The 70,784-nt window shown below is 36.2% G+C and overlaps 7 protein-coding genes across 10 annotated transcripts; 5 read left to right on the plus strand and 2 right to left on the minus strand.

The window, feature by feature from the left end:
- The first annotated feature begins 10,883 nt into the window (after positions 1–10,883).
- On the plus strand, positions 10,884–21,380 carry LOC142547243 (uncharacterized). 3 transcript variants are annotated; one of them, XM_075655416.1, is made up of 17 exons: positions 10,884–11,592; positions 12,339–12,640; positions 12,913–12,990; positions 13,100–13,314; positions 16,016–16,108; positions 17,329–17,412; positions 17,498–17,614; positions 18,310–18,415; positions 18,497–18,556; positions 18,696–18,749; positions 19,363–19,420; positions 19,886–19,962; positions 20,248–20,318; positions 20,495–20,555; positions 20,757–20,816; positions 20,952–21,014; positions 21,096–21,380. In XM_075655416.1, the coding sequence occupies exons 1-17, from the start codon at positions 11,298–11,300 to the stop codon at positions 21,216–21,218; spliced, it is 1,917 nt and encodes a 638-aa protein (XP_075511531.1). In that variant the 5' UTR covers positions 10,884–11,297; the 3' UTR covers positions 21,219–21,380. The 3 variants fall into 3 exon arrangements, with proteins under 3 accessions (XP_075511531.1, XP_075511532.1, XP_075511533.1); XM_075655417.1 differs by having other exon boundaries at positions 10,885–11,592; positions 12,348–12,640; XM_075655418.1 differs by lacking the exon at positions 10,884–11,592 and adding an exon at positions 12,109–12,262 and having other exon boundaries at positions 12,348–12,640.
- Positions 21,381–21,861: 481 nt separating this feature from the next.
- LOC142544233 (uncharacterized) lies at positions 21,862–23,057 on the plus strand. Its single transcript, XM_075651292.1, has 3 exons — positions 21,862–22,051; positions 22,180–22,268; positions 22,466–23,057. Exons 1-3 carry the CDS (start codon positions 21,977–21,979, stop codon positions 23,055–23,057), a joined length of 756 nt encoding a protein of 251 aa, XP_075507407.1. The 5' UTR covers positions 21,862–21,976.
- Positions 23,058–23,674: 617 nt separating this feature from the next.
- LOC142547244 (uncharacterized) lies at positions 23,675–29,057 on the plus strand. The gene is made up of 13 exons (XM_075655419.1): positions 23,675–23,786; positions 25,007–25,090; positions 25,176–25,292; positions 25,988–26,093; positions 26,175–26,234; positions 26,374–26,427; positions 27,042–27,099; positions 27,563–27,639; positions 27,925–27,995; positions 28,172–28,232; positions 28,434–28,493; positions 28,629–28,691; positions 28,773–29,057. The coding sequence occupies exons 1-13, from the start codon at positions 23,704–23,706 to the stop codon at positions 28,893–28,895; spliced, it is 1,017 nt and encodes a 338-aa protein (XP_075511534.1). The 5' UTR covers positions 23,675–23,703; the 3' UTR covers positions 28,896–29,057.
- Positions 29,058–32,109: 3,052 nt separating this feature from the next.
- On the plus strand, positions 32,110–34,664 carry LOC142547245 (pirin-like protein). The gene is made up of 7 exons (XM_075655420.1): positions 32,110–32,402; positions 32,619–32,668; positions 32,971–33,009; positions 33,105–33,133; positions 33,221–33,283; positions 33,398–33,501; positions 33,945–34,664. The coding sequence occupies exons 1-7, from the start codon at positions 32,287–32,289 to the stop codon at positions 34,426–34,428; spliced, it is 885 nt and encodes a 294-aa protein (XP_075511535.1). The 5' UTR covers positions 32,110–32,286; the 3' UTR covers positions 34,429–34,664.
- A 495-nt stretch (positions 34,665–35,159) lies between these two features.
- Positions 35,160–41,849, minus strand: LOC142547246 (rho GDP-dissociation inhibitor 1-like). The gene is made up of 5 exons (XM_075655421.1): positions 37,161–41,849; positions 36,871–36,937; positions 36,479–36,697; positions 36,047–36,171; positions 35,160–35,326 (listed from the first exon to the last, which is right to left on the minus strand). The coding sequence occupies exons 1-5, from the start codon at positions 37,320–37,322 to the stop codon at positions 35,246–35,248; spliced, it is 654 nt and encodes a 217-aa protein (XP_075511536.1). The 5' UTR covers positions 37,323–41,849; the 3' UTR covers positions 35,160–35,245.
- Positions 41,850–42,203: 354 nt separating this feature from the next.
- On the minus strand, positions 42,204–44,898 carry LOC142547247 (histone deacetylase complex subunit SAP18-like). 2 transcript variants are annotated; one of them, XM_075655423.1, is made up of 6 exons: positions 44,739–44,898; positions 44,075–44,107; positions 43,871–43,981; positions 43,072–43,158; positions 42,697–42,774; positions 42,204–42,616 (listed from the first exon to the last, which is right to left on the minus strand). In XM_075655423.1, the coding sequence occupies exons 1-6, from the start codon at positions 44,835–44,837 to the stop codon at positions 42,578–42,580; spliced, it is 447 nt and encodes a 148-aa protein (XP_075511538.1). In that variant the 5' UTR covers positions 44,838–44,898; the 3' UTR covers positions 42,204–42,577. The 2 variants fall into 2 exon arrangements, with proteins under 2 accessions (XP_075511538.1, XP_075511537.1); XM_075655422.1 differs by having other exon boundaries at positions 43,063–43,158; positions 44,739–44,897.
- Positions 44,899–66,612: 21,714 nt separating this feature from the next.
- Positions 66,613–67,108, plus strand: LOC142544234 (uncharacterized). Its single transcript, XM_075651293.1, has 2 exons — positions 66,613–66,942; positions 67,025–67,108. Exons 1-2 carry the CDS (start codon positions 66,613–66,615, stop codon positions 67,106–67,108), a joined length of 414 nt encoding a protein of 137 aa, XP_075507408.1.
- The last annotated feature ends 3,676 nt before the right edge of the window (positions 67,109–70,784 follow it).

The raw sequence follows: 70,784 nt of genomic DNA on the forward strand, positions 1-70,784 counted from the left end.
AGGAGAACCTATCTGCATGTTCGGACATCACAATGTCCCCTACCAATGAAACTTGGTACTCACATCACAGATACTAGTCTCAAACTCAAGCGGCCTTTTATCCTTCTTAGCGGCGGCCGAATCGACTAAGAACTGTTTAGAATATACAGTATTTCAAATATGAGTTTCATGATACTCATCATATGAGCATCTCATATTCTTTCTACTATATGTATATTTAAGGACTTTATCTATGCAACAAGCATAGTTATACAGATAAAGATATGCCATAACAATAATTTCAAATATTATTAAAATAAAAATTGTTTATACATAGAGTTTCAACATGAACCCTCGGCCAACACTTGGCTCGACGGGCACCTACTCTAACAGATTGTGGAGGCATGGAGGTAATGGTCACCTCGTCTTACTGTAGATCTTTGGGAGAGGACATCTGTGATTCTTGGATAGCAGCTTGATGAGGATCATCAGTGAAATGAGATTTTGGGGAAACAGATTTTTCTTTATATTTTGCAGCTTCATCGAAGTCAGATAAGAATTTGACTGTCTCGTCAACAGAAAGAGTGTGAGTTTTTGAGGGGCCAATTGGAGGCGGTTGAGCAGATGCATTAGTGTTAGAGGTTGTGTGCGAAACAAGAAGGTGGTCTGGAGCAACTTGTTGACAAGGTTGTTCAGCAATGGGAATATCTTCTGATATAAGCATTTCATTGGGCGGCAGAGTGTTTTCCTCATTCCTTATCAAAGCAGTTTCAATCAGGACCTCTGACGAGGTAGATTTAGTGAGCTCACCAGAAGATGAAGATGGGTGAGTCTGATATGTGGGTTAGGCTTTGGACGTTTCAGAGCTCAGTTCTTCGTGCAATTTTAGTTTGGAGTCATGCTTACTCTGAGCTTTATCTACTGAAAGTTTAAGATCCTGCCTCATTTTTGCAACAATCATTGATAGCGAGAGGACATCCATTTCAAGCTAGGAGATGACAGCCGAGTCATCTATTGCAGTGGGGAAGTAGGAATGAAGTTGTTTCATCTTGATTGGATTATTTCTCTGAGAACACTTTCTTTCATCTGGATTTCTAGAAAATCGCGATGGCCTAGAGCGGTTGGAATGTCATATGTTTCATTCTATTCTAAGATGGACCGTTCAAGTTTGGCAGCAGCTTTGATCTCACCAGTTTGAATTAAAGAGTCAATGTTGTGGTCGTTCGAAATTGAACCCATTGATCAAACATCTCCAATTTCTTCTGAACGATTTCATTGACTCGTTCGCTGGTTAGAACAATGGTGGTATGAATTGAGTTTGTATTTGGTGGTTCTTTAATTAGAATGTTCTTTCCCTTGTCCGTTGGATGGAGGATCAGAACTCCAGAGAGGGAAGATTCAATGTTCGATTCAACAATCTGAATACCTTTGAGCTTTGAGGTGGGAATTTCAGGCATTGGAGGAAGAACCAATGGTGCAGAAAGATGCTTAATCATCTTGATCTTTCTTGGTTTGGGCTTGTCAGACCGTTTCTTCTTGAAGACCTGGGAAACAGGAATGTCGTCCGTGGATTTGTCATCGGAGCTGGATTTTAGGACCAACTTCCTCTTGGTTTCTTAGGGAGTTGAAACCGTTTTCTTTTGTTTCTTTTGTTTCACAAATTCTACCCCAGTCTCTGTTTTGATGGAGACTATTTCCTCATCAATGGGTCGATTTTTCTTGATGAATTTTTCAACTGTTGGCCAATTGAACAACTTGGTCTTTCCAACTTCAGCCATATCTACCGGTGGAACCCCTACATCAATCAGCATATGGCAGATTTGAACCGCAAAGCCTTGATATTGGTTTTCTTTCTTTATCATAGCCACCATGTCTTGAACAGAACATCAGACCAGTTGATCTGCAGATTTGATGAAATGGTGGCCATGACAAGAAATTTTTCCAAAGTTATTTTGTCATATGCACCAGCCTTGGCAAGAACTCATTTTGCCACAATATCAACCAACAGTCTGAATTCGATCTTCAAATCGCGTTTCTGACATGTTGGAGAAGAAATCGGATACTCGGTGATGTAAAAATTTCTTCTTCAAAGTTCAATATTCCCCTCTGGAAGTGTGGAGAAATCAGTAATTCCAGCAGCTGGTAGTTTGAACAAATCACCAAACATCTTCTGGGTGAGTTGAAGATTTTTTCCTTGAATAGCACATACAATTTCTCCGTTCTTCATGTAGGCATAATCGAAGAACTCCTTCAATAGAGTCCCGGAGTATTTGTCACTGCAACCCAAAAATGAACGAAGCCCGAAAGATTCAAGCATATGAAACATGACTTGTATCGGCTTGTTTGTCATGGCAAGGACTGATGCGAAATTGACAGAAACTGTATTGTGAGCAATTGAGGCGGCCATTATTGTGTTTTGAAGAAAAGAAATCGAAGTAAACACCTGTAAAAAGAGCTCATACACAATTTCTCAGAAACTTTCGTTTGTTAGTAGCAAGGTAAGGATGAGGACGATGCAAAATCTGAGTATGGATTTTTGGTTCAGAGAGTCACAAAACAGTCCACGTGGAGGATTATCAGTGGAGGGATTTTTTAAAATTTTGAAAAGTTTTAAACGGCGGTAAAATGATTAATTTCAAATTTCAAGGAGATAGTCGTCACGTCAAACTGGGCAGACGAAGAGTTTGAGTCATTTTTACGAAATGACGTGGAAGTATCGCGCCCAAAAAAGAAACTGAACTGGTTGGATGATATGATTAGAGAGGAAGCGGTTAAAAAAATTAATGTATCGACTAAACCAATATCCCCCCTAAACATGTGCATAAAAAATTTTCTTGGGAGATGAACTAGCGGTAGTTTGACACAGAACTCTTCATATCCTTGTGTCAGTCATAATGAAGGCGGCTCTTCGTATGGTTCTAATCTATAAAAACAAGTAGAAGGGTTAGCCACACAATTACTTGAAACACAACACAGGTAAAGCAAGATGGATAAGGGAAGCATTTCAAGCCAGCCAGATCTAGCTGAGAAGTTAATGGAGTCAATAGTTGAGGCCCGGAAAGCTGCTATGGAGGACAGCGTCCTGGAGAGGACGTTGTCAACCTGGACGAAGGTCCAGGAACTCCAGTCCTCCCTTGGGGGAGGACTTGTTGCTACCCCAAAAGGGGTGGCAACTATGAAGAAGTATCAGCGGCGCCTCCGCATTGCTGATGCTTCAGACATCTTCTCTGAGGAAGGTGTCTACCTCCTCATGCTCTTAAAAGAGCAGAGGACTCTGAGACGAATTTCCATCTCAGAAGACTTAATGCGCACCTCCCTCGGAGGCCTGACCACCTAGTTGGCCTTCTGGAGGAGGGCGGTTAAGAAGGAAATAGATGTTGTACGCTCCCGTCTTCATTAATGAAACTATTTTTATGTTTTATTGTTGTCTATTTCTTTTTATTTCCTGCATTACAATTAACAAAAATAAATCATATAAAGATAAATCGATTAAGCCAAGCGTATTTCGGAAATATGAAAACTTAGCCTCTGGTAACGGTTTCGTGAATATATCAGCTACTTGTTGCTCTGTATGAACATATTCAAGCTAAATCTCTTTCTTCATGACATGTTCTTGGATGAAATGGTGTCTGATGTCAATGTCTTTTGTCCGAGAATGCATAACAGAATTATATGTTATTGCTATTGCACTGGTTTTATCGCAGAAGATAGGAGATTCAGTAGCTTGAATGCCATAGTCTTTCAATTGTTGTTGTATCCATAGCATTTGAGCACAGCAACTTCCAGCCGCAAGGTATTCCGCTTCAGCGGTTGATGTGGCAATGGAAGTTTGTTTCTTGCTAAACCACGATATCAGTCTATCACCCAAAAACTGACATGAACCACTTGTACTTTTCCTGTCGATCTTGCAACCGGCATAGTCTGCGTCTGAATATCCTACAAGATGAAGACTAGAATCTTTTGGATACCAAATTCCCACATTAATAGTGCCCTTAAGATATTTAAGAATACGTTTGACGGCAGTAAAATGATATTGCATGGGATTTGCTTGAAATTGTGTGCATAAACAGACATCAAACATAATATCTGATCGGCTAGCGGTTAGATATAATAGTGAACCAATTAATCCTCTACACATCTTTGTGTCTACTGAGATTCCCCCTTCATATTTGCCCAGTTTGATTGATGAGCTCATTGGTGTAGTGGCTTGAAAGCAATTTTCCATTCCAAATTTTTTCAGCATATCTTTTGTATATTTGGCTTGGTTAATGAAGATATCATTATTTGATTGCTTGACTTGCAGCCCCAGAAAGAAGTTTAGTTCTCACATCATGCTCATTTCAAACTGTTCTTGCATTATCTTAGATAATCTCTCACACAATTTAGGATTAGTTGATCCGAATATTATGTCGCCACATATATTTGTACAAAAAGCGAGTTACCATCTTTTAAGAATTTAAACAAATTTTTGTCAACCGTTCAAATTGAGAAGGCTTGCTCAAACAAGAATTTAGTTAATGTGTCGTACCAGACTTTTGGGGCTTGTTTTAGTCCATACAATGCTTTATCTAATTTATAAACATAATCAGGATGAATATGATTAATAAATCCAGGGGGTTGCTCTACATAAACTTCCTCGTTTAGCAAACTATTGAAGAATGCATATTTAACATACATTTGATATATCTTAAAATCTTTAAATGCTGCAAAAGCCAAGAATATTCTAATTGTTTCTAGCCTAGTTACAGGATCAAATGATTCGTCAAAGTCTATTCCTTCCTCCTGCCTATAGCCTTGAGCCACTAATCTAGTCTTGTTTCTTATTATCGAACCGTTTTCATCCATTTTTTTTCTAAACACCCATCTAGTGCCAATAACATGTACACTTTCAGGACGAGGAACTAGATGCTAGACTTTGCTTCTCTCAAACTGGTTGAGTTCTTCCTGCATAGCCTCTATCCAGTTTGTATCATGCAGAGCATCATCAATTTTCTTAGGTTCTATCTGAGAAACAAATGCTGCATGCATAAATTCATTTATCATTTGATTTTTAGTTGTAAGAGGGGCAATAGAGTTACTGATGGCCAGCTCGAGTGGGTGGTCCTTTTTCCACCAGAGACATGATCCATATGGATTTGGCTCGGTTGGTTGAGTGATTTCATCTTCTTGTACTATTGTCTCTTCCTCTATTTGAATAATTTCTGGATCATTTGTCTGTTGAGTTTGTTCTTGAGCGGTTGGATCTTGCTCCAAGATGTGTTCACCTATTTTTCTCAAAACTATATTTGTCATCACTACTACCTTCAAGGTTAGTAGCATCAAGTTTATTACTCAAATCATGAATGATGCTACTAATGTTGTCATGACATATGGATGATTCATCAAATACAATATGTATGTATTCTTCAATAGTGAGAGTTCTTTGATTATAAACTCGATATGCTTTGCTCACTGCTGAGTATCCCTAGTAAGACAGCATTCATCTTTTACATCGAATGCGGTTAGTTGCGTCTTGCCAATATTATGAATGAAACACTTACAATCGAAAATGCGGAAATATCCAACTTCTGGTTTCTTGCCGGTCCATATTTCATATGGAGTGGAGTCTTTTCATGATTTTTATTGATCATAGACCGATTTTGAGTATAACAGGCTGTATTGATGGCCTCCGCCCAAAATCGGTGTGAGATACCGGATTCTGCCAGCATGGTCCTAGTTGCTTCCTTTAATGTGCGGTTCCTTCTTTCAACTACTCTATTTTGTTGAGGTGATCTTGCAGCTGATAGTTCATGTTTTATGTCATGTTCTTCAAGCTAAGATGAGAGGAATTGGTTCAAAAATTTAGTTTCTCTGTCACTCCCGATTCTGTCTACTGCTTTAGTTTTCTCGTTTTGAAGTCTTTTGAGATGCTTGATTAGCTGAGCCGCGGTTTGATCTTTGGAGCTTAATAAAGTTACCCATGTAAATCTGGAGAAGTCATTAGTTACCACAAGAGTGCATTTTTTTCTCCCTAAGCTCATCATCGATATCGATCCAAACAAATCCATGTGAAGAAGTTACATGCATCTTGCTGATGAGTTTCTTCCTTTGTTCTTGAAGGTTGAGCGAACTCGTTTACATTTACCCACATCTCTACCTTTATAATTATTACTAAAGGTGATTGTTGGACCTCTGTAGTTGACCACTTCTGATAAAAAACTTTTTCTTCCAGTCATGTGTCTAGAATAACCACTATCCAGGAACCAGATGGATTCTTCCAAGTCTTTTTTCTTCGATGCCTGAAATTATTTAAATAAGAGATTGGTACACTTTCTTATTTGGGTCCTGAGCTTATTAGACCCTTAGGGATCCACACTTGAATTATCCTGAAGGATTTTCCATGGTGTATCCTAAGGTGAGTGCGTTTATGTGCATAATCAGGTGGTGTATGCAATGTATTTTCTTTTTCAGTATGTTGTTTTGACCGTCTGTCATTGTCACTTAATCTGTACCTCTTTTGAATAGGTCGGTTGTTGTAGTAACGGTTAGGTCTAGTTATTGAGTGATATCCGGTTGAACCTGAATCTCTGCGGGCCCAGACTGAACCATTGTGAACAATAGTATTTGGCCTGCATCTGAGCCATGAACGGTTGGATTTAGCACTTAATTTCGACGTATCTTAAACCACATCGCCTTCTGTTGTTTTCAAGATTTACATTCTGAATGCCTTGATCTTCAGGCTTATCGTGTTCATATACCGTACTAGATTTGACAAATTTAATTGGTTTTAAATTGTCTTTCTCTAATAACGGTTGAGTTGGTGCTCCTGAGGTGCTGCATTCATTGATTCTTTAACCTAGTCGAGTTCTATCTCCGACCGATTTCTGCATCTCATGCATCCTGTTAAGAGAGGCAGAGGACTTGTTCCATGTGTTGACCGTGTTTATCAACTGTATGTTTTCTTTTAACGTGGCATGGAACAGTTTACGCATGTAATCATTCTCAGCCGCCAGTAGACTTAACTTTAGTTTTAAACCGTCAATCTCATTTTGCTGCGAACAGCTAGAGATAGTCAACTTGTTTTTCAAATCTTGTTTGATTCAGGATCTTCATTAGCCATGAGAACTCATTTACAATATCATGCTGCGTAGTCATTCGAACTCATTTACCGTCTCATCTTCGCTTTCACTGGCTGATTCTTCGGAAATGGATCTTTCTGACTCTGAGTCATCCCATTTACCTTTATCTTTTTCTGCGACCAGGACTCGTTGATTCTTACTTTTGGTGTACTTTTGGTCATCTTTAGGCCGTCTCCTGGCAACTGGTTTCTTTTCCTCTTTTTTTGGCCTATTGCATTCTGCAATAAAATGTTCCTTCTTTCCACAGTTCAAGCAGATCTTTTTTTAAATAAGGTTTATTCATCTGTGATTGATTCTTACGCATGAATTTATCAAACTTTTTAACAAAAAGGGACATGGATTCATTGCTTAGTAGCTCATCCGATTTCTTATTTATGGACTCTTCAACCGGAATAGTCACGTGGTAGCTGCCAATGTTTTTATTTTTTGGGAGGTGGATGGCTCTTCTTCAGTTCATATTCCAAGCTCGAACTCATATGCTTTAAGGTCTGCAAAGAGATCATGGAGTTCTAGCTTGTTTAGATCCTTTGACTCTCGCATTGCTATGGTTTTTACATCCCATTCTCTGGGAAGAGCTCACATAACCTTCAGAGCAATTTCACGATTGAAGTAATCTTTTCCCAATGAAAAATGAGTTCGAACTAACAATACTGCTGAACCGTTCGTCAAATTCTGCGAGAGTTTCTCCGGGCTTCATTTTTGCATTATCGAACTTCTGGATAGCAACCGTCAACTTATTTTCTTTAGTCTAATCGTTGCCTTAACACAATTGTGTGAGTTTTTCCCAGATTTCCTTTGCTGTGGTGCAGGTCTTGATTTTGACAAACATATTTTCGACTTTAAGGTTTTTATGATGTTTATGACTTTTATGCTTTTAAGTGGTTAAGATGTTTTATGCTTATTTTGAAAAATGTTAAATTTAGGTTTGGTTGACGTTTTGGGTCCTGAGCTTATTAGACCCTTAGAGATCCACACTTGAATTATCCTGAAGGATTTTCCATGGTGTATCCTAAGGTGAGTGCGTTTATGTGCATAATCAGGTGGTGTATGCAGTGTCTTTTCTTTTTCAGTATGTTGTTTTGACCGTCTGTCATTGTCACTTAATCTGTACCTCTTTTGAATAGGTCGGTAGTAGTAATAACGGTTAGGTCTAGTTATTGAGTAATATCCGATTGAACCTGACTCTCTGTGGGCCCAGACTGAACCATTGTGAACAATAGTATTTGGCCTGCGTCTGAGCCATGAACGGTTGGATTTAGCACTCTTAATTTCGACGTATCTTAAACCACATCGCCTTTTGTTGTTTTCAAGATTTACATTCTGAATGCCTTGATCTTCAGGCTTATCGTGTTCATATACCGTACTAGATTTGACAAATTTAATTGGTTTTACATTGTCTTTCTCTAATAACGGTTGAGTTGGTGCTCCTGAGGTGCTGCATTCATTGATTCTATAACCTAGTCCGGTTCTATCTCCGACCGGTTTCTGCATCTCATGCATCCTGTTAAGAGAGGCAGAGGACTTGTTCCATGTGTTGACTGTGTTTATCAATTGTTTGTTTTCTTTTAACGTGGCATGGAACAGTTTACGCATGTAATCATTCTCAGCCGCCAGTAGACTTAAATTTACTTTTAAACCGTCAATCTCATTTTGCTGCGAACAGCTAGAGATAGTCAACTTGTTTTTCAAATCTTGTTTTTCTGCTTTGGCTTTATTGAATTGCCGCGATAGTCATTTGAACTCATTTACAATATCATGTAGTGTCGTGACCAGGTCTTCTCTTGTGAATTCAATAGATTCAAAGTTAAATACCATTTCTTCTGTGGATTCAGGATCTTCATTAGCCATGAGACACTTTACCATCTCATCTTCGCTTTCACTGGCTGATTCTTCAGAAATGGATCTTTCTGACTCTGAGTCAGCCCATTTACCTTTATCTTTTTTTGCGACCATGACTCGTTGATTCTTACTTTTGGTGTACTTTTGGTCGTCTTTAGGCCGTCTCCTGGCAACTGGTTTCTTTTCCTCTTTTTTTGGCCTATTGCATTCTGCAATAAAATGTCCCTTCTTTCCACAGTTCAAGTAGATCCTTTTTTAAATAAGGTTTATTCATCTGTGATTGATTCTTACGCATGAATTTACCAAACTTTTTAACAAAAAGGACATGGCTTCATTGCTTAGTAGCTCATCCGATTTCTTATTTATGGACTCTTCAACCCGAATAGTCACGTGGTAGCTGCCAAGGTTTTTATTTTTTGGGAGGTGGATGGCTCTTCTTCAGTTCATATTCCAAGCTCGAACTCATATGCTTTAAGGTCTGCAAAGAGATCATGGAGTTCCAGCTTGTTTAGATCCTTTGACTCTCGCATTGCTATGGTTTTTACATCCCATTCTCTGGGAAGAGCTCACATAACCTTCAGAGCAATTTCACGATTGAATAATCTTTTCCCAATGAAATGAGTTCGAACTAACAATACTGCCAAACCGTTCGTCAAATTCTGCGAGAGTTTCTCCGGGCTTCATTTTTGCATTATCGAACTTCTGGATAGCAACCGTCAACTTATTTTCTTTAGTCTAATCGTTGCCTTAACACAATTGTATGAATTTTTCCTAGGTTTCCTTTGCTGTGGTGCAGGTCTTGATTTTGACAAACATATTTTCGACTTTAAGGTTTTTATGATGTTTATGATTTTTTTGCTTTTGAGGGATTTTGAGTGGTTAGGATGTTTTCTGCTTATTTTGAAAAATGTTAAATTTAGGTTTGGTTGGCGTTTTACGATTTTATGCTATGAATTACTTTTTTTTGGAATTTCAAATAATAGTTGTTTGGTTTAATAAACATGCAAAATATTAATAATTTAAATGTATAGTGTTTTCGGCCGAATGAATTAGAAAGAATTTTTTTTTGTACTTTTAAAAGAAAAATGAGTGGTGGACGTTTCAAATCCAGTATGGGTCATGATCTTACGAAGAATACTTGGGATGGATTCAAAGCTTTCGCTCATGCTAGACTACGCAAATGGCATTGAGACAGATCTAAACATCAACAAGTTCCACCAAAACCAACATGTACATTAAATGAATGATATAACATATCTTATAGTATCGAAAATGTTTAGTTGTAAAATATATGTGTAAACTTATTAAAGTTTTTAGATTATGCTTTATCAAACCTACGCATATAGCAACAGCTTTCCATTTTTTACTTCTATGTATTTACTTTTTATTTTCTGTACAGTACATCAATTGCCTCTGTGAATTTCTTTTACTTACATGATACTGAACTTTTCTTTCTTTCTTCTTACCACGAGCTCCAAACAACTTCTATTATTCATATACTTTAATTTCTTTTATTAATCACTAATTGTCGTAATCTATTCGATTGTCTTACTCATTAAATTAACTCTCATATTTAAGTATCTTAAAAAATTGAGTTACCAAATTCATAAATATGTTAGACTAAATTTTTAATTAAAAAAACTGACATAAATTATCTCCCAATTTTTGTTTTTTTGACATTTATATTTGACACGATTATTTTTTATTAATACCTTAGAAACTTGAAATATTTATTGTTCGTTATAAAATTTAATTACGAAAAAATTACTAATTAATTTTTTAATTCATATTTACTTATTTATTACACGTTAACAAAAAATAAATTATTAAATAAGACCTCCTGAAATATGAACACATGTTTAATTCATCAGGGAAAAAATATTAAATACTCATATTATGAACTGTAAAACTGAACTAAGACCCTCAAGAATTGAGGTCCTCTTGCCCAGTAATAACTAATAACCAAATGGAGAAAATTCCATCCACAACCTTTGAACATTGCTAAAATACGCCGGTGGCTTCCTTACCCGGCATCTCTTCCACCTTTACGCTCAATCTGTCAGTTACGTACTACCGAAAAAGAAAATTTATATAAGACTCCACAACCACCGCCACGTCAGCTACTCACACATTTCACGCCGCTATCAAGCCTCGCCCGCCACGCCACCAGGAGCACCTCCGCTGTCCGTCGCCACGTGGCGGGGCCGATTACAGCTAATTTGATGCCTTTGAATCATTTTGATGCTGAAATTCCTGCGCACTTTCGCGTAAGTGAAAGGTGAGAAACCTGAAAAGCGGTAGAAATATGCGAAATTCCTCGGTGGAAATGGAGTAAGGCTTGTTGCTGAAGCTGAGTATTAAATGCATCAACCGGTGCAACAGCAAGGAGTATCGAATTCCATTCGTGATTGGCATTTTGTGCTGCTGATTGAAATTCCTTCGCATGTTGGGAAACGGGTATATAATTTAAAGATGCGCGTTCCCAAAGCCCGTTCGATTTCCCTTTGCCTTTCGATCTTTTCCTCTCCCTTGACGTTTCCCGAGCAGTTTTTGTATCCACCTTCTTCATCGAGAGGTCCACATTTTCATTCCGGAGTTTTATGTTCTTCGATTTATCATTGTTTTCATAGTGAAAGGAAGGTGAATCCTAGCAGAGGTATGTTCACTTGCTCGACTGACGTGGTTTATGCTACTTACTATAAAGTTTTTCTTTCTTCTTTTTTGGTCATCGGTTTCCATGAAATGTTGTTGAAATTGAACATCGACAGTTTTTTGTCGTTTTGATTATGACTGATATTTAGCTCTATTTATTGCTCGAAAGTTTTACTTTCTTGCATGGTTTATTCAGGGCGGACTCTAAAATTTAGTAATGATTCAATGTAGCTTTAGTGAAAAATTTTAAGTTTTTGGAAATATCACCTAGAATTTATTGGGTCTCGGTCCGCGCCTGTTTCATGCAAAGTTGTTTTTGTTCTTGAGTTGATTTTATAATAGTCAAGCGTCCTTTATTGGTTTCTACTGTTTATCACATGTTTTCTGAAGGATATATTTAGTCGGTGACAGAATACGTCTCCATCAAATGTTGAGTGAAAGCATTTATTTTGTAAACTTTCATATGATGCCTCCATTCTTGGTGAAATACATCAATTTCCTTATGATTGATTTTTCTTTATTAACTATGTAATAGAATTGAACGGCAAAATCTCTCTGAAGAACTATGGTAGAAACATATTTTAAATAACATGTAATCCGCAGAGAAATGGGCTCAGAATTACTAATTTGATCTTCTCCTGCTGATTTATTTCTAATTCTGTAGATACCATGTTGTGAGTTAATTACGTTGGTGTTTGATTTTCAGCAACATATTTTTTTTCCATTTCTTTTCATTCTTTGTTTTTTTAGTGGAATCAGGCAATAATCAACTTCATACAAGTAATATAATGGAGAGCAAACCATTGCAGTTGGATGGGACTGGCTGCAGCGAGGGTGATAAGTACCCATCGGTGTGGTCATCCTCAGGAGGGCAGAAGATTGTTAGTGGAAAGAAAATCTTTTGCAATAGATCTTTAAACATGAGGAACATCGTCGCTGTAGGATTTGATATGGATTATACTTTGGCACAATACAAATCAGAGACATTTGAATCACTTGCCTATGAAGGCACAGTCAGAAAGCTGGTCAATGATTTGGGGTATCCTAATGAGGTTTGACTATTTTATTGGTACTAAACCATTTCCGGTAGAACAAGTCTAAAGAATGAAAGCATATAATGATGTCTATAGATGAAGCAGTAATTAATGCAAGTAATTTTAGTTACATATTATAATCTGAATCCCCACTTCTCCACAATCTTACACGCAAAAAGAACTTTGCCTAGTTTGTTTTGAGAATGATTTTATGCGGAGGTGTCATTGTTTTTATGTTAACTTCCTATCTTCAATAATGAAGATACGTAACGTCAATTGGCTTTGTGTAGTTGCTGGAATGGTCCTTTGATTGGACTTACATGGTCCGAGGACTAGTTCTGGATAAAAAGAGAGGCAATATATTAAAGGTAGGTGCAGTTTACTTGTAATGCATTTACCATTTTTGGTTCATTTTTTCTTTTTCAATTTGAAATCTGGTTATATGTACTTGTAATTCTCATTTGGTACGATTAACAGATGGATCGACACAAATATGTAAAGGTGGCTTATCATGGATTCAGAGAGTTATCGAAGGAAGATAAAGTTGCCACTTATGGAAATACGTTAATTCGTGATTCATTCGATGAGCCTGATTATGCTCTCATCGACACCCTTTTTTCTCTTGCGGAAGCTTACTTATTTGCCCAACTTGTTGACTTCAAGGACAACAATCCAGGAAAAATTCCAGCAGAGTAAGAGAAATACTTCAGCTATGTATGGTTTCGTTTTCAGTTTTTCACTAATATTTTCTGAAAATTTATTTTCAGAAAAAATGGAAATTATGATGTATGTTTGGTTTTATTTTCTGAAAGAGATATTTTCTACTTATGTATTAAATCATGTAATAAATTTGTGACTTAGTTAATTTTTTACAGAAAGATGTGGTATTTAAAATTAAAATCATATTATATTGCATAGGGATGAAATAGAATAACACAATTGTTATTGGGGATGATGACAATCTGAATATAAAGTAATAATTGCTTGCGGGAAGACAAAAATGTTAAAATGCGAATTTGAAAAATAAGTTGAATTTCGAGGATAAGAAATTGGGCAAGTTACAGCAGAGTTTAAGAATACTTTATGTTCCAGTATTGGTTAATAACAATTTGGGAAGCAAAAAATTACATTAGGGTGAGGCCAACACAGCCTGTTTTTTATATAAAAATTAAAATATACACTGATTTACAACAAGAATTACAATAATAACATCATAATCCTAGTAAATTAATAATATGCATTATTAATATAGTAAATCCAAAGCTATATATATGTATATATATATATATATTTTTCCAACATCTTGGAGATCAAGTATATATATATATATATTTTTCCAACATCTTGGAGATCATTCCTTCAATTGTTGTACTATCAAGACTCTAGGTAAATACATCGTCAAGTTGGCCCTCCGTCGAGATATAAGGTGTACAAATTAGTCCATGATCCAGACATCCATTTAGACTCCTCCTAATGAAGTACCTGTCTACCTCAATGTACGTCGTCCGATCGTATCGAACGAGATTATGGGATATTTTAATGTTAAGCTGTTGTCATAGAGTAATTTCATGGATTCTTCCCACTTTATTTTCAGGTCCTCAAAGTATATTGATCCATGGGGATTCACATATTCGCATAGTCATTGCTCTGAACTCTGCCTCTGCATTCGATCTTACTACTCTGTTTTGCTTCTTACTTGTCACAGGTTAACCAGCATAATCTACATCACTGTACAATTTAAGAGCCATTCACCATTTCTCTGTAACAGGATTGTCTTACTTGGATTCCTTTTTAGTTAATATAGTGACCTATTTACAATCTGCAAGCAAATTTCTTAGGGATTATGCTTAAGTTTTCTTACCACACTTACAATATGTCTAGCCTGGTGAGCTAAATATATGAGCTTCCTTACTAGCCTATGATACATTTCTCTGTCCATTGCTGGATCTTGCTGTCGAGGGCTGGATCTTGATTTGTTTCACGAAGTTTGTGATTCGTGTTAATTGGTGTGGACGCTATTTTTCACGTCGACTTTCCTGTTTCCTTCAAAATGTCTGTGAAATAAGAATGCCTTTGCTGGAGTTCGCTACTTCAATTTCGAAAAAATACTAATGTTTACCAAGTTCTTTTATCTCAAATTCCCAGGCTAGACATTTTTTCAGGGCTTTTTCATTGTTTCCTTTCATAATTATATCATCAACATAAACCAAAAGAGTTGTTACTCCTTTGAATATGAGTGCTTGATAAAGCATATGCTTAGCTCAATCAATCTAATTCACCGAAAATAGCTCAATCAACCCCGTGGTTGACTGCGTTAGGCATGCTTAATGCTCAATAAACTACAAGCTTTTTAGTTTAAACTTTCAACATTAATATTGCATTAATTTAATAATTAATATAACAAAATCGAATAATAGAACTTTTATGTTGAATTTAAACAATCAGAAATTCTTTTCCCAAAATAATTCACACTTCATTCCTTTTTCTCCAAATAAACTCGAATTAAATGAGTTTGTTTCAAATAACATAGAAGATGATTCACATGAAGAATATGAGATTGAATCAAAGTCTGCCAAAGAGTTGGACAACGTTTAGCTTTTTTTATATGTGATATAATTAATAATTATATAAAACAATTAATAATTTTAATTTTAAAACTTTTGTGTTTTTAAGAATTTGATAATGTAAATGCTTGGTTTTAAGTTTGTTGTGTTTATAGATGATTTTATGTGTTTATTTACGCTTAATATTCAATGAATCACGCCTAAATTTGTAATGCTTGTTCGTGTTTTTGAACCTTGGTCCTCACTCCTCAATCATTGTGAGTGTCTCAGAAACTGTACATTTTCTATAGTTAATGTTTAACAAATTGATCATTTTGCAAATATCGGTAAGGTTACTCCGTCGTAGTTCGAATCAATAAATATCGAAGCAGATGCAAAATCTAACAGGTTTTGTCTGCTGTGACAGAGAATATATTTGCCTTCTCACTTCTGGTCCTGGATAATAAAATTGGCTAAAACACATTTGTTTGAGGCACTGGTATATTTTCATGTTGTATTGAGGCTTCTGCTGCAGCTTATTGCTATTAACTACTGTTCTTGAAAATAGATTCCAAGGAGAAAAATGCTTGAAACCGTTGGAGGAAGAGAATCTAACATAATGATCATAACATAAATCATAGTATGAATTTATGTATCTTTTTAGGTTTGAAATGCCAACATTATGCTTCTGTTACCATACAAAGCTCGATTATATTGACTTAGGACATCATAAGATTAGATGATTTCCTGCCTATGCTGGGCATTAACATTTGTTCCAACATATTGATTGATTTTCTTTTCTAATATATTTAAACCTTATATTGATGTTTTGCACGTACTGACGTGGCAGATATAGTCACATGTATAAAGATGTTCGAGCTGCAGTTGATTTGTGCCATCGTGACGGGACACTAAAGAAGATGGTTGCAAAAGATCCGAAAAGGTATCCTTAATATCAAATACCACTTTGAAATCCAGAATAGAATGTCTTTCCAAATAAGGCTTAACTGCCTGAAATTTGGCTCTATTTGCTAATTATCTTTATTAATTTAATCAATAACTTGGCTTTTCTTTTGTGAGCGGATATACTTCTCTTCTGTCTCATATGGTTTTCCATCTTTCCTATTTGGCCTGAAACAGGCATCTACTTTCTGCTACTGCTAATTAGTTAAGGGACATGTTAAAACTACATTTATACATCTTACATGACAAATGCTTATTGTTATGTACAATTTAATAAGCGGTCAATCGTGTGAACGAATGCCACCACTTTAAAGAGAGTTCGGGTTTCAAAAGAAATGAACGTTAGGACTTCTTAAATATGCAAATACTCCTACAGCAGGATTGTCATTGGCTTCACATATTTGAGATTAAAATAGCTTCATATAGCTAAGTTACCATTATATGAACATTCTAATGGAATATTTTTCGTACAATCAAAGAATTTTCCTGTCACGTAATGTTGATATTACCACGTCTATGTGGGGACTATCATTTGTGGAACAGAGATTATGATTGCTAGCACATGAAAATTCTTATATTAATCACCATATTTAATTCTCTGAAAGAATGCTTAATGTTATTAAAATTATAGATAGAAATGACAAAATTGTTGGACTTCATTCATACGAAATGTCAAATCTTCCGGTCATGTTTGTTGAAAATGACAAGCTGTGGTTCTAATTCTCTTTATTTCCTTACCAAAACAAAAATCTTCATTAATTGTAGCTGAACCATTTTGGCTGAAATTGCTCTGTTTATGCTCAATACTTGCAGGAAGTCAATCTTATGTTCAACGATTGTACTTGTTTACTTTCCACACTTTGTACCATGCTTCTTCTTGTGGCCTGATATGCTTAGAAGTCATCTTTGTCATAAAATGTTCTGAGCTTTGGCCTCTTGATTTTAACTTAGTTCCAGATTTCCATTACCAAACATAATTTTCAAATTTCCATGGTAATACATGACTCATGTCATGGGTATTATAGAGTGATCTTGTCCTTCGATACAACAATGTTTGTGCATGAATAACCTCTTGCAAATGATGAGTTCAAAGAATGGGAAGATCTTGTTGAGAATTTTTTGTCACCTCTGCTGATTGAAGGAATAATAATCCCAATTCCAAGATCAAATCTTTATTTGTCCATTATTTTGTGTTTCCAGATATATCAACGAGGACACTTCACTAGTTCCCATGCTAAAGATGCTAAGAGACTCTGGTCGTGCTACATTTTTGGTGACTAACAGGTATTGATTCCATGAAACTGGAGCTATGAGTATGTGTTCCCTTTCCCTTCTCAAATTTAATGAACTCCCATTGTTTTTTATTCAGCCTTTGGGATTATACAAACATTGTAATGAACTTCCTGTGTGGGCCACAGGCATTGGATGGTTGTTCCGCGTCAAATTTTGACTGGCTTCAGTATTTTGATGTTGTTATTACTGGCAGGTAATAAGCTTTTCCTGATGCCTGAAAGTCTTTCTGTGGCGGTGCCTAAATGGTGTAATATTTTGTCAATTTAGTGATATTTTTTTTGTCATTTTAATTTATCACTGAACCAGATTTAAGTGACCGAATGGTAATAAGTTGTCTTAATGATTTGGTGGGACTATACTGTCTTTACCCTCACAAACTATTAAGCATCTTCATATCAATTCTTTGTCATCAATTTTGCCCAGTTATATTTTATCTCTGAACCAAATTCAAAAAGAGCAGCGCATAGAGAACAAACAACAGCAAATCATAATTCTATCAATACGGTGATATTTCATTCATTAACACAAGGATCACAACATAGCGGATGGATTTTAGCATCCATTCACAACAACGAAAGCACTTTTTCACTCTTTCATGTACCATGGGATTTCACTTGGAAAAGAGAATGTTCCGTACTAACTTTGGAAAATTAAGCCGGTTATTTCGGTAATGGGGGCATGTGGGGGATTGAGTTGCAAATGAGTTTCCTAACTTGCTGCAATTCATCAAATGAAAATGCGTTAGCAATCTAAGATATTGATGCATCGCTTCTATGGTATTTCGTATCTCACTTCATAATAGGTGCAAAACTCTCTTCCATAATACTTTATTAGTATTTGTCGTAATGGACTATTCTCCTGAAAATTTTATGCCTTGATTTTTTTCAGTGCAAAACCAAGCTTTTTCCATGATGAGAATTGTGCTAATATATTTGAGGTTGATCCTGAGTCAGGAATGCTTCTTAATACTGATAATGGAACCCCTATGCCTCAGGTTAGTCTATATCATCCTGGTCTTTTCTGAATTGTGTGCCATTTTTCTGTGAATTGAGTTCAATTTTTTAATTAATCCCAGGTGGGTGCTTCTTTGAGACTTCCATTGAAGAAACTAGACACAAACTTCCAAGTTTTTCAGGTAAATATATACCTAACAGTATACAAAAATCTAGTCATTAAGTGAAAGAAAATCGGCAGGACTTAAGTTTTATTTTCTGTAATTGTTGATTCTTCATTCTGCTGCTTTATTGTGATTTTTTATTAAATTACAATTTCAGGGAGGAAATGTGGGTCATCTTCACAGATTACTGTCCATAGAGTCAAGCTCCCAGGTAACCTTTCTTCTTCATGAAGATGTCTTTTCTTCCAGTACTTTTGGTGTTTTTATTTTGTTTAAATATATTTGCTATTTCAGGTGCATTTAAAATGCCAAATTCATATTTTAATGCATGGAGGCACACATGGCATTTTTTGACAATTGTAGGCATAGTTTTCTAAAACCCTAGGTCGTGGATGTGAATTATGCAATGGCAAAGTTTTATGGATTCAACTTTGGTCATGAGTTTCTTCTTGCATGTGAGTCGAACCTCATCATTCAAGAAATGAAGCCACCTGGAAGTATTTCATTTTTAGGCAATATATACCAATATAAGAAGCTGTTGCAAGAATGCCGAATGAGTTTTTAACGACTCTCCAATTATACACTTAACTAAAACCAAGTTAATTAAAAAATAATTGAATAATCACTCCTATTCACTTCTTGAAGGGTAAATTTGTTTCCTGATAATGTTTAGTTACTCGCAGTGATATACGTGGGGTATAAGGTGAAACTTTTAGTCCTCTGTTGCCAAGGTTTCATCAATTGGAAGCTTTATGTCTTTTACGTCAGTTTGTGCGAGTACTCATTTTTCGCCGTTTGAGTATTCATTCTCTGTCACATGTTAGGTGCTTTATGTTGGGGACCATATATATGGAGATATTTTGCGCAGTAAAAAAATTTTAGGTATGTTTCATTGTTTCTCACATTATTGCGATGCTTCTATATGTGTGTGTGTGTGTGTGTGTGTGTGTGTTTTCTGGTCGTCTTCTTTAACCCTATACTTTGTGCGTATATTTTCTGGTTGTCTTCTTTAACCCTATACTTTTACTTCTTCTAAGGGTGTTGACTATAAGTAACTTGACAAGTAAGTTGTGTGTAATATGCCGAACGTTTTTCCACATGACAGAAGCTGCCATATGTTCTGTTTTGCGGTGTACAACTTTTTATTAAGCTGAATTCATAGTAATATCAGGTGTACGGGAACTTTAATTGAATCTTGTATGCACAAGTGATATAGTTTTGGAAAAATGTTTTGAGAAATGTATCTGGAAGATAGTAATACATTGGATAAGCATCTTATAGTCCTTAGGCTTTGAAAAATTATGTTTCTTTCTGAGCTTGTTTCAGAATAATATCATTATTTTATAGGTTGGAGAACAATGCTAGTTGTTCCAGAGCTCGAGAAGGAAGTCGAACTTCTCTGGACATTAAGGGATACCCGCAAGGTAAACTACCTTGTCTGTCTGACTGACCTTATTTGGACTGCGGTTGATCGTTCGATGATGGGTCGAATACTGCAAATACCAGTGCATTTGTCCGCCTTTCATCTCCTGATATAAGATTTATAAGCCTTGAAAGAATTTTATTTTGGGTTTTACTCAATTCTCTCAGGTTCTATTGAATTGATTAGATCTTCGTTAGACGGTGCAACATTGGGTCTGATAAAGCGATCAACTTCCCTGATCTTGATTTGGTTGTCTTTTTTATTCTAAACTATGTATTTCTTTTAGCAACTTCAAATATTGAGGAATGAGCGTGATCTCATCGAAGACAAGATCCACCATATAAAGTGGTCTCTGAGGTGACTTTTCAACTCTTTGTCGTTCTTCTGCTGTGAAATCCGGCATTGCCTTACAGCTTCAGTTGTCTAGTCATTCTGAGCGCTGCTATCCCAAATTCACATATACTATTCAACATATAAAAGAGGGGGAAAAGTTATGTCTTCTTCTCATGGAAAAATTGTGCATCTCTTTTTAGGTTTGATGAGGTGAATGTTGTAAATAAGGAAAACAAACTAGCCGAGGTTGAAAAATTGCAGGTTAGTAAATAATATGGTGATGACTAATGAGTAGCATCAGATTCTTTTGAGTTTTAACATGCATGGTATAAATTTGAACAAAGTTAGTGCATGAAGGAGAAGCTTTTACTGATCAGTTGTTCTTTGCGGATCTCTATAAATGTCAACTGCTGACCTAGAAAATACCTTTCCTGAAGCTTTTCCAAATTGTTTTCATACCAGTTTCAGCGAGAAGAAGTGCGGTTGAGTCATCAACAAGCTCAAAGAGAATGTCATCAAGAGGTAAGAAGTTGCTATTAGTTGCTTATCTTTAGCATGTAGCAAAAATACTTTATCCGTGATCATTGCAAGAATCAAGTTTTACGTATCATCAAATATGTTCAGTTAAACAAGCTTCTAAAAAAAATTAATGTTCAGTTTCACAAGGTTTGGGGACAACTGATGAAGACTGGCTATCAGAATTCTCGCTTTGCACATCAGGTCAGACGTCGAAAAATCAATAGCACTTGCGTGTTTCCTTTTATTGTCGACTTTAAATCACTTTTGTTTGGAGTGTTTCAGGTGGAACGATTTGCTTGCCTTTACACTAGCCAGGTTACCAATTTGAGCTTGTATTCCCCAGACAAATACTACAGGCCAAGCGAAGATTTTATGCCTCATGAACTCAATATGATCGCATCGTGAATAAATAAATCACTATATTCTGTAATATTGGTTCTTCGGAATCATAGTTTTTGATTGGTTTCCACCAGAAATGTGGAATAGGTTTTGTGTTATCGTACAACTGTTAATATTTCCCAGTTGAAATTGTAAATTGTTTCTGGTTATATATGATCATCGGTTTGAAGATAATCTGAAAATAAAAACAAATGTTAAACTGTTTGGAAAAATGATATATATACTAGAAATAATATCCATAGAAAAATATACGTTGGAGTAATTAGAATTCAAAATAAAATTAGTTAACTCAACATAAAAATGATAATAATATTGTAAATTTTAACGGTTTGTGTTAATTACATATATGTAACTAATTTGTATAAAAAATTATATTTGTTTAATTTTTAAAAAAAATTGGATTGCTCAAATTTTTTTCATAACTTTTTTATCGTATTGTTTTTTTTTTTTGTTATTTGTCACAGCATATATTTAATATTCCACATAAGTAGTTGAGAAAAAAATATCATTTCATCTATTTGATAATTTATGTTTTAAAATAAATTAAAACATAAATTATCACAACGTCGTTATTTTCAAAACTCATTGGAGGCAAACACAGCAACACAAATGCGAATCATATATCTCACTCACTTTCTTTTCTCACATTCACATACTAATACACATATTTTCACACACACGAGCATTTAGTATATATGAACTGATAAGGCCACAAGTTAAAGCCAATTTGCACGAATTCTTGTCTTCCGGGCTTCTGAAATGGGATGTTTTCTTGCATGTTTTGGATTCAAAACGAAGAAGAAAGAAAATCCAGGAATATAAGTTCATCTGTGGAACAAGTAAGATCCCTTCAAAGTTCAAGCACTATATAATATAATTATCATGTACTGAGCTGATTATAAAGTGGAAATCTATTTTACTTTTATTTAGTTATGCATTTTATTACTCTTTGGGCTTGAATTTACAGAACCATGGAAGCTACTTAGCTCTTGATTCTGATGTTTTCATCAAACTTGACACCACAGAGAAGCACAATACATTAGATTCTGAAATCAAGTAAGCCATTTGTTTATTGATTTACTCCTTATGGAGTCACTTTCAAGTTTTGACGTATCACTCAAGTTTTTATAAAACGTACTCGGCAATAAATATATATACATTGTCCTCTGAGTCGAGATCGTGCGACACGAGTTTTTGATGCGGCTGATGAGCCAGAGGAATGACTGATGCTTGTGTGACTGTTAATTTCGTAGAGAGAAGCCAAAAGAAGCATCGATATCAAAAATCAAGAACAAGGTTAGCTTCAACTTAAATGTGGAGGCCTATGAACCAATACACAACGAGGAAGACATCAGCACATTCCTCTCAGATAGTGAAGAAGAAGAACAAACCAAATGGGAATTCAACACAGAAACCACAAGCCTCATGGCCACTTTACATTTTACACAAGATTCAATATCATCAAGAATCAATAAATCCTACGCTCAAAGTCACAGATATCGTAACTGCAGCACAGAAGAGATCTACGAAGAAGAAAACGATGGCTACGAGTTTGAAGATGACCTAAGTAGCAACGAAGATAAGGGGGACAATTATGACAGTGAAAATGATGAGAAAAATAGTATTTTAAGGCAAAATCTTGGCTCGAAGAATGAAGAGATTGAGGGGATTGGATCAGATTTGTATGCTAACGATAGGAAAAAACATGTCCTTTCTGTGCTTAGTCCAGTTGAAAATTTGAGTCAGTGGAAAGCAGTGAAAGCTAAGGTAGCGCCTCTGAGGCACGAAAAGGAGAATGCTGCGTTAGATGATTTTATGTGTTTATTTACGCTTAATATTCAATGAATCACGCCTAAATTTGTAATGCTTGTTCGTGTTTTTGAACCTTGGTCCTCACTCCTCAATCATTGTGAGTGTCTCAGAAACTGTACATTTTCTATAGTTAATGTTTAACAAATTGATCATTTTGCAAATATCGGTAAGGTTACTCCGTCGTAGTTCGAATCAATAAATATCGAAGCAGATGCAAAATCTAACAGGTTTTGTCTGCTGTGACAGAGAATATATTTGCCTTCTCACTTCTGGTCCTGGATAATAAAATTGGCTAAAACACATTTGTTTGAGGCACTGGTATATTTTCATGTTGTATTGAGGCTTCTGCTGCAGCTTATTGCTATTAACTACTGTTCTTGAAAATAGATTCCAAGGAGAAAAATGCTTGAAACCGTTGGAGGAAGAGAATCTAACATAATGATCATAACATAAATCATAGTATGAATTTATGTATCTTTTTAGGTTTGAAATGCCAACATTATGCTTCTGTTACCATACAAAGCTCGATTATATTGACTTAGGACATCATAAGATTAGATGATTTCCTGCCTATGCTGGGCATTAACATTTGTTCCAACATATTGATTGATTTTCTTTTCTAATATATTTAAACCTTATATTGATGTTTTGCACGTACTGACGTGGCAGATATAGTCACATGTATAAAGATGTTCGAGCTGCAGTTGATTTGTGCCATCGTGACGGGACACTAAAGAAGATGGTTGCAAAAGATCCGAAAAGGTATCCTTAATATCAAATACCACTTTGAAATCCAGAATAGAATGTCTTTCCAAATAAGGCTTAACTGCCTGAAATTTGGCTCTATTTGCTAATTATCTTTATTAATTTAATCAATAACTTGGCTTTTCTTTTGTGAGCGGATATACTTCTCTTCTGTCTCATATGGTTTTCCATCTTTCCTATTTGGCCTGAAACAGGCATCTACTTTCTGCTACTGCTAATTAGTTAAGGGACATGTTAAAACTACATTTATACATCTTACATGACAAATGCTTATTGTTATGTACAATTTAATAAGCGGTCAATCGTGTGAACGAATGCCACCACTTTAAAGAGAGTTCGGGTTTCAAAAGAAATGAACGTTAGGACTTCTTAAATATGCAAATACTCCTACAGCAGGATTGTCATTGGCTTCACATATTTGAGATTAAAATAGCTTCATATAGCTAAGTTACCATTATATGAACATTCTAATGGAATATTTTTCGTACAATCAAAGAATTTTCCTGTCACGTAATGTTGATATTACCACGTCTATGTGGGGACTATCATTTGTGGAACAGAGATTATGATTGCTAGCACATGAAAATTCTTATATTAATCACCATATTTAATTCTCTGAAAGAATGCTTAATGTTATTAAAATTATAGATAGAAATGACAAAATTGTTGGACTTCATTCATACGAAATGTCAAATCTTCCGGTCATGTTTGTTGAAAATGACAAGCTGTGGTTCTAATTCTCTTTATTTCCTTACCAAAACAAAAATCTTCATTAATTGTAGCTGAACCATTTTGGCTGAAATTGCTCTGTTTATGCTCAATACTTGCAGGAAGTCAATCTTATGTTCAACGATTGTACTTGTTTACTTTCCACACTTTGTACCATGCTTCTTCTTGTGGCCTGATATGCTTAGAAGTCATCTTTGTCATAAAATGTTCTGAGCTTTGGCCTCTTGATTTTAACTTAGTTCCAGATTTCCATTACCAAACATAATTTTCAAATTTCCATGGTAATACATGACTCATGTCATGGGTATTATAGAGTGATCTTGTCCTTCGATACAACAATGTTTGTGCATGAATAACCTCTTGCAAATGATGAGTTCAAAGAATGGGAAGATCTTGTTGAGAATTTTTTGTCACCTCTGCTGATTGAAGGAATAATAATCCCAATTCCAAGATCAAATCTTTATTTGTCCATTATTTTGTGTTTCCAGATATATCAACGAGGACACTTCACTAGTTCCCATGCTAAAGATGCTAAGAGACTCTGGTCGTGCTACATTTTTGGTGACTAACAGGTATTGATTCCATGAAACTGGAGCTATGAGTATGTGTTCCCTTTCCCTTCTCAAATTTAATGAACTCCCATTGTTTTTTATTCAGCCTTTGGGATTATACAAACATTGTAATGAACTTCCTGTGTGGGCCACAGGCATTGGATGGTTGTTCCGCGTCAAATTTTGACTGGCTTCAGTATTTTGATGTTGTTATTACTGGCAGGTAATAAGCTTTTCCTGATGCCTGAAAGTCTTTCTGTGGCGGTGCCTAAATGGTGTAATATTTTGTCAATTTAGTGATATTTTTTTTGTCATTTTAATTTATCACTGAACCAGATTTAAGTGACCGAATGGTAATAAGTTGTCTTAATGATTTGGTGGGACTATACTGTCTTTACCCTCACAAACTATTAAGCATCTTCATATCAATTCTTTGTCATCAATTTTGCCCAGTTATATTTTATCTCTGAACCAAATTCAAAAAGAGCAGCGCATAGAGAACAAACAACAGCAAATCATAATTCTATCAATACGGTGATATTTCATTCATTAACACAAGGATCACAACATAGCGGATGGATTTTAGCATCCATTCACAACAACGAAAGCACTTTTTCACTCTTTCATGTACCATGGGATTTCACTTGGAAAAGAGAATGTTCCGTACTAACTTTGGAAAATTAAGCCGGTTATTTCGGTAATGGGGGCATGTGGGGGATTGAGTTGCAAATGAGTTTCCTAACTTGCTGCAATTCATCAAATGAAAATGCGTTAGCAATCTAAGATATTGATGCATCGCTTCTATGGTATTTCGTATCTCACTTCATAATAGGTGCAAAACTCTCTTCCATAATACTTTATTAGTATTTGTCGTAATGGACTATTCTCCTGAAAATTTTATGCCTTGATTTTTTTCAGTGCAAAACCAAGCTTTTTCCATGATGAGAATTGTGCTAATATATTTGAGGTTGATCCTGAGTCAGGAATGCTTCTTAATACTGATAATGGAACCCCTATGCCTCAGGTTAGTCTATATCATCCTGGTCTTTTCTGAATTGTGTGCCATTTTTCTGTGAATTGAGTTCAATTTTTTAATTAATCCCAGGTGGGTGCTTCTTTGAGACTTCCATTGAAGAAACTAGACACAAACTTCCAAGTTTTTCAGGTAAATATATACCTAACAGTATACAAAAATCTAGTCATTAAGTGAAAGAAAATCGGCAGGACTTAAGTTTTATTTTCTGTAATTGTTGATTCTTCATTCTGCTGCTTTATTGTGATTTTTTATTAAATTACAATTTCAGGGAGGAAATGTGGGTCATCTTCACAGATTACTGTCCATAGAGTCAAGCTCCCAGGTAACCTTTCTTCTTCATGAAGATGTCTTTTCTTCCAGTACTTTTGGTGTTTTTATTTTGTTTAAATATATTTGCTATTTCAGGTGCATTTAAAATGCCAAATTCATATTTTAATGCATGGAGGCACACATGGCATTTTTTGACAATTGTAGGCATAGTTTTCTAAAACCCTAGGTCGTGGATGTGAATTATGCAATGGCAAAGTTTTATGGATTCAACTTTGGTCATGAGTTTCTTCTTGCATGTGAGTCGAACCTCATCATTCAAGAAATGAAGCCACCTGGAAGTATTTCATTTTTAGGCAATATATACCAATATAAGAAGCTGTTGCAAGAATGCCGAATGAGTTTTTTAACGACTCTCCAATTATACACTTAACTAAAACCAAGTTAATTAAAAAATAATTGAATAATCACTCCTATTCACTTCTTGAAGGGTAAATTTGTTTCCTGATAATGTTTAGTTACTCGCAGTGATATACGTGGGGTATAAGGTGAAACTTTTAGTCCTCTGTTGCCAAGGTTTCATCAATTGGAAGCTTTATGTCTTTTACGTCAGTTTGTGCGAGTACTCATTTTTCGCCGTTTGAGTATTCATTCTCTGTCACATGTTAGGTGCTTTATGTTGGGGACCATATATATGGAGATATTTTGCGCAGTAAAAAAATTTTAGGTATGTTTCATTGTTTCTCACATTATTGCGATGCTTCTATATGTGTGTGTGTGTGTGTGTGTGTGTGTTTTCTGGTCGTCTTCTTTAACCCTATACTTTGTGCGTATATTTTCTGGTTGTCTTCTTTAACCCTATACTTTTACTTCTTCTAAGGGTGTTGACTATAAGTAACTTGACAAGTAAGTTGTGTGTAATATGCCGAACGTTTTTCCACATGACAGAAGCTGCCATATGTTCTGTTTTGCGGTGTACAACTTTTTATTAAGCTGAATTCATAGTAATATCAGGTGTACGGGAACTTTAATTGAATCTTGTATGCACAAGTGATATAGTTTTGGAAAAATGTTTTGAGAAATGTATCTGGAAGATAGTAATACATTGGATAAGCATCTTATAGTCCTTAGGCTTTGAAAAATTATGTTTCTTTCTGAGCTTGTTTCAGAATAATATCATTATTTTATAGGTTGGAGAACAATGCTAGTTGTTCCAGAGCTCGAGAAGGAAGTCGAACTTCTCTGGACATTAAGGGATACCCGCAAGGTAAACTACCTTGTCTGTCTGACTGACCTTATTTGGACTGCGGTTGATCGTTCGATGATGGGTCGAATACTGCAAATACCAGTGCATTTGTCCGCCTTTCATCTCCTGATATAAGATTTATAAGCCTTGAAAGAATTTTATTTTGGGTTTTACTCAATTCTCTCAGGTTCTATTGAATTGATTAGATCTTCGTTAGACGGTGCAACATTGGGTCTGATAAAGCGATCAACTTCCCTGATCTTGATTTGGTTGTCTTTTTTATTCTAAACTATGTATTTCTTTTAGCAACTTCAAATATTGAGGAATGAGCGTGATCTCATCGAAGACAAGATCCACCATATAAAGTGGTCTCTGAGGTGACTTTTCAACTCTTTGTCGTTCTTCTGCTGTGAAATCCGGCATTGCCTTACAGCTTCAGTTGTCTAGTCATTCTGAGCGCTGCTATCCCAAATTCACATATACTATTCAACATATAAAAGAGGGGGAAAAGTTATGTCTTCTTCTCATGGAAAAATTGTGCATCTCTTTTTAGGTTTGATGAGGTGAATGTTGTAAATAAGGAAAACAAACTAGCCGAGGTTGAAAAATTGCAGGTTAGTAAATAATATGGTGATGACTAATGAGTAGCATCAGATTCTTTTGAGTTTTAACATGCATGGTATAAATTTGAACAAAGTTAGTGCATGAAGGAGAAGCTTTTACTGATCAGTTGTTCTTTGCGGATCTCTATAAATGTCAACTGCTGACCTAGAAAATACCTTTCCTGAAGCTTTTCCAAATTGTTTTCATACCAGTTTCAGCGAGAAGAAGTGCGGTTGAGTCATCAACAAGCTCAAAGAGAATGTCATCAAGAGGTAAGAAGTTGCTATTAGTTGCTTATCTTTAGCATGTAGCAAAAATACTTTATCCGTGATCATTGCAAGAATCAAGTTTTACGTATCATCAAATATGTTCAGTTAAACAAGCTTCTAAAAAAAATTAATGTTCAGTTTCACAAGGTTTGGGGACAACTGATGAAGACTGGCTATCAGAATTCTCGCTTTGCACATCAGGTCAGACGTCGAAAAATCAATAGCACTTGCGTGTTTCCTTTTATTGTCGACTTTAAATCACTTTTGTTTGGAGTGTTTCAGGTGGAACGATTTGCTTGCCTTTACACTAGCCAGGTTACCAATTTGAGCTTGTATTCCCCAGACAAATACTACAGGCCAAGCGAAGATTTTATGCCTCATGAACTCAATATGATCGCATCGTGAATAAATAAATCACTATATTCTGTAATATTGGTTCTTCGGAATCATAGTTTTTGATTGGTTTCCACCAGAAATGTGGAATAGGTTTTGTGTTATCGTACAACTGTTAATATTTCCCAGTTGAAATTGTAAATTGTTTCTGGTTATATATGATCATCGGTTTGAAGATAATCTGAAAATAAAAACAAATGTTAAACTGTTTGGAAAAATGATATATATACTAGAAATAATATCCATAGAAAAATATACGTTGGAGTAATTAGAATTCAAAATAAAATTAGTTAACTCAACATAAAAATGATAATAATATTGTAAATTTTAACGGTTTGTGTTAATTACATATATGTAACTAATTTGTATAAAAAATTATATTTGTTTAATTTTTAAAAAAAATTGGATTGCTCAAATTTTTTTCATAACTTTTTTATCGTATTGTTTTTTTTTTTTGTTATTTGTCACAGCATATATTTAATATTCCACATAAGTAGTTGAGAAAAAAATATCATTTCATCTATTTGATAATTTATGTTTTAAAATAAAAAAATCAGAAAAAATAGATAGCATGTTGACAAAATACGAAAATCCAAATTGAAAATTGAATTATTACATTTCTACTCATCATTAAATTCTATTATTTACTTTTGATAAATTTAACATGTTTATCCAACTAAAAATATTGAGAGAATTGTTTATATAATTAAATAAAAAAGTCGAAATACATAAGTTTCTGATTCCGAACAACAATCACATTATTATTACGTTACAATAATAAATGAATTATTATTTTTAAATTTATCATCATATTCTTTATCTCAATAAACACATTTTCGGATGTAAAATGTTAAATTTATTATGACATTATATAATCATAGTGTTAATTCTAACATTTTTTTATTGTTGTCGATACGTTACTTTTTCTAACTTTATTAATCTATTTATTGTTATATACGAAGTGTAATAATTATTTGTTTAATTGATCACATTTAAGATTATGTGCTTAGAAAAAATTTTAAGATATATTTATAAATCAATAGATGATGAAATTAAATTTGAAATCAAGAGAAAAATAAAGAAAACGTAGAACGTCACAGTACATGAACTTTTATTTTGTATAGTAACAAAACATAAAATGAGTTAACTATTTATATCAAGTGAGATACTTTTATATATATATATATATGTATATATGTAAATTATACGAGTTTTATTCGACTTAACTCACTATAATATTTTTATTTCGATTCATGCAACGGCACGTTACCGATTAAAAAAAACGTGTGTTGAATATGATTGAACAAAATATCCATTTAAAACTATTGAACAAGTCAGAATTTCTTAATCAGTCAAGTTTTTCCAATAGAATAATTTAAAATTTAAAGATAAAATAATTATGATAATGACATGACATCATCATGGTTGTCATCACACATACATAATATTTGATATTTCATTATTCAAATAAATACGACGGACTTAATGATATTTTATGGTGTGATTTTTAATAATCTTTATTGACTAAAAAGAATATCATCCTTTTTTTTTTTTTGGCTTCTTACTTCTTAGGTAATTATTATTATTATTATTATTATTATTATTCGCATTTGTATATATAACTTGAAAGCATTGTAATAACTATAATATATGTTATATATTCTAGTTAATTTCTTAATCATATCTATATTCGATATAAAAGTTAAATGTGATATACCGTACCGTATCAAAAATTGTATAGCGATATATCGTATCGAAATTTACAGTATAAGAAAATATATATAAATAACGTGCCGAAATTTTCAGTATATATAATTAACATACCGATTATATCAAAATTTGACGGTATACCGAGATTTCAGTATGATATCGGTATACATCGTTTTACATTGAAAAAATCTTGTATTTTTTAAATTTATAACTTTATTATTTAAAAATATTATATATTTTTTAATTTATATATATTATCTCGTTATATACCGAAATTTTTCAAATTTAATTTCATTATCGTACCAAAAAATTTTGTAATGTTATCATATCATACCGAACTCTTTGGTATACCAAAAATTTAGGTATTTTTTCCACCATGGCTTACTCTAATTTCAAATATCATTGAACTACGTACTGAATAATATATTATGTATTTGGAACCTTAAATCTTAAAATGAATTTCGTACTTCATATGATTTCAATTCCCATTTTCAGATTAACATTTCGAACCAAAAATTATCTTATCTAAAACTCGATATTACTGGAGTATGATTATAAATAATTAAAAACTAATATTAAGAATCACAAAAAAAAAATAAAATAAGCTTCATTAAAATTAAAAAATTTAAAATACCAAAACTAAAAAAATATTTGAAGATATATAATAAAAATAATAATACTTACAAAATATTAGATACAAAAAAGTCACACTCAGACATATGGGACAAAATTTTCAAACAAAAGCATATAAATAAAAAAAATCAACAAAAATAACAAAGAAGGATTGAAAAAATCCATCATCCTAACATCACGATGATATCATCATTTGACTATTCTAGAAAGACTGAAGGAGTTTTCTTCTTGATTAAAAGTGGTCAAATAAATGATATTTGTTTTTTCAAGATATATCATTATTAGAAAAATAATTTTTAATATTGTTAATTAAAAAAAATCATAATCCATTAAAAAATTCAAAATAAAAATATAGTTAAATAAATATGGAAAGTTTAATACTATGGACAAATATATCTTTGTATTACATATGTAAAAACTTGTATTTTATTAATTAAACTTGTAAAAAAATAACATTCACAATCACAAAAAAAAATAAAAAATATGGATGTTCCATAAACAAAGTGTGCTGAAATACTAATACGATGATATTATACATTTTAATTTCATTATAAACTAATATTTCTTCTATCAAATATTGTATTCAAAATTTTTGTTAGATCATATCTTTTTTCATTAAAAATAAGGATTAATTAGGGAAAATTTGTAAAATAATTTCGGTCAACTATTTAATTAAGAAAATGACATCTTCATGTATATTTCAAATAAACAAAGGAGATCATTTTTTTAATTAAATAGTTGATCGAGATTAAAAAATAAAACATCCGAATTAATTATTTCCCATTTGTCTTTTTGTTTTTGGGAAAATAAAAACATAAGAAAATCTATAAAAGTGTGCGTACACATTAGAACACGTTCGATTCAACAAAAAATCAATGCCCGACACGCTATACAAACTCTCTATATATAGAGATCACGCTTCCATTTATGGTCAAAGCCACAACACATCAATCAAGGAGAGGTTTTTGCCTGATTTCTTTTATATAAACTTGTGCAGTTGAATCTTGAGTAGCCCACGATTCCCAGGAAGAAAAGCATTTTCTTGTTCTTGACAAATATCATGTCGTCGTCGGAAGAAAACTTGGGATTTGAGCAGCCGAGATTGGTTTCCAAGAAATTGTTGGCCAAGCCACAGAGTGAGGGTGCCGGGGCCGTTTCTACTAGAAGCATTGGAAGGTATCTGTGTTCCATCTTTTTCTTGATTTGCATGTAAATTTTGCCTTTTTTTTTCCCGTGAGTTTCTGTTATTTACTGAGACTAGAGTTTTCTAAGCGGAAAATCCCTGTTGGATTGTGTTTGATGTTATTTTCAAAATGTTTCTGATATGTTATTTGATGGGATGTTGGATTATCAATGGCTTAAAGATATTGGTTTGGTTGGAATAATTTTCAGGCAAGAATTGAAGTATCTGGATCCATTCCTCATGCTGGATGAATTTTCAAGTAATATTTTATGATATGCTGTTGTTTTCCTTGCGTTGACTTAGTTTATCCATTGCACCATTTAATAATCTTGATTGATTGATTTCGTCGGCGTTTGGATTCATGGATTTCAACTCGAATTTTCACATCTTTTTTCGATTCGGATCTTGTGAAATGTAGTCGTGATGTATGGATATGAAAATTATTTAAACAGAAATTAGTCCAAAGTCAAATCCGAATTCATGGATAGCTTTGGACTTCTATTTCATTTCCTTATCAAGAATCTGTTTTTTCCCCTAATTTCTGTAAATTTGATTCCACAGTTTCACCCCCTGCTGGATTTCCTGATCATCCACACCGTGGTAATTTGAAACATCTCAATATGTCTCAGTTTTTTACCCTTTCGAAATTGTGGATAAATGATAAATCTCAAGCTGTACCACGTTTTGCATTACAGGTTTCGAGACCGTTACATACGTGTTGCAGGTAACTAGGCTTGTCTAGAAACCATATGTCAATAGTCTATTTGTTCTAAATGCGAATATCGAACTCAAATTTGTCTTCTACGCACAGGGAGGTGTCACTCATCAAGATTTTGCTGGACACAAGGGTACAATTCAAGAGGGAGATATTCAGGTAATGGATAACGAATTCTTATGTTCTCTATCTAAGAAAAATGTATCCATCTAGTTCTAATTGTTTCCCCTATTCATTGTGTATTTTAAAATCTTCTTGAATGAAATCATGCAGTGGATGACAGCAGGGAGAGGTATAGTTCATTCGGAAATGCCTGCAGGGGATGGACCTAACACTGGTCTGCAGCTGTGGATCAATCTCGCTTCCAAGGATAAAATGTGAGTTCTCGTCTTTCTTTGGATGTACATGGAGACAACTAAATGTAAGCAAACTTCGAAGTTTGATAGTTGAACAATGCATTGAGTCGATGGTTTCGAATTAGCAGTAGTACACTTCTTGAGTATGATGTTGGATTTGGTTGCATCAGTTGGTCCAGGGCAGTAGAATTACAAAAACCACACGAACACTGATCTGCATAGCGCGACTCATTAAATGTTCGTTGAATCATTCTGAAAGATAATCGATATCTAGGACATATTTAGAAAATTCAGTTAGTGTGCAGAGAGATAAGCAAGAAGGCTATCTGCATAAAGTGTACTTTCATGCATTGGCACATATTTCTGTAGAAGGAATGCTATTATAAATAGATAGGAAATGTCCTAAAGAACTAAACAAGAACTCATTATATAATCTTACGAAAATCCTCCTCCTTATTCTTCAGGATTGAACCACGGTATCAAGAATTACTCGATAAGGAAATCCCAAGGGTGGAGAAAGATGGAGTGGTTGTAAAAATTATTGCCGGGGAATCAATGGGGGTTCAGTCTCTGGTATATACACGAACCCCAACAATGTTTCTCGACTTCACCGTGGAACCAAATGCTCAATACCATCAAGTTATCCCCAAGTCCTGGAATGCCTTCGTCTACATACTCGAAGGTGAAGGAGTCTTTTGCACCCTGGGTTCTCATCCTACATCCGCACGCCATATCCTCGTCTTGGGTCCTGGTGAAGGCCTTAGCGTATGGAACAAATCTTCGATGCCATTGAGGTTTATTTTGGTCGGTGGGCAGCCGCTCAACGAGCCGGTAGCTCAACATGGTCCTTTTGTGATGAATTCACAAGCCGAAATCGACAAGACTATGGAAGACTATTTCTACAAAAGGAATGGCTTCGAAATGGCAAGGTACTGGAGATCTAACTGAAAAATATTTGTGTTCGGCCATTACTACCAGTTTCAATCCTTACCAAACACAGTCTAGAAGATAGATGGATATATTCCACAACCATTGGTTTGGTGCTAAGAAGACATATTGGGTTTGTTGCATTTATGTGATCCTTTTTCTTGAAACTGCTTGCTTTGTTTTGCTTGTATTGGTTCATAATTTGGAAGTTGATCTTATTATTAATAAAATATTTATCTTCTTTAATTAGATATAAAGCACATTGCCCATCAATTTTTTGGGTGGGGAGGACTGGGAAGACTTATTTTGTGAGTTGGTAGTAGCCTCCACCTAGAGTTTAATTGCTTAATTTGCTTTCACCACTCAATTGGAAAACAAAAGAATGTGGCAAAGATTGAATAGGTGATAAATGACAAAAATTTATATGAGACGATCTCACGAGTCGTATTTTGTGAGACGGATCTCTTATTTGGGTCATCCATGAAACATTATTATTTTTTATGCTAAAAATATTACTTTTTATTGTGAATATCGGTAGAGTTGACCCGTCTCACAAATGAAGATTCGTGAAACCGTCTCACAAAAGACCTACTCTAAATGAATTGGGATCTTAGACTTTGTCATGTTTTAATTTTTTTCAAATAAAGTTTATTTTTATTTTTTTTTTAATTTTGTCGTCTAGATAATGTGCTTTGTACAAGTTTGATAGCGGAATTTTGTAAAGAAGAATATCTCAAACTTTGTGTATCATGCATGGTCTTGAGTCCTATTTCTATACAAGACAAACATTATACAAAATCTCTTACTTGAAGCCATAACATCTTACTAGGACAGTCTTTCATGGGCTTGAAGGCCAAGTCTTTTTAATGTCAAAATGGTACTGAATATCCATATAACATTTCCCACCATCATCGGTAACCTGAAAAGAAATATTACAAGTCATCAATAAAAACGATGTTGTGTGTTTGTACAATTATTTTTTAAACATATTTTAAACTGTAATGAATTAATATTTGAATGATTGAGAACTTATATTAAAATTTAAGACTTTTAAGGTTAAAGGTACTTTGGTATTTTACAAACTTGACATCAGAAAAACCAAATATACTCTTATCTGTAAAGTGGCCTGGTCGACAAATAAATAGACACGAAGGGCAATTTAACATGTAAGTTGCATCACTTGTCTTGTTAATTAATTTGCTGAAATCAATTGATATAATTTCTTATCCACCAGTTTAATATTTTTTTAAGATAGCACCAATAAAAGAAAATGAGGCTTCTTGTGAGACGGTCTCACGAATCTTTATCTGTGAGACGGATCAACCCTATTAATATTCACAATAAAAAGTAATACTTTTTCATGGATGACCCAAATAAGATATCAGTATCACAAATTATGACCTGTGAGACTGTCTCACACAAGTTTTTGCCTAAAAAAATTGTTATAAAAGAACCCTTTCTTTGGAAGATCATTGCTTTATATTTCAAGTAAAAGTCCTTCGAGTTGTGGATTTTAATGTTAATGCTTTGTTAAAAACCAATCAAAAAGGTCTAGCTTAAAATTTCCTCGCCCTTCGTTGTTTATTTTTTTAATAGATGTGTAAAGATTACATCTTATGCTTGATGCAGTTGAATTTACCTTGGCTCTAGCAGTATAAACACCTCTCACCAAAATTCCACAGGGTAAAGTTTCTTCCTCGAGTTGATATCCATAAGGTTTTTCGTGGGGTTTAAAATTACCCAATAACACCGTAGATCTGTCAACTGTAACAATAATTTTATTAGACGACGCATAAAAATACAGTATAGTTTGAGAAATGATCTTGGTCTAATATTTCTTGTTCTCCCAACAGTCGCACACACAATCTATCTAAATAATAACAATAGTGTCAACAACTGTAACGATAGCTTTAGTAAAGCAAAATACTTAATATATTAAATACACTGATTGAATCGAAAATGAAATCTCTATTTTCATATTTGACATAAATATATCGTGTATATGATCTATATGAATTTTACGTAGAATTAATTTAAGGGAGAAAGAAAATAGAGCAATGGATGATTTTACCTCTAACACCAGCTTTCCACAAAGTGTTCTCATATTTGAGACCAGACACCACTTTGTCAGAGACTCTAAATGAGAACTTCAATCTGTACTTTGTTCCTTCCTTTAGGGTAAAGAGACAATCCTTGGGACTGGAAATAAATGGGTGTGACAATTCTATCTCTGGTCTACCAGGACAAACAATTGAGAGTGTCATTATTTGGACATTTGCCTCTCTAATATCTGCCCAAAAAAATCATGTCATTGGATCAGTTAGACCAAAGATCTCCAATTCTTGAAGATTTCTTATTAAAATTCCAAAAGCCAACGAAATTATGTTTTCATGAATATATATATATATATATATATATATGAAAGAATTTCAAAATTTACCAGAACAGAGATGGAACTAATACCTTCCTTCCTAGATGTGTCCAACCTTTCAAGGATGATTCCCTTCCTTTTTATAGTATTTTCACGGCCCTTTTCAAAATAATAATTCAAAGAAATAAGGAATTTAGATGGTATAATATATAGTTATGCTGCCTTTTGGTCTATTAACAACACATCTTGTTTACGTAATGTACATTTTCCATATGATGATATACACAATCATGAAAACCCAAATTTGTTCCCTAAAATCTCTTAAGTTTTGATATTATGTATACAAATAATGTGACTTGATTAGAGGGTATATATAAAAGACCTTTTCCTTGTGTGGTGGTTCGTTTTTCGCCATGATCTTGCCTTCTTTGACGCTCTTATTCATTTTCTTTTGTTCTTCTTTGTTTGCCAAAGCGGGGATGTTAATTAAGTTGTCGGATGCCAATATCGCCTCCACAATCCCCGACATTGCATCCGACGACATTTTGCGTGGACGAATTTTGGGAAAAATGACAAAATAATTTCAAGATAATGAGGGAAGCAAGGAAGAAAACAAAGGGTGGGAGGTTAATATGGTCTCTGAAAGTGGGATATTCATGTGTTGTTAAGTAATGCATAGGATAAGTGAGAAAGGAGAGGTTCAAAAGGGTATGTTGTTTGGTGGAAAATAATTAGCCAAAAAAAGATTTTGCTTTACCATAGCTACTATTTAGCTTCACCGTGATTATTATTATTATTATTATGAATTTTTATTTTTTGATGAAAATATAAATAAAAATTGAGTTTTAAATTTAATTTTTTTATAAATTTGTTAAGTAGTTTAATTATATTAATCCATTTAAATCTTAAAATACAATCGTTATCTCAAAAATTTATTGTTGTTTCTCAATTCTATATTTTTAGCAACGAATTCATTTAATATAAATTCTGAAATTCGTTCATTGGGAGAAAAAAATTTAAGTGAATAAAAGTTAATTCCTGGTAATGAATCTTCAAAATTTTTCCATATGTTGTGGTTTTCATGATTAATATTATCTGATTTAGTTTCAAATTATATTATTTTTATTTAGTACCATTGATTTTTTTTTTATCATTCAATACTCTGGAACTAAAAATTTCTGGACGGATTTTAGTTTTGAAGGATCGTCTGCCTAGCACCTTGTGGTGCTTCAAACAAAATATTCTCCAAAAGTTGCAATAGCTAGTGTTCTAATAATATATACACCGATGAATTAGATCGAGTTTGTTAGTAAATCAAGCGGAAAACACTCGAAATAATCCTTCATTAAGAAACACTGATATATTTTAAAGGTTTTAATCTCGTGTAACTAATTAACTGAACATAAGGGGTATCAGTTCTCGCATGTATCAGTTCAGTTATGGTGAGAACTGAACTGATAAATACTCGAACTGATCAAGTCAGTTTAAAGCATGGGGTTAACAGTTAAAGTACACAAGATGTGTTTATGGATGTTCGGAGACTTCAACTGCTCCTACGTCACCCATTCTACCACCTCGGGTAGGATTCACTAGAAGACTTTTATCTATACAACATTATGTACAAACCCATACCAAATTATGCGATTCTTCAAACCACGAAAAGCAAACGTGCTCCAAAATGGAGTCACGCCCTCGATTCGATGAAATAAAGAAACGGTTGTGTCGTCCCGATCTTTTTGAACAAGTAAGTGTGTAATATTCACCTCTAAATTACGAAGAATTTAGCAACAAATATTAACGAAGGATAAACAATCGAAATCCAAGCGAACATTCAAAGAACTCGTCTTTGACAATCCGAGTGAAGAACAATCGACAAACGCCACAAAGTATTAAACTTTGATAAGTTTGATTTGAGAAACACACAAAGGTGTATACAAAGCCGAGCTTTGAAAAGTTGAGAAAAACTCTATCAATCTGATTAATTCATTCAAAAGTCCTTTTACAATGATAATTTTCGTCCATATATTATCACAAAATCAGAAAGATATGAAAATATAATTACCAAAACAAATAGAACTCTAAAATAGGAAACTAGGTATTTCTGAAATTGCGCCGCGCGCATATGCGCGGAAGTCACTGTCTTCGCATTTGCACTGCGCGCCCCAATTCCGCGCATATGCACGAAGTCTTCTGTTCCGCCCCTTTTGAAAATCCTGCGCCGCGCTTATACGCGCCCTGTTTGGCGCATATGCGCGACCTCTCGCGCATATGCGCGTCATATATCGCGCATGTGCGCGAGGACCGCTGTCCTCTCGGGCCATTTTGCACTCACATGCTTGGTTGCTCGAGACTCCTTCATTATACTCTTTGTTGAACTTCACCACTTGCTTGAATATGCTTGATTCATCATCATTGAGCTTGATATTCCGAGATAACAATGCTTCTTAATTCTTCTTCCAACCATTTGCACGTCATGCCCGGCCAGATTCATATCAGACCTCCTCACGACTGGCCTTCGTGACCACAGCCTTGCCCTTGTCTACAGTAGCCGAGCTGGCCTTCTGTTGCCTTCGAGCCTCAGCCTTTTTGATGAGGGAATTCATGACTCTAGCAGTTGAGACAAAAACAGAAGCTCGGTCAGAAAAAAAACATGGGGAGAGAGAAGGAGCAAAGGCCGAGCTAAATTCCATACCCTCGTGACCCTGAGGAGTGACTTTGGCCGAGCTGAGCCCGTAATAGCACAAGAGGTCCTCGGCTAAAAGGGTGGGAGTATGGAAACGCCGACCCCTGATGGCCCCGAAGGGCCCAAGAAAAGTGTGGCTCTTGCGGAAGCCCGGAGGAGGAGAAGGGAGCTCGGGGAGACCTGCTCGCCATTGGGAGCAGATGTCCCACGAGTCGGAATGTTGGACAAAAAAGTAGTGATTTTTCCAAAACTTGTTAGAACTGGGCCCCCCTCGAAGAATTGGCAGTTTGGGCGAGCTGAGAAGCAGAAGGGACCCTCTTCTGACCTCTTTGGAAGGTAGAAGTGGGAGAAGGAGAGGGGTCAACTGTGAAACCTAAGGCTTTGAAGAGAACAACAAAATTACATAAGGTGCGAAAGGCGTTTGGTGTGAATTGGCCGAGGTGGATCTGATAAAACTGGCTGAGCTGCTGAAAGAAAAGGGGGAGAGGAAAGCTGAGTCCACCTTCTAGCTAATCTTGGTAGAAGGTGTAATAGCCAGGAGGGGGAACGTTAGGTCTCTCCTCGGAATGAGGAAAGATGAACTTATAATCGGAGGGGGCATGAGAGAGAGCTCGGAGGCGAACCTCGTCCGACCCATCTAACCACGAAGGGTGGAGATCGAACCAAGGATCACAAGTCCAGATAGGCTCCTCACAATTATAGAAACCGAGCTGATTCCGGACTATGCCATCATCACCAGCGGAGAGGCGGGAGCTGACCCCCTCGATTTCAGGACGCTCACCTGACCCAGATGTGAGCTCCATGAGGGGATCATACTGATCCACCTCACAGGTATGATCCCCTCACGGAAGACCTCCTCGGAGGTCGACTGGGAAGGACAGTTTAGCGAGGTCATGGGAAGTTTACCTAACGAAGATCGTGTGATCGGGAGCAGGGAGTTGGAAAGAAGAAAAGAGGGATTCTTTTCGAAGGTCGGAGCCGAGGTTAAAGGATGGAAATGTAAGATTTGAATGAAGGGGGCAGATGGTATTTATAGAGGGACCATGAGGAGATCGGACCATTTATTTCAAATAGGTTGAACGGCCATGATCGTCTCGAAATCCGTTAAACTGGCCGTTGGAATGACAAGCGATAGAGACGTTTCATATTCAGGGCGGGAACCAACATTGCTAGGGACTTCGCGTCTCAGCTCAGCCCAACCAGAACTATGTCATTTAACTCAGGAAGGCTTAGAACTTTGTCTGGTAGCTCAGCAAGGGCTTCACCCTTCAGATTAGGACTTCCCAGAGCTTTGCCGCTTTAATTCAGCACAGAGACTTAAGCTCGGGACAACCAGGGGCCACCGAGAGTTCAGACAACCACGAGCTTCTGGTCTACAACGTCAGCTCGACTTGAGGGAGGAGGACTCATGATACCCCCGGACTGAGGATGGATCCAGCCCACCTCGGTAGCCCAGATAGTTAGTGTCCTAGCGCTTAGAAACATCTGGGAGGTCATTTACCGCGAGGTTGGTTGGAGGTCATCCAAGAGGTAGTGGCCCGACGTTTGGAAAAACCAGGAGGTCAGATTCATGACCCAGCACAGTGTAAGGTCACCTCATTTTGGTCTGAAGTTTCTGGAAAGTCATCCGAGAGGTCACACCAGCCGATCTCCCGTATCCACAGTGTCGTCGATTAGATATTCTGCCAACCTCCCAAGGATTGCCGAGCCCACCTCCTATATCGTGGAATCGGGCCGATTAAAAGTGTCATTGCCGAGCTCCCGAACCGAGCTCCAACAGGGTCCAGAATATGGACGAGCTCTTTCCTGAGAGAGCTTCTTTTCAGACATTAACGGGTAACCCACGGAAATAAAGCCCAAAAGAGTAAAGCCCATCAGGATCTAACCAAATCTTGCACATAATCTAACAAAATCTAGCCAAATCTTGCGCATGATTTTGAGGATCTAAATCTACTAAATCCGGACTCTATTCTTCTCCTGTAAATACCAGGTTTTATTTATTGTTTATTCATTCATATATTCACATTCTCTCAGCACACACATTATTCTCTCAGTTTTCTATTCTCTGATTTGAGCGTCGGAGGAGCTACGCCGGAACAACCTTTCGGAATTCGGTCCCCTCCTAAGTTCTTGCTTGTGCTCCCAGATTTTGAAGGTCCGATCCGAGCTCCCCAAGTGAAGATTCGACCTTCCAACTGTCATCCCGGATTCAGCAACATCATTACCCATTTTAGATTTAGTGTTTGATTTTCCCTTAAACCCAGTAGCTTTCGGATTACATATTCCATGAACGGATTCGAAGTTGTACAAAATAAAACCGAATCATATATTAAAATACTTGTATAGTTATAAAATTTTGCAACTTTTAAAATGATATAAATTTTCAAGGTTGTAGTTATATTTATTTATATTAAGATTTGTAATAAATAAATTCTCAATATAACTCACCAATAATATATACAAACTACCAAAAATATAAAATATACATATATCCAAAAAAATCACACTAAATTAACAAAGTTTATTATATGATTTTTATATTAATTTAATTGATTTGGATCCGATTGATTTGATTTATCTTTACCAAAACTTAAATCAAACTAAAATTTTACGAATTTATTGATTTTAAAAACAATTTAAACTGTGATTACCTGAAAAATCATCTAAACCATACGATTTAATTTGATTTTCAGTTCGGTTCAATTTTTGAACGACCCTACCTACTAAAAACTAGGCCTCCAATTAATAACTCAAACTCAAAGCACAGCTACTTACATGCTAAATGTTCAATGGAGTAGAACATTCATGTTGGCTAAAAGCTACAGCCCCAAACACATACTTATATGACATTAATTGTCTAATTTAGGAGCCAGCCGATAGTTTAGACGGCAAGGCAACCCCAAAAAACATGTTCTCAACTCTCAATAGCATAAATGAGCAGTAATTTTTTTTCCCCGTCAAAGTACCAAACATTGGTTAAAAGGAGGTACCATCCAGTAGGCAATGGATTGCAATTACATCAAAACTACAGATCTATCTTTTTTCAATGATAAAGTCTCATCAAATGCGAGCCACAGAAAAAATTTAAATGTTTGAGCAAAGAAACCTGGCACAGATTACTGGGTCAGAATCGCGACATCCACGTAATCACCTATCTGCATTGGTATGCAACAAGTCAAAATCAATTTGTGAAAACCCCATTGTTATGTTGCTTCACAAGGAAACGACTATTTACCTGGAAACTGAGATTACCGAAGGCTTTGCTTCCACTGTCGGGCAGTCTCCCATTAGGGTAAGAAAAGGTTCTCCCTACCTTCAAAAATTGAAAAGAAACACAGATTGACCAACTTTTATGCTTCTAGTTAATAACATTGTAAAATTTATAAAATAAAAACACTTGGTGAATTGATATTTCAATGGGTTTACATATTCAAGTTTAACCATCTTACAACCATGATGAACAATCAGTATGGGGAGAAGAACATTCCATGATAACTAACAGGATGACAGAATTGAGATTGAAGATGTCAATATGCAAAATTGAAAACAAAATAGTGGGAAAATTATAAAAGTCTGCGAACTAGCACATGGAAAAATTAACCTCTCTAACCACAAAACGGCCACATTTATCAGGATAGACAAAAGCAAAAGACAGAATAGCATCTCTTCTTCTTGCTTCCGGAGCTACTTCTTTCACCTGAAAAGCAAACAAAATGGTTAACTACAAATAAAATACATTGAAAGAGTTTTTTTCCCAAAAATGGGATACAAAAATCAAAACAAAGAAAACCCAAGGTGCTACTTTATTTTTTATTTTTTTTGCCTGCAGATCCAACTGATGTATAGCACAAAATAAAGCAAAAAACTGCACTCCAACACTGCCAATCGGTTTGACACGGCCACTGAAAATCTCTCTGAATGAGAAGAATTATGCTATTATAATCAAGAATTCACATCCCAGCAACCACCACGACTTCCAAATTTATCAGACGAGAATACAACCATCATAAGGATAACATATCGAACAACTTTGAAAATGTAGACTCAAGCTTGTTTAGATAAATAGTTAGTGACAGGAGGGCTAGTCGATATTTTTATCATGCTAATAAATAAATTAGAATCCAAAGATGCTACCAAAAGAAATTATACATTTAAAAGCGATAAAAACTTTTTCGGCAGCTTATCAATATAAGCAGCCTTCATATTAAAATAAACTGAAACTAGAGGAGATCAACATTTTTATTCTACAACACACATGGCAAACAAAGAAAACAAATGCAGAAACACTAACATGCATCAAAAACTTTTTTAAAAAAAAACTATTTCAATATGCAAGAACACACATAAAACTTTGAGGCGCTGAAAGGGAAACCAAAAGTAACTTGGGCAAAAAATCTCAGATCCCTAACCAGATCAGTTAATTCACGCAAAGTTGCATCCATCCATGTATAAATCTGAACCTCATCCTTCGGTTCCTTGCCTCTCACAGCAAAATCTCCATCAGCATGATGGTCTCCAACCTGAAAATTGTTCAAAAGAAATAAAACCATAGGGTATAGGAAATTCTCTTTCATATAAATTGAATTACTCTTGTTCACAAATGGTGAGTATACCTTAGTGAAAACACGAAGCAACAACGGACAAGTCTGTACAAACACAAGACAACCAAAAAATTAAATAAATTAAAGTTATAATGCCACGAAAAAACTTCATGTCCCCTCTGGCTAAATAACACTGATTACTTCTCAAGAAAAAGTATCCCACGATTTTCAAGTTATAACAATTAAAAAAGTTATCAAACACGCAAACAAAACTAAACATTTGGATTTGTCCTGGGAAAAAAGGTCAAGATTACTAATGAAAAATAAAGCCATAATGCAAGAATAACCATCTCACCCGTATACATTTTCTTGCTAAACTCTTAATGATCAAATATTCATTTTTCAGTTAATTGATTCATACAGAACAACATTATAAGTACGTTTAGCATTCTGTGAATTACCATTGATATTTTTCTCAACCCTTCCTTCTCTCAATCCTAACTTAAAACAAAGCTTCCAAAAATAGCACAAAGTTGGAAGGATACACAAACTAGAACGCAACCGCATTCTCTAACTACCAGACTTTCCCTGGTTAACAATAAGCTCCTAAACAGACCATCCCTCAGGTAAATGATAGAAAAAGGTCGGAACAGAAAAAAAAGAAAAAAAAAACCACCGTACCTCTAAAACACTAGATAAATATAGCATAAAAAATAAATAGGGGGACGGAAGAGACCTTCTCGCGATCCACAGGTTCGAACCGAGGGGCGGAAGGCTTGACGGAAGTAGGCGGCGGAGGGCCAAGCCTTCCAGGTCTTCTTTGCACTTCTGCCATCTTTCACCTTGGAGTGCGAAGTTGAGTACGTTTTGATTGTCTGGATCGAATACATTTCATATTTCAGCCACATTTGGGCTTTAAGAGCCCATAATTAGACTTTTGTTTTGCCGAAATTGTGCTAAACCTTTGGATAAGTCCATAGTCTGATTGAGTTCAATAAAAATTAGACGTTACTTTTGACTCTTGTTGATTCTCTCTATTGATTTCTTTAGGCAAAAATTTATGTGAGACGGTATCACGGATTGTATTTTATGAGACGAATTTCTTATCTGAGTCATCCATGAAAAATATTACTTTTTATGCCAAGAGTATTACTTTTTATTGTGAATATCGATAGGGTTGACCCGTCTCACATATAAAGATTCGTGGGACCGTCTCACAAGAGACATACTCTTGATCTTATGGTTTGTAACACATTCACATATATATATATATTGATCAATTGTTATATAATTTTATGGGGTAATTACCTTTTTTATTCCGATTGTTTGAGCCTAAAATGATTTTAGATTGTTTGAGCCTAAAATGATTTTAGGTCTTCTGGTTTGTGATATCCTACTAGAGTAATACTATATGAACAATCAAATTTGTACAACAATTCTTACAACACAAAAAATTCAATACAAAATTCAATTTATCAACATCCCATGATATATTCAATGCAAAATATCATGATATAATAACAAAATCTAACGATTTAATTGTTGTAAATATCGTTGTGCGATATTTTGGTTCTACTTTTAGCACTATTCATCCTGAGTCTATCCTACTGTTACATTATGAAAGATGGGATTTTAAAAATGGCAAAAACTTGTGTGAGACGATCTCACGGGTCGTATTTTGTGAGACGGATCACTTATTTGGGTCATCCATGAAAAATATATTACTATTTATGCTTAGAGTATTACTTTTTATTGTAAATATCAGTAGGATTGACCCGTCTCATAGATAAAAATTCGTGAGACCGTTAGCTCTCACTCTCAAGTGAGGGGGTCTCAATTCTAACCTAATAAAGGAAAGGTAAAACTAATTTAGCCTTCAGAGAAGACTTCCGAGTCCGATAAAGGAACCGGAACATTACGACTTTAATTTCTTGAATAAGGAAAGCAAAGCATTTCTGGTCGAACCCACCCAACCCAACTCGCTCGGATGTAAGACTCTCGCCGCCGACAGATGCCGCCAAATGATAGTGAGGCTGCAAGGATCCCTTCGTGACAGCAGGCCATGTCTGAGGAACCTACTCTTTAAAAATTGTCTTGCAATTTTATGTCAAATCTATGATTCTATTTTCTTAATTTATTTACAACAAAAACAAATTATTTTATGAAACGTAATTCAACAACAAAGAAGTTAATTTCATTAACTCACATGTGTTAAAATTGTTGGAACATTTCATGTTCGCAATCTTAATTTTGTTGTTAACAAAACTTGTTTATTTGTTTTTAATAATCTACCTTAATGCGCAGATAGCTGAAACTGAAATAATCAGTTACGAGCCAAAACTGAAGCTGTCGAAGACGCTAACTGAAAGCATCAACTGATCAACCAAACTAGACCAGTTCAATTAATGTATCGTAAATGAATTCAACTGATTGTTCAGTTGACAGGTGGTTCAGCAGGAGAACCTCAGAAGCCCGGCCAGCTGAAGGAGTGTTCAACTGATGAAGAGCCTGACTGAAACCAGTTCAACTGAACAAGAGTGAAATCAGTTCAACTGACGAGTCAACTGATTTCACCAGCCCAACTGAAGACCAGTTCAACTGATCAGTTCAGAACATCAGTTAGGTCCAATCAATTGCAGATCAAGACAAGCTGAACTAAGTGGAATACAGTTGTGCGCAAAGGTACAATAACTTTTGTCCAGTCAAAGGACAATAATGGACGTTGCATCAGAGCTTAAAGACAAAAGTGTTCCAGAAAGAACAAGACAAATTTCGAGGAACAGATTCAAAACACAACGGATACAATAATTGAGTCTCACTGTATGATCAAACTTCGCGCCTATAAATAGAAGGTGAAGATCAGTGAAGAGACAAGAAGATATACAACACAAGAGAAAAAAGAGAAAGGCTCGCTTCAAAGTCATATCAGCTCAAAGAGAGAAGCATTCAGCCCAGTCGAGGGAACACTTCAACGTGTTATCAGCTTAGATTAGAAGCATATTTCCCTCAGTGTATGAGAACACTTTCGGGTAGTGTTCAGAGATCAGTTCTAACACACACACACACCACCACCACCACTCAAATACAGTCTTGCACAAAGACGTTAAACTTGTGTATGTAGTCTTTCTCACATAGACATTAAAGAAGTGTTGACTGGAAGGTGCTGCCTTCAGTCTAGTCTAGGAGTTCAGTTTAGGCAGTAGTGTAAGTCCTAGCTGAGTGGGTTTGATATGAATCTGGCCGGGCATAACGTGCAAATGGTTGGAAGAAGAATTAAGAATCATTGTTGTCTCGGAATATCAAGCTCAATGATGATGAATCAAGCATATTCAAGCAAGTGGTGGAGTTCAACAAAGAGTATAATGAAGGAGTCCCGAGCAACCAAGCATGTGAGTGTAAAATGGCCCGAGACGACAGCGGTCCTCGCGCACATGCGCGATATATGACGCGCATATAGTGCGGCGCATGATTTTCAAGAGGGGCGGAACAGAAAACTTCGCGCACATGCGCGGAATTGAGGCGCGCATAGGTGGGCAGTGCAAATGCAAAGACAGTGACTTCCGCGCATATGCGCGCGGCGCAATTTCAGAAATACCTAGTTTTCTATTTTAGAGTTCTATTTGTTTTGGTAATTATATTTTCATATCTTTCTGATTTTGTGATAATATGTGGACGAAAATTATCATTTAAAAGGACTTTTGAATGAATTAATCAGATTGATAGAGTTTTCTCTCAACTTTTCAAAGTTCGGCTTTGTATACACCTTTGTGTGTTTCTCAAATCAAACTTATCAAAGTTTAATACTTTGTGGCGTTTGTCGATTGTTCTTCACTCGGATTTTCAAAGACGAGTTCTTTGAAGGTTCGCTTGAATTTCGATTGTTTATCATTCGTTAATATTTGTTACTAAATTCTTCGTAATTTAGAGGTGAATATTACACACTTACTTGTTCAAAAAGATCGGGACGACACAACCGTTTCTTTATTTCATCGAATCGAGGGCGTGACTCTGTTTTTGAGCACGTTTTCTTTTCGTCGTCTGAAGAATCGCATCATTTGGTATCAGAGCTTTAGGTTCCCTTTGATTCAAGTAAGTTTATCCTTTTATTTTCAGATCTGTATTTATCCTTGTTTGTTATCAGATCTGTTTATCCTAACGTTCTTTACCTTTCGTGAATCTTGTGATTCTCGAAAATTCTGAGTCATTATAAATTTTTTTTTTCGAGTTTGCACAGCCATCCTTGTGCAAGAGCAAAAAAAAATACAAAATTTCCGAAATTTTGCCATAGATTGGTTTTGGTATTTTGTTCTATTCTCTTGTGGGAGCCATATTCAAGTGCCTCTCACAATCAAAAAAAAAATTGTGCTACAATTTAGCATTGAATCTTCTTCTTATCTCTATTGTGAGTAATGTTCAAGTGACTCTCACAATAAAAAAAAACAAATTTCAAATTTCTTTTTTTACGCAGTCCGTGTAAGTCAGTTTGCAAGTGTCGCGAAGTTTGAACTTGTGACTTTGATGCACACAAGCTACAAAGCCTGAAAAGCATACCCTACGAGAGAATTTTCAAAATCGAGTGAAAAACTTGAGGGCGAGTGTTTATTTCTTGGAGTGACGTGCGAGGTTTTGTAGTGAGGACAAAAAAAAGAGAAAAAAAAAAACAGAGAGTCGAGTGAATTTTCATTGGAGTGACCAGTGAGGATTCGTGGTGAGGAAACTTATCTTTTATTGTTTTATACTAACCCTTTCTTGCAGGTATAATGATTGACGATTGTCAATTTCAATTAATGTTAGGAGGATTGGATAGAATATGGGAGAAGGAGTTTAAGCCTCTACGAAAAAAATATAGGAGGTGTGAGAAGATGAGACATGTCATGGGCATGTTGATGGGAATAGACGAGGTAGTAGATTTGGAAGGAATAGAGCATCGCATTTGGATCGAGATGATGATAGGCGATGTGAGGAGGATAGAGGAGTTGGCAAAAAAGTGAATGTGATGTGCCTACGGGGTCTTTGACATCCACTTGGCGAAGGAGTGTGGGAGAGAAAATCAATGCTAAGCCAAAGAAGGAGTCAAGATGTGAAGCTAGCAAATATGAATATCAAATAATAAAATCGCCAGTTGAGCTTAAATCTCAAATGGAGGTTGATGTTGTGGGTGAGCCTGAATCTCAAGTGGAGGATGAGGTTATTACTAAACTTAAACATGAAGTTGAGGTTGTGGTTAAAAAAATTGTTGATGATAGTATTCCTCTAGTTGGTGAGTTGAATGATGTTGAACAATATACAGTGGTGGTTGAATCATTAGATGGGAGAGAAGTGTTTAACTTGTCTACTATGGAGGTGAAGAGTAGGCAAGGAGGGACTATTGTAGATCAATTTCTTGAGGAACAAAATATTTCATTAGTTCAATTGACTCCAAATGTTCTTGAAGATCAATTGAAAGTTATTCATGAATTGAGTGGAAAGAAATGTGAAATGGCCGAAAGAAAGAGTGAACAAAAGAGTGAGATGGCCATAGAAAAGAAAAATGAGAGAAAAGATGAAAAATAAAAAGAGGCCAAAGAAAAGAAAAAGAAATTAAAGGCCCAAAAGAGTGAAAAGAGTGAGGTAGAGAGTTACTTTTTTTTGCATACACCTCTTCATGTACCTTTGTACAAAGTGGTTTATTCTCATTATGATGATATAGCCGGTTCAATCCCGAGCATTGTTACTTCTTCTTTGCAAGATTATGGTGATGTCATGATGAGGAGGCGAGCAAGTGTTGATGGTGTGAGAATGCAATGGGATGACTCATATGAATTCGAGAGCAATCGCGATGAGGTAAGGTTAGTTGTCAACACAACATCTGAGAGGTATGATTTGATTGCTTACCTTAAGTCATTGTTGTTTTGCTTTCAAGAGTTTGGAGAATGGGTTGAAAATGTGATAATTAGGAGGTATGACTATGATTTAACCTTGTTGCCTAAGTGTCACAGAATTGAGAATGATGATATATTGTATGAATTAAATTCAAATGTTATTGATTTTGAGTGTTCAAAGATTTTCAAATTGATAAGGCTTTGTCATGGCAATGACTTGTGTGCATTAGAATTAAATTCATGTGATGAGTTAAATGATTGCATGGATAGTACATTTACTGTGTTCTATTTGCATGATTCATATTTGTTTGATGATGGCGTTGGAAAGAGCATGAATGAATATCATAATTTTTATGTTTATAATGAATACAATTTTAAGGAGAATAAATTCTTCATTCTATATTCATTGCATGAGTTACATACTAGTGATGCATATAGCGGTGTTTTTATCTTTGATAAAATGCATGATTATATGTGTTGGTTGCATATGAAGAGGTATATTGAGTGAGATTGTGAAACATGCATTGCATATAAGAGATTGACATTTTGGCTAGATTCTTATATCGTGCATGAACTATGTCTTATTCCTAGTGAGCTATGGTCGTACACGTGTATAGATTTCATTTGTGTTTTAACTAGGTCTAAGAAGGGGAGAAACCTTATTTTTGTGATACTCAATGGTATTTTATCATTTGGTGTCATTTATTATTTGGTATGTGGTAAAGTTGACGAGTTTATAGGAAAGACAATGGTGATGTTGGGAATTCCAGTGCTGAAGGAGCGAGCAAACAATGGCACCTACAAACTTGAGTTTACAGGTAAGCATGTTGATAATTTAATTCTTTTTATTACTAACTTGCTTCGTTTTTTCGTAGGTAGACAAGATTTGATGACAAATATTTTTGAAAAATGGGAGTATGATATGAATCTGGCCGGGCATGACGTGCAAATGGTTGGAAGAAGAATTAAGAAGCATTGTTGTCTCGTATTATCAAGCTCAATGATGATGAATCAAGCATATTCAAGCAACTAGTGGAGTTCAACAAAGAGTATAATGAAGGAGTCCCAAGCAACCAAGCATGTGAGTGCAAAATGGCCCGAGAGGACAGTGGTCCTTGCGCACATGCGCGATATATGACGCGCATATGCGCCAAACGGGGCGCGCATATGCGCGGTGCAGGATTTTCAAAAGGGGCGGAACAGAAGACTTCGCGCACGTGCGCGGAATTGGGGCCCGCACTGTGCAAATGCGAAGACAGTGACTTCCGCGCATATGCGCGCGGCACAATTTCAGAAATACCTAGTTTCCTATTTTAGAGTTCTATTTGTTTTGGTAATTATATTTTCATAACTTTCTGATTTTGTGATAATATATGGACGAAAATTATCATTGTAAAAGGACTTTTTAATGAATTAATCAGATTGATAGAGTTTTCTCTCAACTTTTCAAAGCTCGGCTTTGTATACACCTTTGTGTGTTTCTCAAATCAAACTTATCAAAGTTTAATACTTTTATGGCGTTTGTCGATTGTTCTTCACTCGGATTGTCAAAGACGAGTTCTTTGAAGGTTCGCTTGAATTTCGATTGTTTATCCTTCGTTAATATTTGTTGCTAAATTCTTCGTAATTTAGAGGTGAATATTACACACTTATTTGTTCAAAAAGATCGGGACGACACAACCGTTTCTTTATTTCATCGAATCGAGGGTGTGACTCCGTTTTTGAGCACGTTTGCTTTTCAGTGGTTTGAAGAATTGCATCAAGGTCCCTATGGTTACCATCGTCGAGGCTACGGAGGTCCCCCGGAGCTCTTCACAGGAAACGCCGAGCCCCTGAGACCCCCCGCTCCCATGGGCAGTCTGCAAGCAGTGGAGAGCTCGGCCCTATTCAAACTGATGCCATGCCCCTTCGGCAGGTGAGGTCGGAAACCTCCTCCAAAGTCCTCCGCTGCCGCTCCAATCTGTATGATATGTACCGGGAGGACCTTCGAATCTTGGGGGTCGGGCCGTCCCCTCTGGCCGGAGCTGTTCTCCGGGACGTCGCCTCGAAGGCCGATGCAGACTTTCTTGAAGAGCTTAACTGGTCCGAGCTTGTCACGAGGTCCACCAGCACCAGCGCTGAGGTAATTTACTTCAGGTAACCTATTTATACTGTCTAGACTTTGCTAAAATTTTTCCTTATAGGCCACCCTGCTGAAAGCCGAGGTGGCATTCCGAGTCACCAATTCCCGGAAACAGTCCTCGAAGGATGTCAGGACCTTTCAGTCAATCTCGGCTGAGCTGGAGAGAAAATTTGCCTGCCATAACGGAGGCCCTGGAGAAGGAACATGCCAAATCGCAGAGGAGGGAGGCCGACATGCGGAAGGGCTTCGCAGCTGAGACCCTGAAGCTGAAGAATGAGCTGCGCCTTGCTGAGGTCCACCTAGAGGCTGCTCAGGAGGAGGTGAAGGCCGTTAAGGAGGAACTTAACGTGGCCAAGTAGGAAATTGTTTCAGCACGAGCTGATCTCGCCAACGGGTCTGAGGTCTTCAAGAAGTCTTTCCTGAAGTCCGAGGAGTTTGGGGACATCATCGCTAACAAGGCCCTCAAATTCATTTATGTAGGCTTTGATGGTACGGTGGCCCAGTTCAAGGAAGCTGGCTATCCTCCGGAGGGGACCTCGGTCGATTTTCTGAATGCCAAGAGGGTTGTGGAGAATTTTCCCCCTGATGTGTGATCAGCTAGGCTTAGCTTATTTTCTTTTATTTTTATTTTTGTTTATTTCTTTGTACCGGACTCCCCTAATGAAGTTATATTCCGTTACTTTTTCCTGTATAAGGTCAGAAACCCCCCTAATGATCAACAATTTAATGAGGTCGCAATGAGAGGTCAGTCCCACAATTAATAACAATAATTTGGTAGGGTCACTGCGGAGTGAGGCTCGGCTTGGCCCTTGGAGCTTGGCCGATCACTTGATAAAATATCAACCGATCGAGGTCACATTGAGAGAGGTCGGCCGGCCTCTGGGAGATCGGCCCAACACAATAAAATAATGACTTGAGGAGGTCACGCTGAGAGACCTTGGCCAAACACTTGATAAAAATAATGACTCGGTGAGGTACGCTGAGAGAGGTCGGCCAGGCTCTGGGAGATCAGCCCAATACTTAATATAATAATGACTCGAGAAGGTCACGCTGAGAGAGGTCGGCCAGGCTCTGGGAGCTCGGCCCAACACTTAATAAAAGTAATGTAATTTGGCAAGTTGTAAAGTCCCTGCCGAGCTGAGGTTCGTATAAACGCATATCTCTTGTAAACTTGGCATAACCAAGATGAGGTGAGCTCTGAGGCTCCTGAACTGTGATCGGGTGAAAGATAAAACATATAACTGCTCTCCTGGAACTGGCTTGGCTAGTATGGGGAGCTCCGCCAAATACTTCTTCAACTCGTCGAATGCCTTTTAACATTCTTCATCCCATTCAAACTTCTTAGCTTCTGAGTACGTGGAAGAAAGACATGCTTCGATGTGATGCTCTTGAAATGAATCGTGATAAAGCTGCGATTCGTCCGGCAAGCTTCTGGACATCTTCGCGATTCCCAAGAGGTGACATAGATTGGATGGCCTTTACTTTCTCGGGGTTGGCCTCAATCCCCCTCTCCGTTACCATATATCCCAGAAATTTCCCGCTTCTGACCCCGAAGGTTCACTTCTGGGGGTTCAGCTTCAACCCATAAGATCTCAGAGTGGCAAAGGTCTCACTGAGGTCAGCTATGAGGTCAGCCGAACTCTTGGTCTTCACCAAAATATCATCTGCATAGACCTCCACATTCCTTCCCACCTGAGCTGAAAAAACCCTGTCTGTGAGTCTTTGATAAGTAGCTCCTGCATTTTTTAACCCGAATGGCATTACCACATAACAAAATATGCCCTCGGAGGTGATGAAGCTCACTTTGTCTTGGTCTTCTTCTGCCAGGGGTATCTGATGATATCCTTGATAAGCATCCATTAGGCATAAATATTGATGACCTGCAGTGGAGTCAACCAGTTGATCGATCCTTGGCAAGGGGTAACAATCTTTTGGGAAAGCCTTGTTCAGATATCTGAAATCGACACAGATCCTCCATTTTCCCGAACTCTTAAGGACTTGGACAACATTTGATAACCATGTGGGGAAAAAGATCTCCCATACGTGTCCTGCCCTACGAAGCTCGTCCACCTGCTCTTTTATTATCTTGTCTTTTTCGGGGCCAAAGTGCCTCTTCTTCTGTTTGACTGGTCGAGCTTCCGGAAGTATGTTGAGGCGGTGTTCAATGACCTTTGGACTGACCTCCTGAAGCTTTTGTGGGACCATGCGAACACGTCGGGATTAGCCTTTAAACAAGCCAACAAATCATTCTTAGTTTCAGGGTCCAGGTCGGCCGCCACCCTGACGTTCCGCTGGGCTCCTATTTCCAATATCTCTGGTTCTTCCTCTTATATGAGTTGAGCCTCATTTTTGGAGATCATTCTTTGTTGAGTTTCAATCATCCCCACCTCAGTTCGGGACCTCTTCACTTCAACATTTACCTAATCTACATAGCAACGACGTGAGGACTTCTGGTCCCCACATACAACTCCCACGTGGTTCCCCGCAGGATACTTCAGCTTTTGATGATAAGTGGAACTCACAGCTCGAAAGTCAGCCAGGGCCGGTCGACATAATATCCCATTGTACAAAGAAAGGGCATCCACCACAGTAAAACACGTCATCTTCGTGATGCGATGCGGTCCCGTTCCCAAAGATAAAGGAAGCATGATTTGTCCTGATGGTTTGGACCGCGTGCCCCGTGAAGCCAAATAAAGGCGTAGAGATGGGGTCAAACTTGAACCCTTCCACTTTCATTTGATCAAGAGTATTTTTGAAAAGAATATTCACTGAGCTTCTGGTGTCAACAAAGAATCGCCACGTCATAATTGGGGACAGTGAGAGTTACTAGCAAGGCATCGTTGTGGGGTGTCACAATACCTTTCAGGTCCTCTAGTCCGAAACTGATGGTGGGATCGAACTTGGGAGTTAGGTCTAACCCCAGGATCTCCAATCTCCTACCGTGGGCTTTCCGAGCCCTTCCTAAATCACCGTCGGTTGCGCCACCAAATTCATGTGTATTACACCTCGGGTCGGGTCATTGGCTATTTGTTCGACTTGAGGTCCCTGTTGTCACTGAGGGTCCCGCTCGGTCCCCCCTGGTTGGGTTGGTTCTCTCTAGGTGGCGGTCTCTGATTTACCCAGGGTGGTCCTCGACCTCTCCTGTCATATTGGTACCTTCCTTCTGGTCGGGCTAAGAGGTTCTTCATGTGAGGGTCTGTCTGCATGATCCTTTGCACCTCTTCTCCTAGTCTCTGGCAGTCATTTGTAATGTGACTATATTCTTGATGGAATTCGCATAACTTATCCAAGGGAGGTAAACGTGGCCTCTTTTCGGCTTGTTTCGGGAGTTCCAACTTCCTCCTTTCTCGGGGTCGGTATTCTCGTCGTAATCTCCCCAAGTGTTCTTCGCAAGCTTTATTGAACCTCCCCAAGACTTCTTCGGGCTCGGTACTCCCGTCGTAATCTCTAACCATCGGCTGACGAAAGTTAGGTGGGAGGTCCTTGTTCAGTATTTCGGGAGAGAGAGAGCTCTTCCTGTCTAGTGGAGGAGGTCAGCCCCCCACTTGTCTACCCAACCTCCTGATTTCCTCCCATACTGCATCTAGGTGCCTAGGAGGAGGAGGGGGTGGTGGTTGTGGTGGTGGTGTTGGAGCCCGATTTCGACGGAGGACCTCATCTATAGATGTGTTAATCAGCTGGGTCAGCTGATCTAGACTGAGACCAGCCACTTCTCTCCCTTGACCCTCTCCAGGGCCTCCTTGACCACCTCCAGGGCCTCTTTGACCACCTCTAGGGCATGTTCTTCAGCTGATCTAGACTGAGACCAGCCACTTCTCTCCCTTGACCCTCTCCAGGGCCTCCTTGACCACCTCCAGGGCCTCTCTGACCACCTCTAGGGCATGTTCTTCTACCTCTTTGTCCCCATATGTCTACGTCTTTTCTCAGTATTTCTCACAGACGACGCCAATTGATGTTGCTGAAATCCGGGATGGTAGTTGGGAGGTTGGATCTTCACTTGGAGAGCTCGGATCGGACCTTCAAAATCTGAGAGCACAAACAAGAACGTTAGAAGGGGGCCAGAAGATCGTTCCGGCGTAGCCTCTCCGACGCTCAAGTCAGAGAATAGAAAACTGAGTGAATAATGTGTGTGCTGAGAGAATGCGAATTATGAATGAATAAACAATAAATGAAACATGATATTTATTGGAAAATAATATAGTCCTGATTTGGTAGATTTAGATCCTCAGAATCATGCCCAAGATTTGGCTAGATTTGGTTAGATCCTCTGCAAGATTTGGTTAGATCCTGATGGGCTTTACTCTTTTGGGCTTTATTTCCGTGGGTTACCTGTTAATGTCTGAATAAAAGCTCTCCCAGGTAAGAGCTCGTCCATATTCTAGACCATCTTGGAGCTCGGCTCGGGAGCTCGACAATGACACTTTTAATCGGCCCGATTCAACGATATGGGAGGTCGGCTCGGGAATTCTTGGGAGGTCGGTAGAATATCTATTCGACGAGACTGTGGATACGGGAGGTCGGCTGGGATGACCTCCCAGATGACCTCTTAGAAAATTCAAACCAAGATGAGGTGACCTTACACTGTGCTGGGCCATGAATCTGACCTCCTGGTTTTTCCAAACGTTGGGCCACTACCTCTTGGATGACCTCCAACCGACCTCGCGGTAAATGACCTCCCAGATGTTTCTGAGCGCTAGGCCACTAACTATCTGGGCTACCGAGAGTGGGCTGGATCCATCCTCGGTCCGCGGGTATCAGATAATTAAATATAACATAATATCAAGTAAAATCGATAAAACAAACATTAATGTAAGAACTTTGAGAATTCCTGCAACAAAAGGATGGTTGTGCGCAGGTTTAATGGTAAAATCTATCAAAACTAAAAACTTAAGGACTAAACTATAATTTAATCAAAATCACGATCGATTTGATTATTTCAGTTTTTATTCACAAAAACTGAATCGAAATACAGAAATTTTTTTAAAAAAATATCCAAAACTGAACTGAAAAACCTACCCAGAGAAACTAAAATTTCTGTTTCTCTCAGTTTTTGATTATATCCAAATAATGAATAATTCTAATATGATTTGTACTTTTAATCATTCCAAATCACAATGAAAAAAAATTTTTATTCAACTTTTATGAAGTGTCAATGACTACTTTTTCCTACAATATCTCATATATTAATTCACTCAAAAATTTAAAATTTAAAATTAGTCATCAAAATCAAATCAAATCAAACCAAAATGAATCACAGCGGAATTAGAGTCTATGCAACTCCCTCAGCCCAATTGATTGACACATGTACCATTATCTCTATTGTTAATTATTTATTCTCTTTCCTTGTTCTTTTTTAGTTTAGCTTGAAATATTACATATTAGGCATTTAACCAAGCTTCTATTTCTTTGTTGGTATTTTCTTATTCTCTTTTTGGTTGATTTGGCTTAGGATTGTAAACAAGCTGACTCAATTCTCAAGCTTTTCGAGTCTGGTCAAAAAAATTTTGATTCGTATTTGAGTTTATTGAATTCGAGCCGAACTCAAATATGTCCGGGCTTATTTTTGAATGGAAATCATATCTACGTCTATAGATTTGATTTCCCACAGATGGCGCCAATGTTGATGCCCGGGTAGATTGGGACTCGTGAATGGGCTCCAGAGGGGTGTCCGGCGTGGTTACTCCGATGCTTAAGTCAGCGGGTTGAAGATGAAGGAAAATGGCAATATATGTGAGGATATATGTGAGTGTTCGAAGATACAGAATTCAGAACGTGTGTATCCGAGACGATCCTTCAAATGAGAAACATACCTGCTCTTTATAGGAGGAAATCCCATGATTACCTTGTTTTTAATGCTCACTTACTACTTAGGGTAAGATGGGGCCTATACCCTACTTCTGACAAGTTGTTCTGACACGCCAACCCCCGTGGTTCTGACAATAATAATTGCCAAGCATAAGGTAGCCCATACTGATGCACTCGAGTGAGGTGCGTTTCTTGAGGTAGTCCAGGTAGAAAAACCTCCCGGGAACTTATATGAAACCCCAGACACTTTGTAGCCCGGGGAGAAGATGTCTGTCACGGGCATTCACCTGCCGTGCTTCTGATGAATCTTCCTACAGATTGACCCTGATTGGGTTATCGATTTAGCTTTTATGGAGGTATCAATTTAGCTTTATATATATATATATATATATATATATATTGAGGTATCAATTTAGCTTAAATAATAATATATGTTTTTAGCAACCATAAATGTTCTACTGCATTTCATATGGTTGAATCATTTTTGAATGCATCTTAAATATATGTCCCTCTAATGATTGTCGAATTTAGAGCAATTTGACCTTTTTTTGTATAGAATCATCTTCTTTGTCAAGGAACTGGCAATACTTTGTACTTTTTGCATAATACTAGATTGTATGTTTGATCAATTAAGTTTTTATGAATTAACAAAATTACCGAATTAAAGAGAATTTTTTATAGATCTTAATCCAACTGATTCATGAGAGAAACTGAACAATCATGAGTAATTGATTTCCCGATCATAACTGTTATTCTAAGCCTAACGAATCTCAAAGCGCAACTGTGGAAAAATAACTAATCAAGTACCACTGATTCAAGGATCAGTGACCAATTCATCTTACTAAACCAGTCATACTTTTTGGCGGAAATTCCCTGATATTTTTCAGAGCATTATTTTGAAGATCATATCACAACTGACATTTCAGATAAAATATTCATAACAACTTTTTAGTCTATTAGAATGTCAGAATCCATTCGCACTATCGAATCATAATACTTGTAAGAAAGGACGATGACTTAACACAATGACCTATCTGTTTTGAAACGACTATCAAATTCAAAGGACGACCATTAGAATTGAATCCTAAAAATAGATAGGTTGGATGGACCTTCAATCTCTCCTACAATTCTTAATTACGCGCGCATTATTATGAGCATCAAGTTTTTGAAAGGCTAATTGATCGAATTATTTTTTAGCAAATGATTAATTTATTCTATATAATCATTGAGGATCAATTTGTGATATCGTATTTTCTTGAGAAATATTTGTAATTGATAGTAAGTGTCTTCTGTTCATTTTGTTTAAATTGTGAGATTTCTAAGAGTTTTAGTACGTTAGAGATAAGTCATACTGAAGTGAGTTGTTACAAATTGCTTGTAATTACCAAAACCTTATAGTGGAATCCTTCCTGAATGGTTTATAGAGAATGTTGGTAACCTAACTATTTTACTTTCTTCAATTTCAGTTTATTATCCTAGCTATTATTTTACTTAGCCATTTTTGGTGCTCAAATCGTTTCAGTAAGTCTTTTTTCACGCAATACACAACTACTGGTTTATAGATACCCAGTTCACGAGAATTACAATTTAGTGTTGGCAACCCAACCGAATTAATTTGCAAATTTATTGAGATTTTTTATTCACCTCTCTTTAAAGAAATCACCTAATTCTAACAATTGATATCAGAATGAGTTATTTCTTATCTCTTAACACTATACATAAAATAGCCTTCTTCATTAAATTTCGATGTTTCTCAAAAAAATATTTTGATGATTGGAAGATAAGGTTGCATGCTCATTTAGCTGTACAAGATGATGACATATGGTATGTAATAACACGCGGACTGATGAAAATATTGAAAGCCAGTATAGTGATTGCCATTACAGATGGTGCACTACAGATGACCGAGAAGCCACGAATGGAATAGACATGTGAAGACAAGAAAAAAAACAAATTTGGATAATATTTCTAAGGACATCTATATAAGAAGCTTGATAAAAACACATTCAGTAAAATAAAGATGTGCTTTACTGCCAAAGATATCTGGGATAACTTATCCAACAATGAGAGGGCAATGACCAACCTAAAGAGAACAAACTATCTGTTGCAAAACTGAAATTTGACATCTTGATGAGAGATTTAGCAACATCATAAACAAACTAGCTGCTCTGGGAAAATAGTATGGCAATCGAGAGATAGCCTTGAAAGTAATGAGTGCACTTTCAAGAGAATGGAATGTCAAAACGATGACAATGAGATAATTCAAAGATCTAAACATGCTTTAATTAAATGATCTGGTCACATATCTCAAATCCTATGGATTTGAAATGGAGTAAATAACAGATGGTGCATCTACCTCCAAACTGACCAATGCGCGTGCTACATCTACAGAATAATCAGTATTGAAAGAGAAGTCAACCGAGCAGTTGATTAATGATGCTATATAATTAATCATGAAGAAATTTGGCAAATTTGTGATGAAGAACCAAGGCAATTTTCAAAGTTCTAGCCAAAGGAATCATTATAAGAGATAGTATACCGATGAATAAAATGCATGTTTTTTTTTGTGAAAAAGTTGGTCACTTCATAGCCAACTGTCCCAAATCTAATAAAGATGAAAGAAGGACAACTGATAAGGACAGAAGATCTCAAGATAAGAATAAGAGAGACAAGGATGATAAGAAGTATTTCAAGTAGGAAAAAAAATCAGAAGCTCCATGTGGCTAAGGAAAGTAAGGCCAAGTGGATGGATTCTGACTCTGATTCATACGAGTCAAAGTGTTCCAGTAGCAGTTGCGATTAATAAGAGGTGCAGTGCCTCACGGAAGATGCCAAGCTGGAATCGACCAATGAAGATGTATCTGATTTTAGCTCAAATGATTTTACACGAGATGACCTTTTCACTGAACTTCATTATATGATTAATGAGTATAAGAGGTTGTCTCAATCATTTGAGAAAGTCAAGGTTAAGCAATCAACATTACCAGAAAAAGATGTTGGGCGTCACTATGAACAGTCTGATGAAGTGTCAAGTCTCAAGGAAGAAGTTGCAAAGCTAAGGAATGAGAATGAGCGAGTACAAGTTAAGTATCAGCAGTTGATTTATGAGACAAAAAATTAGCCGAGATGATTAAAATTCAGAACAAGTCATCAACCAGCATCGAGAAAATGCAGGAACTACAGAACTCATCAGGATACATGATAGGTATTGGATTCAGTAGCAATGAAAGAATTTCTGAGACTAATGCTAAAATGAACATGTGTAAAGGGAAATTTATTCACTTTGTTAAGTCCAGTGTGATATATGAACATTAGGAGCCGACTTCTAAAGTTGAAAAGATTGTGGACAAATGAACGAAGTTCGAAAATTTGGTATAGCGTATACACCAGATATTTCCAGTGCCAAGCCCAATTGGTTGGGTCACAGATTTAGTTTGGTAAGGCCCAAACCTATGAAGGGTAAGCCCTACCGATACCATAACATTAAGCCTATTTAAAAAAGACATAGGCAGGCCAATGATGTCAGTAAGGCGAGACAATATTTTGTTTCAAGTATACATAGAGAATCACACACACATGTTTTTGCACAACTCTTTGAAAACAAATAGGATGTTTGGCCAGGTATGATCCAAGCGTGGGTTTCTAAGGGACTAATCCCATTTGGACCCAAATAAGATTAGGTATCAGTTGATTTTCTATGTGCTTGTATGTACAAAAGGAAGAAGGGCTGAAAAATTTGGTATGACACTTTGATAATGGCTGTTTGAGACACACGACTGGTCAATCCCAACTGTTAACTGATATGATCAAATGCAAATGAACTAAGATCACTGTCAGTGACAATTCAAAGGGTAAGACCGTGGCTAAAGTAAGATTAGTCACGGAAATGTTGTCATTAATGATGTGCTACTTGTTGAGAATTTTTCTATGACTTGATCAACATCAGTCAACTTTGTGTTAATGATTATTTAGTTGAATTTAATAAGAGTGATTGCTTGATTAAAGATGCTGATAGTCGAACAATGCTGACAGAAATTAGAAATGGTAATGCATATAAACTTGATTGGAATAGTAATCACCGAGTCTCGTAACCCTGTTTTGTAGCAGTAAATCATGATAAACAATGATTATGACATAAGGGCTTGAATCATCTTAATTCAGATCAATTAATAATTTGCGTAAATTTAATCTAGTTGATGGATTGCTTAGTATAGAATTTGTCAAGAATCATGTATGTTCAACATGTACATTAGGCAAACATGCCAGATCTAGTTTTAAAAATAAAAGTAGCAAACTAACATCTAGATTCTTAGAACTACTGCTTATTGATTTTTTTGGACCTATAATTGTAATAATCTTAGGGGGAATGAAATATAATCTTGTTATTGCTGATGATTTTTATAGATTTAATTGGGTTATATTCTTAAATGGTAAATATCATATATGTACCAAACTGATCAAATTTCTTAGAAGTGTTCAAAATTTAAAATCAGTTTTAGTAATCAAGATCAGAAGTGATCATGGTACTGAATTCATTAACAAATCTCTTGATCTATATCAGAATAGAGAATTCAATATGTCTATTCCACATCAAGGACATCTCAGCAAAATGGAATTTCTGAATGAAGAAACATAACCTTGAAAAAAGCTGCTTAGACAATGCTTGCTGATTCTGATGTCTCTCAAAGATTTTGGGTAGAAGCAATCAATACTGCATGTTATACACATAATATAATGATGATTAACAAGAAGGCTGGTAAAAATCCATATGAAATATGGAATGAGAGTAAGCCTAACCCTTTCTTATTTTTATGTATTTGGGTGTAAATGCTTTATTCATAATAATGGTAAAAATCATTTGCGTGGTTTTGTTGCCAAGTCCGATGTAGGTATATTTTTTATTATTCATTTGTTAGTTACTTTTTTAGTTTTTGTGTTTATAAAATACTATAAATGTTGTAGAAAAAATGTTCATGTCATATTTGATGAAATCGAACTGATTGAAGATCAAACTAATCTTACTTATTTGAGTAATCAGATTATTGATTTGGAAAATGACAACGAAGATGAGATCAATGTGAACAAAAGAAATAATCAGTCACTTGAACCAAAAATGCCAGATCAATTAGCTATACAAGTTAATGAGGAACAACATAACTACACTGATGGGAACCAGAATGATCTAAACCAAACTGATGTGAACCAGACTATTGATATCCAAGCTGATGAGAACCAAGATGATGGGAACCCGACTGAAGAGAGCCAAATTGATCCTACTCCGAACATTGATAACAACATTTCTCTTGGACCATGATACAAATTGAGTAAGATTTATCCATCCACCCTCACTGGTGATCGGTCACCCTTCGGAACCCCTCAAAACTAGACAACAAATTCTTAATGAATTTTTGAATTCTTCTTTTATGTTCCAATTAGAACCTAAGAATATAGATGATGATATCTTAGATAGCAGTTGGATAGAAACTATGTATGAAGAATAAATTCAGTTAGATAGAAATAAAGTATGACACTTATTTTCTTGGCCCACTCATCAGTCAGTCATAGGAACTTGGTGGGTTTATAGAAATAAAAAGCAAAGATGAATTGTAATTAGGAATAAAGAAATACTAGCTGCACAAGGATTTATGCAAGAAGAAGACATACATTTTGATGAAAACTTTACACAAGTAGCTAGGCTAGACACAATTACAATTTTTCTTGCTTATGCTACTTATAAAATTTTTGAAGTGTTTCAGATGGATGTAAAAAGTTCTTTCCTGAATGTTTACTTCAAAAGAAGTTTTTGTACAACAAACTCCATGTTTTATCAATCATACCTTACCTGATTATGTGTTTTAATTAAATAAAGCTTTATATGGATTAAAATAAACACCATAAGTGGTTTGACACTTTATCACAATTCTTGGTTTATCACAAGAAAATAAGAATTTAAAGGATTTACGAATTTTAGCATTTAAGGGCTAAATTTAATTTATCGAGTGAAATAAGAGTATGTTAAGCATTTTAATAAGAAAAATTTGAAAATAAGTAATTTAAATAAGTCCACACGAAATAAAATATTTTTTATGATTTAATTAATTAAATTAGGTGGCATTTAATCATGGGTAGAATTTAGAAATTTTAAGACTCTTAATTTTAAATGTTGGAGGGCTTAATTAGTAATTTAAAAGATCTATTAATTAACCTAAGCACCTAATAATATTCTAACATATATATAAAAGAGTCCTAGTCCTAATCCCAGCACATCTCACGCCACTAACATACAAACACAAACTAACACACAATCACACACTAGTTGGCCGCGAATTTCAATGCTTAGGACTTGGAATTTTTTTCAATTTTCTTCCATCAGCAAGCTTAGCCCATCATAACAGTATAATCCTTGATAAATTTAGCCACTTTTCAAGTCATTTAACGCATCAAACTATCTTCTTTCGGCCTCAGTTCTTCTCCGTGTTCGTTTGTCGATATATCGTGCGTTTTAATGCGAATGCATGTCTAAATCTTTTTTTTTATGCATCGATCATGTTATATACTATATTTTGATATAACATATGCATGAAAATACATTGGTTTGATTATATGTATGCTAGAACATTATTAAAACTCGTTTCGATACGAAATACACATGAACTTCTACGTTTTCTTCGAGTTTTGATTGTCGCCTTTGTTGGGCAGTACCTATGGCTTGCTGATACCTATGGTTACATTTTAGGATGTGTTCAGATGTCGTTAGGTGGTCCGAGACGGATCGATAGGCCGCTGGTGCAACGGAAACTAAAACAAGCATATAGGGCCGCATTTAAGGGAGATGTGCATAGGTTTGGTGTTGGATTGGTGGTGAAGGTTGACCAGGGCTTGTGGCTAGGGCATAGGTGGGATATTAGGGTCCCGGGGAAAGCCTGGTACTGGTCAATTAAGGGTTGGTTGGTTGGTTGGAATATCGGCTGGAGTTGGAAACGCGCCATGCACGCATATGGCAGGGCGTGACTAGGGCTTGATTCGGGCAGGACCAGAGTTTTAAGTCATGTTTAAGAGTCGAGTCTAGCGCTTGGTTCGAGTTAGAATTGACCAGCCATGCACCAGAACTAACTCTAGCAATTACACCTCTCTCGATTGGATCCAAGGAAATACTCAGGATCATGCATTTTCCCGAGCTAAACATTCAAGAAGATCATAGATTGGAGAACTTGCCACCTTTACCTCAATTACCTCAAATTTGATAGTCTTGAAACAATTCAATTGATTCTTTCGATGCCACTAATGTTGGATCAATTTATTTATATGGGCTTATATATGAATAATTATGTGTTGTGGGTTGTCTATTAAGTTAAGCCCAAAATAAAGTTATCAATTAATGTTTCGGGTTATTGGGCTTTAATGTATCTAATAGGTTGTGAGCCTTTAATGTGTAGAGGCATAAGTGTAATTTCTGTTTTTATGATGGGCTAAAACAGAAATATCAGAATATAATAATAAACATTATCTATAAATATGGGTCATGGTCCCTAGATCTCGTGTTATCACTTTCACTATTCTCTCCCCCATTAAGAAAATAGTTCTGAAGAGAAACTAAATGATTCATTCAAGGAAAGAGCGCGTAGATCTGGAAGATCAAGACACGTTCTAAAGAATTCAGGATTATGGCTTCAGGTACGCTTCCGCTTAAGTTTTCAATCAAATTCCTGATGATTTAGCGTGATGGATTCTGCAGTTTATGGGTTTTTCCCAACAAGTAGTATCAGAACCATTCATGCTTGAATCATTGAGATTTGTTTAAAGTTTTGGATATCATTTGAATCCAGATCTGGAAAAGAAAATTTTATTTAAAACTTTTCTGTTATGTCTTCAGATCTGAAAATTTTTTGATATGGTTTCAGATCTGAAAAATATTTTGATATGGTTTCAGATCTGAAATTTTTTTTTTTGATATGGTTTCAGATCTGTAAAATATTTTGGTTGAAAATCAAATCTTTTAAAGTTTTAGTTTTGGTAAAAAAGATTTGGTTGTAAATTTTAAAGATTTGGTATAAGATTTCGATTTTCTTTCTATTTTTATTCAACAAAATATTTTAGAGGAAAATCGAAAATTCGGATTAAATTTTTTTTTTAAAAAAAAGGTACGTATTCGGCCGGGTCGTACGGAACAAGGGTCGATCCGACCCGTACGGAATTTTCGAAAATTAAAAAAAACATTTTTTTTTCGATTAAGGTTTATTCGGTTAAGGTTAAATATTCATTAATTCAAATAATGATAATGTTATATATATTTTTAAAATTGATTTATTGAAATAAAATGTCGCCAAAGTGACATCTTTTATGGAAATTAATTTATTTTGAAATACAAAAAGATTTTAGGTATATGTGATTTATATGAATATTGATCGGTCCAAAGGAAGAATAATATTTAATATAATTACATATGCACTTGTGGTGGTAAAACAAGTGATAGTTGTTCGATTTTTCATGTGAATAATAAATCGGCCCAAAGGAAGGTTGTTATTTGACATAATATTTACTATCAGTGTTTGACTGCTGCACCAGGATATCACTTACAAGTTAATCTTTTGTCCAAAGATGAAACATTAATGGATTGCACGATATTCTGTTTATGGGGTTTACATAATTTGAATTTATTGATTATTTTATTTGGATATTTGGTTGAGCATGTATGTTTTGTTTTTGTTCTCTGTTCACATTTGACTCCTGCAAATATTCATTCCAACATAAATTCTATTCCTATGTTAAATGACTCGAATTTTAAATCGTGGCAAGAGAATTTATTGATAGTTCTCGAAGTCATGGATTTAGACATTGCGATAAGGATTGACTCTCCTCCCGCCATTACGGATAATAGTACCTCTGATGAAAAGAGGGAGTTTGAAAGGTGGGAGAGATCGAATCGCATGTGTATGATGATCATGAAGATGACCATTCCAGAAACATTCAGGGGCACAATGTCTAGCGACATTGCTACGACTAAGGCTTTCCTTCAAGACCTCGAAAAGAGGTTTGCTAAAAGTGAAAAGTCTGAAATTGGTACACTTTTGGCAAGCCTCGTTTCAATGAGGTACAGAGGTAAGGGCAACATCGAGGAGTACATTATGAAAATTTCTTCATCTTGCTTCAAGGTTAAAAGTACTGAAGCTTGATCTCTCTGAGGACTTGCTAGTGCATCTGGTTTTGATATCTCTTCATCTTCTGTTTAACCAGTTCAAGGTGAGCTATAACTGTCAGAAAGAGACTTGGTCTCTGAATGAGCTCATCTCGCATTGTGTCCAGGAAGAGGAAGGTTGAAGCAAGACAAGACAGAAAGTGCTCATTATGCCTCTATCTCGAAGGTTAAAGGAAAGAAAAAGAAGGATAAAGAAGCTGCGGATACCTCCGAAGAAACAACAGAAGAATCCTAGTGATTCTCAAAGTTCTGGTTGTTTTTTCTGTGGCAGTGATGGGCATAAGAAGAAGCAGTGCAGTAATTATCATGCTTGGCGTGCTAAGAAAGGTATGCTTCTGAATATGGTTTGTTATGAGGTAATTTAACTTAAGTGCCTAGACACACGTGATGGATAGATTCTGGTGTAACAACTCACATCAGTGTGTCTATGCAGGGTTGCCTGGATTGCCAAAAACCAAGTGATGCTGAAAGATTCATCTATGTTGGTGACGGCAACAAAGTTGAAGTTGAAGCAATAGGAAAACTTAGATTATTGTTAAATACTGGAATATATTTGGATATTTATGAAACATTTGTTGTACCGTTTTTTAGACGGAATTTGATTTCCATTTCTGCATTGGGCAAATTTGGTTATTCTTGTTCTTTTGGAAATGAAATATTCAGTTTGTTTCTCGATTCAAAATTGGTTGGTTCTAGTTCTTTATCAGGATACAATAATCTTTATTCTTTGGATGTTATTGCTTCATTTAATGAATCCTTGCAAACAAGTAGAGGCAATAAAAGAAAATTACTCTGAAAAGATAATAAAGAGACTTGTGTCAGACGAAATTCTCGAACCTTTAGATTATACAAACTTTAATAATTGTGTTAATTGTATAAAGGGAAAACAAACCAACAAAAGGAGATTTGAAGCCAACAGGTGTTCAAGCGTCTTAGAACTTATACATATTGATATTTGTGAATCATTCCCTTCGGCTTCTTGGAATGGTCAACAGTATTTTATAACGTTCACAGACGATTTTTCAATATATGGCTTCATTTATCTCATTCATGAAAAGACACAGTCATTGGATGTGTTCAAAAACTATAAAGTTGAAGTTGAAAATCAACTTGGCTTAAAGATTAAAAGCGTTAGATCTGATCGTGGTGGTGAATACTATGGTAGATATGACGGTTCAGGTGAACAACGTCCAGGACCTTTTGCTAGATTCCTGGAGGAATGCGGTATCGTCCCACAGTACACTATGCCGGGTTCGCCCACTATGAATGGTGTTGTTGAAAGACGAAACATAACGCTTAAGGACATGGTGAGGAGTATGATCAGTCATTCTACATTACCAGAATCACTCTGGGAAAAAGCACTAAAGACCGCATCATATATCCTTAACAGGGTTCCAACTAAGGCAGCGACCAAAACCCCTTATGAACTTTGGACGGGTAAAAAGCCCAGTTTTAAGCATCTGCACGTTTGGGGATGTCCAGCTGAGACAAGGCCTTACAAGCCTAATGAAAAGAAACTGGACTCAAGGACGGTTAGTTGTTGTTTTATTAGATACTTTGAAAGATCCAGGGGGTACAAGTTTTGTGGTCCCACAAGTAAGTCGATTTTTGAGTCAGAAAATGCCCGATTCTTTGAGGATGTTGAGTTTGCGGAGGGAGATAAAGTAATGGATATTATCTTTGAAGAGGAATATGTAAATATTCCTACAGGTGTCTTGGACATTGATCAGGATCACATTCCTCACTTTGACCAAGACACAATACATAAAGACAATATTAGAGATCCTCCCATTCTAGATGAACAAACTCAGGCACCTCAAGAACCTATGCCATTAAGGAGATCCACTAGAAAACGGAGAAATGCAGTGCCAGATGATTACATTGTATTTCTTCAAGAACATGAGGCGGACATTGGATTGATGGAGGATGATCCTACTAACTTCCGTCAAGCCATGAAAAGTTCTAACTCTCAAAAGTGGAATGATGCCATGAATGAGGAGATAAAGTCCATGAAGGACAATGACGTATGTGATCTTGTCCCATCGCCTAAAGGTACGAAGCCCATTGGTTGTAAATGGATATTTAAAACCAAGAGGGATTTGAAAGACAATGTGGAAAGATATAAGGCTCGTCTTGTCGCTAAAGGCTTTACACAGAAAGAAGACATTGATTATAAAGAGACTTTCTCTCCGGTTTTTTCGAAAGACTCTTTAAGGATTATAATGGCTTTGGTGGAGCATTTCGATCTCGAGCTTCATCAAATGGATGTAAAGACTGCGTTTCTAAATGGTGAAATTGATGACACGATTTATATGGTGCAGCCAGAAAATTTTGTGTCCAAAGACACAAATAATATGGTTTGCAAATTAAAGAAATCCATCTATGGGCTCAAGCAGGCATTTCAACAATGGTATTTCAAATTTCATCAAGTGATCATCTCGTTTGGTTTTGAGATGAACTTGATCGATGATTGTGTGTACCATAAGTTCAATGGGAGTAAGCATATTTTTCTGGTTTTATATGTTTATGACATTCTACTCGCTAGCAATGATATAGAGTTGTTGCATGAAACCAAGAGATTTCTAGCTAATAATTTTGAGATGAAAGATCTTGGTGATGCATCTTCTGTACTGGGTATTCAGATATATCGGGATCGTTCTCGAGGTATTCTTGGATTATCTCAGAAAGGCTATATCGAGAAAGTTCTCAAGCGATATGGGATGCAAGATTGTAAACCAATGGATACCCCTGTGGCTAAGGGAGACAAATTTAGTCTCAAACAATGCCCAAAGAATGATTTTGAGGAAAAGGAAATGCAGAAGGCTCCCTATGCATCTGCAGTGGGGAGTTTGATGTATGCTCAGGTTTGTACACGTTCAGATATTGTGTACGTGATAGGAATGTTAGGACGATATTTAAGTAATCCAGGAGTGGAATACTGGAAAGCAGTCAAAAGGGTTTTACGGTACCTACAGGAAACAAAAGATTACATGCTCACACATCGGAGGTTGGATCAGCTTGAGATCATTGGGTATACTGACTCCGATTTTCCTGGATGCCAAGATAGTATGAAATATACGTCAGGCTACATCTATCTCCTTGCTGAAGGTGCCATTTCCTGGAAGAGTGCTAAACAGTCAATTATAGCTTCTTCCACCATGGCAGCTGAGTTTGTAGCGTGTTATGAGGCATCCAATCATAGAATATGGCTGCAAAATTTTTTCACGGGACTGCGCATTGTTGATGGCATTGAAAGGCCACTAAGATTACATTGTGACAATAAATCAGCAGTTATGTATTCCAATAACAGCAGGATCTCGACGAAGTCAAAACACATTGACATCAAGTTTATGGTTGTTAAAGAAAGAATTCAGAGTGGAAAGTTGTCTATTGAGCATATCGGTACAAACTCCATGGTTGCGGATCCGCTTACTAAGGGACTACCACCCAAACAGTTTCATGAGCACACTGCTAGTATGAGTGTTATTTCAATTGAGGAAATTCAGTTTTAGTGGGAAGTTTGTTATTTTAAATGCTTTTCAGTTGTAGACATTTTCAGTTACAGTTATGTAAATTTATTTTCTGCAGAAATAAATTTCAAGTTAAGTCACACTCTGATTATGATTTAAAGTTTGATCTCAATAAGGTTAAAGGGAGGATCAGTTGGAAATAGGCATGTTACGGTCACATTGCATGAAATTTCCATGCTACACATCCACTTCATGATCCATGTCATTCAGTTATTTTGGCATATGTGACCATTGATGGGTCTAGTTACCTTGAGTATAGCGGAGACTG

This window comes from Primulina tabacum, chromosome 5, assembly GCF_025594145.1.
Source record: "Primulina tabacum isolate GXHZ01 chromosome 5, ASM2559414v2, whole genome shotgun sequence".
NCBI lineage: Eukaryota > Viridiplantae > Streptophyta > Magnoliopsida > Lamiales > Gesneriaceae > Primulina > Primulina tabacum.

Coding starts and splice junctions, on each gene's coding strand:
- LOC142547245 (XM_075655420.1), top strand. CDS start 32,287: ATGTCGTCGTCGGAAGAAAACTTGGGATTTGAGCAGCCGAGATTGGTT. Junction 33,284..33,397: donor TTCAAGAGGGAGATATTCAG/GTAATGGATAAC, acceptor GAAATCATGCAG/TGGATGACAGCAGGGAGAGG. Junction 33,502..33,944: donor CTCGCTTCCAAGGATAAAAT/GTGAGTTCTCGT, acceptor CTTATTCTTCAG/GATTGAACCACGGTATCAAG.
- LOC142547243 (XM_075655416.1), top strand. CDS start 11,298: ATGCATCAACCGGTGCAACAGCAAGGAGTATCGAATTCCATTCGTGAT. Junction 18,557..18,695: donor CAAACTTCCAAGTTTTTCAG/GTAAATATATAC, acceptor TTACAATTTCAG/GGAGGAAATGTGGGTCATCT. Junction 21,015..21,095: donor ATTCTCGCTTTGCACATCAG/GTCAGACGTCGA, acceptor GGAGTGTTTCAG/GTGGAACGATTTGCTTGCCT.
- LOC142547247 (XM_075655422.1), bottom strand. CDS start 44,837: ATGGCAGAAGTGCAAAGAAGACCTGGAAGGCTTGGCCCTCCGCCGCCT. Junction 43,159..43,870: donor TGCGTGAATTAACTGATCTG/GTTAGGGATCTG, acceptor TTTGCTTTTCAG/GTGAAAGAAGTAGCTCCGGA. Junction 42,775..43,062: donor GCCGTTTTGTGGTTAGAGAG/GTTAATTTTTCC, acceptor CAATTTTTGAAG/GTAGGGAGAACCTTTTCTTA.
- LOC142547246 (XM_075655421.1), bottom strand. CDS start 37,322: ATGTCGTCGGATGCAATGTCGGGGATTGTGGAGGCGATATTGGCATCC. Junction 36,938..37,160: donor AACCACCACACAAGGAAAAG/GTCTTTTATATA, acceptor TATTTTGAAAAG/GGCCGTGAAAATACTATAAA. Junction 35,327..36,046: donor TTTATACTGCTAGAGCCAAG/GTAAATTCAACT, acceptor ATTTCTTTTCAG/GTTACCGATGATGGTGGGAA.
- LOC142544233 (XM_075651292.1), top strand. CDS start 21,977: ATGTTTTCTTGCATGTTTTGGATTCAAAACGAAGAAGAAAGAAAATCC. Junction 22,052..22,179: donor TAAGTTCATCTGTGGAACAA/GTAAGATCCCTT, acceptor TTGAATTTACAG/AACCATGGAAGCTACTTAGC. Junction 22,269..22,465: donor ACATTAGATTCTGAAATCAA/GTAAGCCATTTG, acceptor TTAATTTCGTAG/AGAGAAGCCAAAAGAAGCAT.
- LOC142547244 (XM_075655419.1), top strand. CDS start 23,704: ATGTATAAAGATGTTCGAGCTGCAGTTGATTTGTGCCATCGTGACGGG. Junction 25,091..25,175: donor ACATTTTTGGTGACTAACAG/GTATTGATTCCA, acceptor TTTTTTATTCAG/CCTTTGGGATTATACAAACA. Junction 27,640..27,924: donor CATTAAGGGATACCCGCAAG/GTAAACTACCTT, acceptor TATTTCTTTTAG/CAACTTCAAATATTGAGGAA.
- LOC142544234 (XM_075651293.1), top strand. CDS start 66,613: ATGGATTTAGACATTGCGATAAGGATTGACTCTCCTCCCGCCATTACG. Junction 66,943..67,024: donor TTTCTTCATCTTGCTTCAAG/GTTAAAAGTACT, acceptor CTGTTTAACCAG/TTCAAGGTGAGCTATAACTG.